At 41.3% G+C, this 67,724-nt stretch overlaps 1 protein-coding gene across 1 annotated transcript; it reads left to right on the top strand.

The window, feature by feature from the left end:
* Positions 1–8,082: 8,082 nt before the first annotated feature.
* MACC1 (MET transcriptional regulator MACC1) lies at positions 8,083–57,590 on the top strand. The gene is made up of 5 exons (XM_031052523.2): positions 8,083–8,190; positions 39,425–39,539; positions 41,714–43,752; positions 45,201–45,389; positions 52,685–57,590. Exons 1-5 carry the CDS (start codon positions 8,188–8,190, stop codon positions 52,895–52,897), a joined length of 2,559 nt encoding a protein of 852 aa, XP_030908383.2. The 5' UTR covers positions 8,083–8,187; the 3' UTR covers positions 52,898–57,590.
* The last annotated feature ends 10,134 nt before the right edge of the window (positions 57,591–67,724 follow it).

The following is a 67,724-nucleotide window of genomic DNA, read 5'->3' as shown; positions in this document are numbered from 1 at the left end:
CATTGTATTAAAAGACAATGAGGTCAGAATATTATCTTCTTGCATTACTATTATTCCAATATTAGCAGTCTCAATGTGAAAATGTTGGTACATATAGGGAGTGTTCAGCAGCTGGTGGGTGGAGAGCTGCTGTATAAGCACACACTGCTTATACACCAGCATTAATTACAGCCATTATGCTAATCAGAGGCAATTTTTGGTATAATCAAATAAGTGGATCTCTTTTAAGTACCAGGATCCACAGGTGACAGCACCTATTCCTGGCCAGTCTGTGAGTGGCTTTTCAGCTGAAATTCTCTTGGGTTCTGGTTCTGGCCCTATTGCTCCTGAGGCAGTCAGAAATTATCCTCCTTTTCAGTATAAAACCTTAAAGACCATTTAGAAAGGTCTCAGAGACATTAGATGTGCTTCTGATCAGCCATGTGAGGTCACTTGGGAATTAAATCTGGATCCTGTGTTTGCCTTGCAAGGCTGATAGTGCCAGGCTTTTCCTGAAAGGAGTGGTGTGCTCATTGTGCACCAGAAATTTTTTGTTATATGAAGAAGGTTTTGGTTCCAGAAATAGTGCTTTGCAGATCAGGTGGGTGCTTTGAAAGCATTTGGAAACTTATATCTCAGTTATTAAAAAGTGAGATGGTATTATCAGGTTGGTGACAGTGTCTGGCTAGAATCAGTTGCTTGTGGAGCTGAGAGGTAAGTACTCTAGAGCTTAGATTCCAGCTCAGACAAAAACATATACATATGCAATGTAAGTATGATAATGTTATTCCTAATGAGCAAAACACTCAAATACACAGTTAAATATGCATTAGAATTACATCATCAACAACAAGTTTAACCGATATTCTGATGACTCAGAAACCTAATTGAACACCTGAGTGATTACACAGCTGAACAATTTCTCTATCAGTGGTGTGTCTTTTTTTTTTTAATTCACCTTGGGTTTGCTTTGCATTGTTATAAAATCTTTCCCCTGCTTGAAGTACCTGATAGTGAGAAACAGAGTGCCTTTTTCCAGACAATGAGTACACAGTGGGAGCTCAGAGACACAGTTCTGTATCTCAGATCTGTAACAAAGGCACAGTAGAAGTTAACTGATTGGAGTCACTATAAAAGTAAGTATGATCAAATTATCATCAAGTTCAACATGGGCAGGTGTAAGGTACTGCACCTGGAGAGGAAGAACCCCAAGTACCAGTACAGATTAGGGGCTGACCTACTAGAGAGCAGTTCAGCTGAGAAGGACCTGGAAGTATTGGTGGATGACAAGTTGACTATGAGCTGGCAGTGTGCCCTTATGGCCAGGAGGCCAATGGTATCCTGGGTTGCACTTGGATGTGATTCTCTCTTTCTGCTTGATCCTGATGAATAACACAAGAAAGCTCCTCAGTACAAGAAACACAAAGAGCTACTGCAGAGAGTCCAGCAGAGTGATACAAGAATGATCAAGGGTCTAGAGCATCTCTCTTATGCATAGAGACCATAGGAGCTGGGACTGTTTAGTCTAGTGGAAAGAAGGCTAAGAGGGGATCTCATTAATACATATAAATATCCCAAAGGTGGGCACCAGGAGTATGGTGCCAGGCTCTTTTTGCTAGTGCCCAGTGATAGGATGAGGAGCAGTGGCCATAAGCTAAAACACAAGGGAGTTTCATCTCAACACGAGGAAGAGCTTCCTTACAATTGAGGGTGGCAGAGCACCTGGGAGAGGCTGGCCAGGAGAGTTGTGGAATCTCCCTTTCTAGAGACATTCAGAACCTGTCTGGATGTGTTCCTCTGTAAACTGCCCTAGGTAGCCCTACCTTGGCAGGGGGTTTGGACTGAATGATCTCCAGAGGTCCCCTCCAACTCTAAAGATTTTGTGATTCTGTGAAAATAGATGAAAAATGCAACAAAAAACCTGTACATTTTTAATCTATGAAAATGGTGTGTAAATAATTGATGAATAAACCTTTATCAGTCCATGTATGTTATGCAATTCTATGGTAGTTTTACACATACATTGTTTTTCATGCTACAGACATTATCCAAACCCTGACTCATATTTCTAGTTATATGCAACATTTGAAAGGAAATCTTTATATTTCTTTATCTGATAATACCACACAGTAAATATGAGTAATGAATAGCTAAGGTATTAGACATAAGATATGAGGTATGATAGGTCAAAAATGTAGTAGATCTATATTATTGCTTCAGTTATTGCAGAAATATGCAGTCTTCTGGTTTTTTGCAAGAGACTCCATTTTATGGAAACATCATAGTGAGCAGCAACATGCTTTGACTAAGGGTGCCAGGTTATTACAAGAAAAGGCTTCACTGCTAATTTGCTATATAGCTATTTTTTAGACCAGAGTTCAGCAAATCAGTTACATTTGGGTGTATTATTAAACACAGACTAAAGCATTACTAACCTTAAAATAGGAGAAATATTTTTTACTGAACTGAGGAAATGTTCTCAACTGGAGAAAAAGAAACAAACAACAGAAACAAACAACTCTCACTTTAGAACGAAAAGAACACTGAATTTGGGCCCTAGTTTTCCCGGGGTTATTAGTTCCTATATTGGTGGAGATACAGTCTGTGTTAAAGGGATGAATAGTTGGTTTATAGGTAAAAAGTTGTAAGTATACTGTAATGGATAGATATTTGAAAAATAATTATTCAAGTGGGTAAAACGGTATAACATACACACAAAGTTTAAGCCTTTCCAAAATTGCATTTTTATCGATCTGAAGTAAAAGGAAAAAAACACAGCTAGTAAATACTTACTTTCAGCTTTAAAGTTTCATGTAAAGGACATGAAACTCCTATTATTTATGCTAGTGTTTAATCCCTATCTAATATGGAGACAGTTTTAAATTTGTAATGGGTGCAAGAATAGACTTTTCAGCCCTTCCCTTACACCTCAAATCTGATTTTCAGACTCTGCTTTCAATATAGGCATCTAAAAAGCTTGACTTTCAAGAGTATCTGGTATCTCCTGATTCCCAGTGAGGCAACAGTGGCCAGATTTTCAAGCACTTAACATACTCATTGCTGAAAAACTGGTCCATGTTGACAACCTATATGGTCAAAGCTATTCACCTACTATCTAATTCAGCAGGGCTGCTTGAGATCTACAATGAGCTCAGATTCTGAATCTTTATGTTTATGTTGTATGAATGCACATAAGTACCTTCTTTTTGCACCTAGGTCCAGCTCACCATGGAGAACTGATTCAAATTTAATTCTTTTTCAGAGCGTAAGTAGATATAATAAATACAGGTATAGCTTCTGCTGCTCAGTATTACATCTTCCTTGTTAACTTCTGTGCTGCACAGTGTTGTTTCAATTTGGTCTATTGCCTTCAGCAGTTTCAGTATATATTTTTGCTGCTGACTTTGGTTGTAGTTCCCCATACTGTGGTACTGTTGCCACAAGTTCTCTGTGTTCATGAAAATGCGATGCCACAGATTTATTTAAAAAAAACCAAACAAGTCTTCACCTGGACTAAAGTGTTAAAGTGCTGAGGATACAACATGCTTTAAGTTGTTTTTCTGACATTTAACATTGCCCAGAACTGCATCCCACCCTTCAGAAACCAGGTACAAGCTTCCAATTGCTTTGGTTCATTATTTATCAGGAAAGGTGGTTTTGCCTGCCTGGGTGGACTAGTTCTTAGTGTTTGTAAAGCCTGTTCTGCATTAGAAACTTTTGTTAATTGGAGTAATGTCCCTTAGGAATGTGATTTTTGGCAGCATTTAATACTGGCAACAGCCCTAATGTGGACACAGATCTGGCAGAGGATGTGCTTTTGCTGGTATAGATTACACGGAGGGTTCTGGAATCAGTAAAACCAGTCAAACTGCTTTGCCAGCATAAGTATACTATTAAATATTTTCTAGCATAGATGTGGCAGAAATCCAGTTTTCACCCTCACACCTCTTTTGGCTATTAAATGTTATTTCATTTGGAGGTATGCGCAAGCTGTGACCCAATATGTAAACATCTTCATCCAGGATATTCTCTGCCATGAAAGTTTTTCCATGGTGGAGAGTGTGGGGGAGAAAAAACATATGTGTGTGACCACTTCTGAGTGGTTTCTTTATATCCAGAATGGCCTCACATTGTACCTTTATTTCCTCTCACACATGCATGCATAAATTATGATGTAGTGGCCACAGCTAATTTTCATTGGAAATAATTGTACAGGCGACTGTCACATAGCCTAGGGTTTATGGTGGCTCTCTTCTAATGGTTTGATGGGCAGCAGTATCATATTTGTTTTCTCATGAACTTTAAGAACAACTGAAACAAGCAGGATGAGAACAATATGTAATGTATGCTAAAGCCTTGGTGTTTATAACTCTTCCGATGAGAACTGCAGCAAAACTGAGATCAGGTCCAAAAAGTTATGCTACTCTCTGCCCCAGCTATTGAATCTGTTGCAGGCAAATAGAGTAAGTTCTGTCTATAAACATAAGGGACCCCTTTGCCTCTGCAAATATTGCTAGGTCTCGCTGCTAAATATGTAGTTATTTAAATGAACAAACAAAAAAGAAAAAAATCACCGAAATGGAAAGTGCATACTGTAGTCAAATAAGTGAAGAGGTGGCTGTGACTTCCCATATATGTTATATCAATCCAGAATGTGACTGTTTATATTCCTGTCACGGTTTAAGCTCAGCCATAAATCAACCACGAAGTTGCTCTCTCACTCCCCCCCCTTCTTCCCTCCCTCCACTCCTGGAGGGATGGGGAGGAGAATCAAAACAATGTAACTCCCACGGGTTGAGATAAGAACAGTCCAGTAACTAAGGTATAACATAAATCACTACTGCTACCACAAATAATAATAACGATAAGGGAAATAACAAGGGAAGAGAATACAATACCACTCACTGACTGTGAACCAAGCAGTGAACCAGCCCTTCCAGGTAACTCTCAGTTTCCATCATGGGCATGACGTGCTGTGGCATGGAATACCTCTTTGGCTAGTTTGGGTCAGGTGTCCTGTCTCTGCTTCCTGCTGGCTTCCCCTCCTCCCTGGCAGAGCATGAGACTCAGAAAGTCCTTGGCCAGACTAAACATTTGAGCAATAACTAAAAACATTGGTGTTACCAGTGCTGTTCCCAGGCTGAAAGTCAAAACCACAACACTGCACCAGCTACTAAGAAGGAGAAAAAATGACTGCTACTGCTCAACCCAGGACAGTTCCCAAGCTTTCCAGGATCCTGTCATCACTACCAGTAATGTTGCAAAAGCCAAAGAATGTGTTTTGGTGGCATTTATTGACTTTCAAAGGGAGTGGCAGCCTTAGCTACTGCAGGCCAGCTTTTCTTCTGTCACTACAGTAGTTGCTGCATTCACGTGCACTGACCCATTATGTCCAGCTTTCATCCAGGGTTTCCTACACACGTTCCCAGCTTCCAAACTTTCCATCTCAAAATTTACCTCATAGGTCCCACTTCTGTCCCAGAATATTCCTTTCTAAGTTCCACTCATTTCAATGACAAATATATCTAAAAAGTGGACTGAGCAAACAAAAAGTATGTAAAATATTGCCAAGTGAGCCTGTAAGCATCTGCTATTGCTTTTCTCTGCATGTACAGCATGTGGGATTACCCCGTATGAAAACAGTGCAGTTAATTCAACACACAAAATTAACTGTCCACATACTGCTTAACATTCCTAAGGCCTAACAGTCAGTTTGTTTTCTGAATGACTTTGCTTTGAAAATGAGTCAAACTGCAGAAAACCACAGTGTCTCATCAAATGATGTTCAAAGAGAAGCTGTTGTGGAGTATGGGTTTTAATGGAGTCTGGAAACAGAAGCTGACTGGTCAGATCTATTTTTTGAGAGGTAGCAGAGCATGCAGTGCTGTCTTTCAGACACCCATTTGAGATGCCTTCAGGGTAAACTCCGTTATGCAACAAGACAGAAGTCGCAGACTTTAATAGAAATGTGGGAACTAATAACTCATCACATTTGTACAGATAACCCAGATAGACTCTGTTAATACTCAAGACCCTTCCTGAGGCCCAGATATGAACTGAAATCCTGCAGATGATATTATGTGAATCAGCAGGGTCCCACCCAGTTACAAGTATAGTGATTTTCTAGCTAAGAAACAGTTGAGAAGCATATTAGATTGATTGAGGTCTAATTCATCCCTATAAAGGGTGTGTTAAAAATCATCAACCTAAACTTAAAAGTCTTTCTGTTTAAGGTAAAATACTGCTGATATTTTTTTAATTGTTCTTTGAATCAAAAGAAAGTATTGTAAAAAAAATCTGGCTCTGAAAATAGGTCTTTTGGGAACCAACATTTCTGCTATGAGCTAATGGTCCATTCAGAGATATGAAATCTGGGGAAAAGTATCCTATTTAAATGAAAATTTTAAGGAGTAGTCTGAAATGACAGAAAAGGGGCTGAAATTTAGAATTTAAGACACCCCAAATCTTAATTTATTATTATATCATATTAGTATAGAAATTTCAACTGGTCTGGGCTATTACTGTTAGTAGAGGCACATGATAGACAGTATCTACCTCAAAAACAAAACAAACAAACAAGGAAAACAGAAAAAGAAACCTATGACAAAAAATAAACATCACCTTACTTAACAGCTCGAGTAAGCCAGTAAGTATACCTGGAAATGTTTCCCTTCTTCTCCTGATGTCTGACAGGGCTTTACCTGTCCTACATGTTCTCTTTCCATGTCTCGAATTTCTGAATTACACCTTTAGAGAAGTAGCGGGAGTAGACTTAATTTTTCTGTAACTGGTAGTAGAAACTGAATAACTCTGCTGTGTTTCTCTATTCTCCTGCTTCTGACATCAGGGCAGAGCTCTCTCAACAGTATATCTAGATGGTTAAGCATTTGGAGATAGGCCATCTTGTTCACCTTTGTCACGTATGGTTAGGTGGGAAGGCTGTTTTCTGGATCAGGGCAAGGAAGGAAAGCCTTCAGTTCTCTGAAGGAGAACTGCTGCAACGTATTGACTATTTAGTCAAAATGGTGTTGGCGCTTCATTTTTTTTCCAGATGAAACTATTTGCTAAGTTTCACCTCACTTTGCTACCAGCCATGGTCAAACAAAACTACTTATATGGCAGGTAGCTTATTAGGTGGAAATTGCCCACCACTATTGATTCTATCTCCCCTACAAAGAACACTGAGTCTGCCTTCATTTTTTTTTATTCCGGTTGAAATATACTTCAGCTTTTTGGAGGCAGGCTTAGAAAGCCTGTGAAGCTTCTTTTCATCGAAGGGGGTTTCAGCTGTGGGTCCTAAGTGCCACAAAACCCACACATAGCAAGTAACAACAACACAGGCAAATAATTTGTTTTCCAACTCCCCATGACATTTCTAGCACAAAGACCATTTATCTCTCTGATGTTATAATCTTTGTCTCTCTAATCTTTACCAACTTTATCTTACAAAATGCTGAAATCAGTGAGAAAAAAAGCCTCTATAATACAGTGTCTGGAAAGACTTGCTATTTCCTCAAGCTCATGGGTCTGAAAAGGAATTTCTCCCCATCCCCCTACCCAAATGGCTCTGCTTTTCGTCCTCTGTAGATGACTTCTCAGGCTGTTGCCACCCCTCCTTCACTTGCTTCCTCATATCCAGATGTCTAATTCTCTCACATGCACAGTGATGGCCAAACCAGTCATACAGGTTCACACAGTTTTGGTCACTGTATTCATTACTCATATATCTAACTATTTCTAACCTTGACCTTTATCAGGAAAACACCCTTTGTCTCACTTCCCAGCAGTTCAGTATATCTGCAACATGGCATTTGAAAGTAGGAAACCCTAACTCTTACAGCAGCACACACTTCCTTCTTCTTTCCTCTGCATACCTCTCTCCTCCCTAAGGTGAAACTCGCACACCACCTCTTCTGGTTTCAGGTGTAATCGTAAACCAGATGAAGGCAATTATGGGTAATGTAGTTCCATCACTCCCTCCTGTCTGTTTGAACAAGTGTTGCCAGGCATCTGCTAGACTGCACATTCCAGCAGGCATTGCTCAGCACCCCTCAGAGGGAGGTTCACCTCATGCTCACAGCACCTACCTGAACCCTGAGCACACTGGAGTTTTTCAAAGCCGGAGCAAGAATAAGTGTTCCTTCCGTAGTGCTGATGTCTTAAGCAACGGCATAGTTTGGATCTAGGAGATAGCTCTTAGTTTCTGGAATGGTGAGTTTGTTTTGGTTTTTTTTTTTGGTTTTGTTGTTGTTTGTTTTTTTTTTTTTTTTAATTCAAGTATCTTTTGCTAGTTTTGTTTAAAATGCTTTGGAAGGTCAGAAATATTAGAGTAGCTTTTTCCCTAGGACTAATGCTGCAGTTCAGTCCCCTCTTTTGGCCATAGTTATTGCCACGTGTCTCTGGAGAAGGTGCAGAACCCATGCATATTTTGGATTGCATGATAGTGTACCCTAGGGTGGTTTGGGATGTGAGATGCAGTATGGGAGAAAGGCATGGTGCTTGTTAAGTGCTGGTGCTTGCCTTTCTTGAGAGCATAAATAATAGTGAACCTCTTAAAATATTAAAGCAACAAATATTAAGCTGGCTTTCTCTGTCCTTTTTGTTTTGTGAAATAAGCTGCTGTCATTCTATGTGTGTGCATGTGTGGGGCTTGGTTTTGTTGGGGTTTGATTGTTTGTTTGTTGGTTGGGTTTTATTGAATCACTATATGAATGTAAATATTCCTCTGCATGCAGCATTTGGACTGATCTTTAGCTTTGTGAGCAATATGATGTTGTACACCATATAATAGTCCTCCCTGCTAACAAGGCAGCCATTAGAAATCAGAAAAATAGAGTTTAAAGAGTGCATATGCTTGTGAATTTTAAAATACTAATTCTCCATTAAAAGAATCTTTGAAAAGTTCTCTAGTCTAAATGGAGGCAAGGCCTATCACACTGACAGACCTTGAATCAACTCTCTTTATGGCTAAAAAATGGTAAGCAGAGCTGACCAGTCTGTTTATAAATACAAACAGTTAATGAAAGACAAGAAAGAAACAGCTGTTGTTCTCTTTCCACCTGTTATTACCACTCTTAGCTAATAACACCTCTTCTTTGATATAGATTTTTTTTAAGGAGATAGCTGAAATTCTTAACAGCTTGAGAATAATTTTTGACTGGCTTTACTACAGAATGACAATAGGCATCCTCCTGAGTAAGGGAGGGAGGGGATCCTTCATACTGGGTAGAATTTAGGAAGCACAAATTGCCACACTGGCAACACTTTCCCTAGCCCAAAAATATGTAGTTGACAGTGGTTATTAAGAAATATTCCAGTGCTGAACTTACATACTGAAACTAGTTGCACAGTGTCCGAGTTGAGTGGGAGATACACAATGGGATTTACAACACAAGTACAAGTTGGTTATTGGCATGTTAGAAGCCATAGAATAGTGTTTAGCTTGGGTACATTAGAAACAAGGAATACCTACAGTCATATTCACTAAACTATATAGTGCAATATATCCTGTGGGAATGTGTTCAACAGGCTAATTATATGTTGCAATAGAAGGTTTATTGAGCATTTAAATGTTTGGTTTGAAACGTTATGTTATTTTTCCTCCCCTTCTTTCTCCCCTTATTATGAGAATGGCTAGCTGTATTCAATTGCACATTTCTTTGCTATTCAACTTCCTTTTAACTCTTCATCATAATGAGTTTCAGCCTGTGGCCCAGGAATATTTGTGTTTGGTGTACTGTCTCTGAGAGATTTCTATGAAGGGCACCCAAGGGAAGAAAAAACTTTGAAATTCACTACCTCTGAAGTTGGATGTCTTTCCACTCCATTTTCCACACAGATAAACAAAGCTCTTTGAGAAACTACACGTTTATGGTACTGTAAACTTTGGCACATCCTGCAAGTAAATTCACTCTTGAAATATGAATACATAATAAGTGGAAGAACCACCCAAAGCACATACAATGCAAAAGTATAAATCATGTTGCTGTAAAAGCCCAAAGGATAGCTTTTTGGACAAAACAGCCAGTCAGCCTAATCTGATGGTCTCTAAAGGATGTCCTCCTTGTCTGAAGAGCTGAGCTCTACAGTAGCGGCAGCTGCAGTACATCAAACTTCTGCACCATAAACTATGGTGTGCACTTGCAAAAAAAGACATGTAAAAGAATAAGCATAGTTCTGTCTAGAACTATAGGCTCTCCCCTTCTGCCAAATACTGCATAGGATCTTAAGTTGCCTTACAGATCCCACAGCAGGAAAGAGAACATGATTGGAGAGGCAAAAAGGACCTATTTAAAAAAAAAATCCCTTTCCCAATGTTCCTATATTCTGTTGCTGTCACAAAAAGTGTAGTCTAAACCTTCTAGGCTTTTAGCCTCTTCCATGGAAGAGGCTCCCCCTCACCTCTCACCCTTTTTCATGAATTCTTTTCAGTTCGTTTCCTGCAACTCTGTATTTTCAGGAACAAATAGGGGGTGTGTTGTTGTTTATTTGCAGTGTTTTGTTTTGGTTTTTTTTGTTTGCTTGTTTGTTTTAAGAAACTGAATTCTGGAGTAAAAGTGAGGCCATATACTCATAGGAGACATATATATGCATTTGCTCTGTAATATTTTACCATATTTTAATTTGCTTCTCAGTACAGAATAATATCTTGTTTATATTTCTTCACATTGAGCAAACATCCTTGCTAAATTGCTAAGGAGCATACCTAAGCTTTTTCTAAGAAACTACAACTAGTTTAGAAATCAAAGTGTATTAGTAATTTTAAATTGCTTCTCTCAAAGCACCTCTTCAAGGTCTTACCTACCACAAATGAAGTCTTATGCTGTCCAGTTTATTAGGCTTTCCAGTAGTTCTTCATAGTCTGCTCCAGTGTTAATAACCTCACCAACTGCAGTTTGTGAGCACTGTCATATCATTTTCTCCTTCCCTTCCCTCACTTACTCTATGCTTCAATAAGCAAAGGTACTGGAACACTTCCCTACCAAAGGACAGTGGTGAGGCTGAATCAGTGCTTTGAACCACTGAAAACTAGAGAAAACTGAAACTAAGTTTTATTACCTTGCAGCAAGTGAAGTTTTAGGCTCTTTTTAATATTCTCATGGTGGAGAGGAAAAGTTTGTAGGTTTGAATGTATGCAGACATACTTTTCAAGGAATATTATAGGAGGCATATACTGTTAAATTTCTGTAACAGCATGAGTCCTTTCCTTGTGTAGCTGAGCTTCACCTTGTAAGCCACCTTGCTCAGGAAGAAGTTGGCCAATTATTTAGCTGAAAGATGAATTATATACCTCCATATGTTACCTTCCCTTTGCTGTGTGGATGGCTCTGCAGGCTGAAATGCTCTTGAAACCCACTGAGTATCCTGCCAGAACAGAAGAGGTCTTCTGGGTCTTCTGCTTGGGATCTGTATTTATAGAAGACTCTGGATGACAATTGCCTGAGTCCAAAATGTAAATAGTTGAATCCCTTTGCCAATTTTTTTCAGCTTTCTCAATGGGAAAAGGATCTTTTTGAATGGTTAAAGGAAGTCTGACTTCACTGGGTACTCAGTACTTAATTGTTGTATTCCTCTTTACTTGTGAGGTTGGGAGCTGCCATTTTACTTTGAGTAAGTTCTTGCACTACATTTAAGCTGCTCTAATGGCTAGCTGCTGCTGAATGGGGTATTCCCATAGCTCATACTTTGCCATTACTTCTCACAGGCCAGCACAGGTGAACACTGACTCATCATGCCTGGGCTAGCTCCCTGTGAGACCAGATAAACACCAGTGTTGATGTAAAGGAGAAGTAGTATTGCTGCTTTCTGGAGCAGCCAGCCAGACAGCCACCCAGTCAGATGGCAACCTCAAGAGAAGGCTTAGCCTCAAGCACAATGCCAGATGATCTTGTCTCTTGTCTAATACCTTAAAAACTTTGGAGATTTAACCCTTGTTCTACCCCAGACTTTCTCTGAATTAGTTCTTTAATCTCAGCCTCTCTCTCCATGGAGGCATATGCTACTTCCTTGCATTAAATGGGAGTTCACAAGTATTTAAATTGATTCTAAAATGTATGGGCTTCTATTCTAATCTGTGCTGACCTCTAGTTAGATATAATGGTGTTAATTCTGGTTGTGTCTTTACTAATAAGAACTATCAACAGCCTTGCTTGTCCATCATGCCAGACATCTAGCAGTCGTACCAAAGCAATCAGTTCCTTTCTCACTGGCTGCAAGAGGCTGCATCACAAAATATTTTTGCTACAACTTGAAGAGGAGTCATTCAAGTTCCCACCTGAGCTTACTTCTGGAAAAAAAACCCAGAGTTTCACTAGTAGACTTGAAGCTTGTGACCCATCAGTGGCAAATCCTACAGCCTAACTTTTGTTGTATGATTTAATTGGGACTGAACATGGATATGTATTTACATGGAGAATAAGCTATATTTCTATATGTACTAAGGGTGTAATTAAAAGAAAATGGCTTTGTCTGAAATAACTGGGGGGATGAGCAGCTTGCAAGACCTTTTTGTGGTTTGTTTTGATTCATATGTGATCTCATGCAATGCCAGCTCTGAGCCCTGAAGACAAGCCTGTGAAGTGATGATAACCTTTTTATGAGTTCACTCTCTCTGATCCACTAGCCTTAATTTAACAGGATCTCTGTAAAGGTGGGAGGGGTATGATGCAACAGAGAGACAAGAATTCTCAATTTATTCATAGTGTTGCCCTAATTCCTGCAGCACAAATTGTCACCTGTTGCTCTGTGTGAAATTACAGTGCTGTGAAGGTGAGTAATGCCAATTTGTTCTTCTGCTCAGTGATTTATTATTTTTTTCTTTTTCTTTTTTTCTTCTTATTTGAAATTTGTTCTGCTCTTTGATGTGACCTCTAGTTCTTCAGCTCTGGGCTGAAATTGTTTACTTGTTTGCAGTAAGTTATATACAAGCATGAAGTGAAATGGATAATATCACAAATATATTTGTGAAGTCTCATTAGTTTTCCAAGGAAACTAACAGTTCTCAGCAGAAGGAGCTTCTGATTGAAGTGTTCTTAAATATCTGTCTTAAAGGGTCAGAAAAGGAAAGCTAAACTCAGACCTGTCCCCTTTCGTATATAGGACAAACTGACAAGGAGCACAGTTCACTAGTCCTACAACTAGATGGTATAGAGAATGTGGGTTACACTGATTGAATCATGCTTAAAAGCCTCCAAGCTAAATGTTATATAGTTTTGAGGAGAGTGTGGGAAGCTGGGAAGCTACCGTAGTTTCTCCAGTGAGATAAGTGTTTTTTTTTTTATTTTTATTGGAACACTCAAAAGTGTTTTATCTCTGATGTATGTGTGTGTGATTCTAGTTGTAAGTGCTTAATGCATGCATGAATAATTTCTTTATCTCACCAGTGGAAAGCAAGAGGTGCCTTTAATGGTTCTGAGAGTTACCTTTTTGCCTGACGGAGTGCAGGTATTTATGCTCTGCCAGCTGGATTCCACCCACAGTTTCTTGCCTAGCTTGCACTTTTAGGTGGATACTAATAAAGCTGAGCAGAAAAGTGCTACTAATCTAGAAAATATGTAACAAGGATCTTTGCACCTTGGAATTCCCTGGTGTATTTTTACCGGTAATAATTGTACTGCAGTCATAAACCACACAAGCAGTACATACTGTATGCACCACTGATCTGCTCCTCAGAAAAGTGAGCATTTCCCTAGACCTTTCCTCATATAGTATATGGTAGAGAAACAGAAGGACAATTTGCTTGAAGTTTGAGCTTACTGAACTTAATGGAAGTTGCATTCACCATCGCTGTTATTTTTATTTTTATTTTTATTTTTTTTTAAGTATATATATAATCATAGACTTCTAAGTTTGGCTACTGGTGAGTTGTTTTGCCAGATAAATGGAAGCATGGTAGAGAGGAAACAGTGTTAGGTGTGTGTGTATACATCAGTAATTTTCTGCTACCTGTCATACATAGCCACAGTTTACTTATATTTGATTTTGAGATGTTATTTCTGCTCATAGCTGGAATGGGAGGCCAAACCTAACAATGCCAAAGGCTTCCAGGAGATATTATGAATACCTGCCTTGCTCTCCAGCTAATTGCCTTTTCAGAGTGTGAACACCTTGGGACTCTATGGGGTTCTTGTGATACTTATACAGTTACTTTTAACGCCTTTTTTCTTTGTGGCAGTTTTCTTCCCATGGCACTTGCATATCCATTGCTCTTGTCACTGATTTCCTGAGTGGTCTGGGACAAGTTGTTTGGAGCTGGATTTTTAAGCACAAGTTTATGCAGTTCTTATGGCAGATGCTGGAATGTGACTCTCTGTCTCTTTGTGTTTTAGTCTTTCCATCTGTAAGCTTGTCTATCTCCATTTTTATCACATCCCTTCCTTTCTTTGTCTTGTGCATTAAGCAATCGGGTCATTGTGACCAGGTTATGCTTGCTATGTATTTGTACAAAGCTTAGCAGGGGGATGCTATTCCAGCAAATTCTACCAGGATAGAAATGAAAAAGAAAATAAAACCCTGGTTTGGGTCCCAAAGAATATAAACATCAGCTTTGGGTTTCAAAATCGGATTTTTTTAATTAAAAATTCAATAAAAATTCTTAAACTTGGCATAATAACAGGTAGATGATATCTGTGGCCTTGTTTCTGTATAAGAAGAATAAAGATAATTGCTTTGTTTCTTTGGGCTTGAAATCTGTGAATAAATCATATTTATTGTTTCTTAAACAGTCTGGCAAATATAGGACCTGCCAGGTTTTGACCTTCTATTCCTGTGGTGCTGAAATCTGCTGAGATCGACCCCCTTTTCTCTTGGGACAGGTAGATCTGGGAGGCTGAAAAACCAACATGTTTCTTAGGAGGCAAAAAACCTCTCTCCTAATACTGAGAAAGGGGAGTGAAAACTCACTGTATTTCCCTCCAGACAAAAAGTTCAGAAATGGATTATGGGTTAAGCCTTAGGTTTTTGTAACACTAATCTTCAAAGAACTTTAAAATGAAATTACTTGTGTGGATGCTAGTGATTCAGCATACTCGATGACGACAGACATCAACTTACTATTGTAAAATCTTTCTAAAATCAGCAATGTGTGATGAATTTGCACTGTAAAATAAAATTATCTGAATTGACTTTCACAACAGAACAAACTTTGGCTACATTTGTCAAGACTGTCTGGGCATATGGTCATTTCTGCTGGGTTGAAGTTGAGTGAAATCTGAAGTTCTGAAGATTAGAACTTGCACCTAATTAGACAAATATCTTTACATGTCCTTACTGATGATTTGCTAACTGATACTTCTCACTTCTGGTGCATGTGACATAGCTATGCAATAGCTAACAGAAAAAGAGTACATTATAGAAGTTTTTTAGATCAGGATTATTCAAGAATTGCTGAGGTGAGTAGCTCAAGAGAGGACGCCTTCAACACTGGAACGGGGGAAGCTCAGCATCCAGGAGCCTCAGTTTGGAGCGGCAGGAGCCGCCAAGGGAGGCTCAAGTCCTTGAGAGGCCTTGCCCAGGAGCTGGCAGCTCAGCTCACGCAAGGAGCTGACTCACCGGGGCTGGAGCCAGGAGGAGTGGCACCAACTGTGAGTGGTTTAAAGCCTGCCCCAGGGAGTGCGAGTGAACAGGGCTGGTTGAGGCAGTTTGCACGGCAGTTCAAGTGGGATGGTGAGCACTGGCCGTATGACCAGGGTCTGGTCTGGGAGCTCTGCCCTGGCTGTCCCGGCAGTGGCCAGCATAGGGACCCAGACAGAGCCAATGAGAGAGGACGCTGCAGAGCAGAGCTCAGGGTGTGGAGAGTGCCTGCACTGGTCTTGTGAGGGAAGGGTGTGCAATGGGCAGGGGTGCACTCTGTGCACCCTGGTAGAAGTCCTCCTGCAGTGGGTGGCTGAGCTGCAGGATGCTATTCCTAGGCTGCAAGATGCCAGGGTAGCTGAGAGGAAGCAGGAATGCTTGCCCCATGCCCAAACTGTGCAGGGGCCTCAGGCATCACATGTAGTTCATGGAGGCAGCAAGGAGTTCGTTAACTCGGGAAGCTGGGAAATAGCAACAACAAAAACAAAAATAAAAAAAAAAAAGAAGGCAGAGGACAATTAAAAGCCAGGGGCTTCCTCCTAGATCTGTTGTCCTCACTTGCACCAGAAACAACCGGCTGATGCACTGGTACAGAAGATCTCTACTAGTGCTGCCAGTAAAAAGCAGTGGGTTGTAGTAGTAGAGGCTACTTTGAAAGAAACAGAAGCACTTATCTGTTGGTCTGACCCAGTCTCAAGGGAGATGTGTTGCCTACCTGGGGCACGGATCAGGGATGTTGCGGAGAGGCTGCCTGCTCTAGTAAGTCCCACAGACTATTACACACTTCTAGTGATCCATGTGGGTGCTAGTGATATAAATAGCAGTAGCCTGGAGAACATAAAGAAGGGCTACAGAGCCCTGGGAGAGGTGCTTAGGGGCACTGGAGGTCAGATTATCTATTCGTCAATTCTCCAGGACACAGGGGAGGACCCCAAAAGGATAGGAGGATTGATCAGATTAATAAATGTTTAGAACAGTGACATAGTCAGAGTTTGGGTATCTAGAACATGGGACTCAATTCAGTAGGCCAGGTCTACCAGGGGGCTGGTGGAGCTGGTCTGACAAAGAAGAGGAAGATCGGTTTTGCTAGGAGGCTTGCCAGGCTGGTCAAGGATCCTTTAAACTAGATGTGTTGGGGGAGTGGGGCATTATTCCATCCCAACACACCCAGTCAGTTGCCAGCACCCATAATAAATGCTTGGAGCAATGTAGAGATGTTCCAGCTGCTGCAGCCAATGAGCCGGCTTCATTTGGAGCTTGGCTCTGATACCTCTATACAAACGCCCGTAGCATGGGGAACAAACAAGACGAATTAGAGATGTGGGCAAGTCTACAGGGCTATGATATAATAGGCACCACAAAAACATGGTGGGATGGCTCCTATGACTGGAGTTCTGGAATGGAAGGTTACAGGCTGTTTAGAATGGACAGGCCCAGCAGGCGGGGAGGAGGAGTTGCCATTTATGTTAGGGTTAGGCTGGAGGGTATGGAACTCTGTCTGGGGACAGGTGAGCAGTCAAAAGAGAGTTTGTGGGTCAGGGTTAAAGAGATAACAGCTATGGGAGACATTACTGTGGGGATATGTTACAGACCGCCTGACCAAGAGAAATCTGTGTATGAAGCACTCTACAGACAGATAGGAAAAGCCTCACGCTTGCAGGCCCTTGTTCTCATGGGAGACTTCAACCACCCTGATATATGTTGGAGTGACGCTATGGCCTGGCACAAGCAATCCAGTGGGATCCTTGATTGTGTGGAAGACAACTTCCTTCTGCAAGTAATACAGGAGCCAACAAGGAGAGGTGCCATACTTGACCTCGTGCTCACCAACAGGGAAGGGCTTGTTGGAAATGTGATGCTCCAGGGAAGTCTTGGTTGCAGAGATCATGAGATGGTTGAATTTGAGGTCCTCAGGACAGTGAGAAGAGTGTGCAGAAAGCTCACTGCCCTGGACTTCAAGAGAGCAGACTTTGGCCTCTTCAGGAACCTGCTTAGGAAGGTTAAATGGGATATAGCATTAGAGGGCAGGGGGGCCCAAGACTGTTGGATGATATTCAAGGATCACCTACTACAAGCTCAGGAGTGTTGCTTCCCAACTAGAAGGAAATGCAGCAGGAGGGCCAGAAGACCTCCTTGGATGGATAAGGAGCTGCTGGGGAAACTTAGAGGGAAAAAAAAGGTTTATAAAAGATGGAAGCAAGGACAGACAGCCTGGGAAGAATGTAAGCATGTTGTCCAGGAAGCTAGGGACCAGGTTAGGAAAGCTAAGGCCCAGTTAAAATTAAACTTGGCTAGGGATGCAAAGGATAACAGGAGGGGATTCTATAGGTATGTAGTGAATAAAAGACAGACTAAGGACAATGCAGGCCCCCTCTGGAAGCTACCGGGAGAACTGGCTACACAGGATTTGGAGAAGGCTGAGATACTCAATGACTTATTTGCCTCAGTCTTCACTGGTTCTGACCACACCATCCATGCCTCGGAAGGCAGACGCAGGGACTGTGAGAATGAAGACACTAGGCCTACTGTGGGAGAAGATCTGCTTCGAGACCTTCTTAAAAACCTGAACGTACACAAGTCCACGGGATCTGATGAAATCCATCCGTGAGCCATAGAATCATAGAATAGTTACGGTTTGAAAGGACCTTAAGATCACCTAGTTCCACCCCCCCTGCCATGTGCAGGAACATCTCACACTAAGCCATATCAACCAAGGCTTCATCCAACGTGGCCTTGAACATTCCCAGGGATGGAGCATTCATAACCTCCCTGGGCAACCCATTCCAGTACCTCATCACCCTCACAGTAAAGAATTTCTTCCTTATATCCAATCTAAACTTCTGCTGTTTAAGTTTCAACCCATTTCCCCTTGTCCTGTCACTACAGTCCCTAAGGAATAGTCCCTCTCCACATCTGTGTAGGTCCCCTTCAGATACCAGAAGGCTGCTACTCTGCTCTTGTGAGACCCCACTTGGAGTATTGTGTGCAGTTCTGGTGCCCTCATCATAAAAAGGACATAGAATGGTTAGAACATGTTCAGAGGAGGGCCACGAGGATGATGAGGGGATTGGAGCACCTCCCATATGAAGACAGGCTGAGAAAGTTGGGGCTGTTCAGCCTGGAGAAGAGAAGGGAAGGATCTGGCAAATGAAGTTGCAAAGGCATTGTCCATCATATTTGAAAGATCATGGCAGTCACATGAAGTTCCCTATGACTGAAAAAAAGGGAAATAAAGCCCCATTTTCAAGAAGGGGAAAATGGATGACCCGGGGAATTACAGACCAGTCAGTCTCACCTCTGTGCCTGGCAAAATCTTGGAGCAGATTCTCCTGGAAGACATGCAAAGGCACATGTAAAACAAGAAAGTGCTTGGTGACAGCCAGCATGGCTTCACTAGGGGAAAATCCTGCCTGACCAGTTTGGTGGCCTTCTATGATGGGGCTACAGAACTGATGGACAGGGGTGAAGCAGTTGATGTCATTTACCTGGACTTGTGCAAAGCATTCGACACTGTCCCGCATGACATCCTTGTCTCTAAATTGGAGAGACATCCATTTGACAGATGGACTACTAGGTGGATAAAGAACTGGCTTTTGATTTTTTTACATCCTAGGTCATCATAGAAGCAACTTGAGGTGCATACAGTTGGTGCCTAGTTTTTGAGGTGCTTTTCATCAGTAAATTCCAAGTCACTTTATAGAGGATGTAGGTATCATTATTACCTTGTCTCTAAATTGGAGAGACATCAATTTGATAGATGGATCACTCGGTGGCTAAGAACTGTCTGCATGGCCACACACAAAGAGTTGTGATCAACCGCTCCATGTCCGGCTGGAGACCAGTAACAAGCGGTGTCCCTCAGGGATAGGTGTTGGGTCCTGTCTTGTTCAACATCTTTGTCAGTGACATGGACAGTGGGATTGAGTGCACCCTCAGCAAGTTTGCCGATGACACCAAGCTGTGTGGTTCAGTTGATACGCTGGAGGGAGGGAATGACATCCAGAGGGACCTTGACACACTTGTGAGGTGGGCTGATGCCAACCTTTTGAAGTTTAACCATGACAAGTGCAAGGTCCTACACCTGGGTCGGAGCAATCCCAGGCACAACTACAGGTTGGGCAGAGAAGAGATTCAGAGCATCCCTGTGAAGAAGGATTTGGGTGTGTTGGTCGATGAGAAAACAAACATGTGCCAGTAGCATGTGTTCGCAGCCCAGAAAGCCAACCGTATTCTGGGCTGCATCAAAAGGAACGTGACCAGCAGGGTCAGGTTGGGCAAAAAGGAAATTCATGGTAGTCCTGCAGAGAAGGACTTGGGGGTGTTGGTCAATGAGTAATGAACATGAGCCGGCAGTATGTGCTCGCAGCCCAGAAAGCCAACCGTATTCTGGGCTGCATCAAAAGGAGCATGACCAGCAGGTCAAAGGAGGTGATCCTGCCCCTCTACTCTGCTCTTGTGAGACCTCACTTGGAGTATTGTGTGCAGTTCTGGTGTCCTCAACATAAAAAGACAAGGAACTGTTGGAACAAGTCCAGAGGAGGTCCACGAGGATGATCAGGGGACTGGAGCACCTCCCGTATGAAGACAGGCTGAGAAAGTTGGGGCTGTTCAGCCTGGAGAAGAGAAGGCTGCATGGAGACCTCAGAGCAGCCTTCCCGTATCTGAAGGGGGCCTATAAGGATGCTAGAGAGGGACTCTTCATTAGGGACTGTAGTGACAGGATAAGGGGTAATGGGTTAAAACTTAAACAGGTGAAGTTTAGATTGGATATAAGGAAGAAGGTCTTTACTGTTAGGTTGGTGAGGCACTGGAATGGTTTGCCCCAGGAAGTTGTGAATGCTCCATCCCTGGCAGTGTTCAAGACCAGGTTGGATGAAGCCTTGGGTGATATGGTTTAGTGTGAGGTGTCCCTGCCCATGGCAGGGGGGTTGGAACTAGATGATCTTAAGGTCCTTTGCTATTCTATGATTCTAGGATTCTAAGTTTTGAGCAAAGTTGTACATCTTTCTGTTTCCTGCAGGCAAGCAACCTATAGAAATACGACCCTGGATTTGATTAGTCAGGAGCTGACCTAAGCCAGCTTCACACTGGACAGCATTTGAACCATGCATATCCAGGAATAGTTGACAAATTAAATTTAGACAAAGCTTTTGAAGCAGAGCCTACTTCATTTGAGTATTGATTTTCATACCTCATGCTTTTCTTTCCCTTTGTGTACTAGGCAGCTCTTTGATGGAGGCTCCTATGTTCTGCAGATATCTGCTTGTCATTATTAATGACTTGAAACATAGAAGAATAGTTGCTATAAAAGGGAGACTGAAAATTTCACCCAATAAATTGCACAGCCAGGGTTGCACGTGTCTGTAGAAAAAGAGATATAACGGGAGTCTCCTGTCTCACTACAGTCAAGGAAAAACATCTTAAGCAAAGTAGCTTGCCATCAAGCACTAAGTTCTGTGTTTGATCTGGCATTTATAGGCTAAAGGTTAAGATGATATCTACACATTATGACACCTGAATACTTTCATCAGTGAAACTCTGACAGTGATGGCAAGGATACATGTGTAATGGCAGGTGTGAGCTTCTTGATCTAAACAGTCTTTCAACTGCACTGTAAAAGTGTTGTGTACGTTGCTCTCTATAGAAAACCCATAAAATAGCACATTGTTTAGGAAAAAAACCCAAACAGTAGGATTTTGTGTGTATGATTCTGCAGTATGTCACATAACACAGCACACATTTTGAACTCTTCTCCTGAGACTTAGGAGCTAGTTAAAGGTACAAAACTCAAGTTTTACTACCGAGGAGGTGAGATGGGTAGGATAATGCTTTGATCATCAGAGTCAGTGACCTTTTGGAGAAGCTGTGAATGCTTCTTCCCACATTTCAGGATAAATGGAGCAAGGACAGTACAGTTATGAAGGTGAAACAAGAAAAAGTGTTTCTTCAGGGTTGGCATTTGGGAGGTGTTGCTTGAATAGGCTGAATTCTCTGAGCTAACACATGGCAGGTGCCTTCAGGTTCCTAATTAGGAAAGTCAGGGTACTAAAAAGCTATGCTAGGCATGGACTGGAGTTCAGTTTATTTCACTTGTAACTTTGTTCCTGTTTTCTTTCTGTCTGAAGCAAATGTTACTCTGCTATTATTCATTGGACTGAAACTGGTCAGCTATAGGAACTCTAGCTTCAGAGGCCTTTATCCCAAATGAAATGGCCTGTTGTGGTACCTGTAGGAACTTTTCACCTGGGTTGTTTAGTGATATTTGAAATAGTTGTCTGCTCTTTTCAATCTGCTGTAGCCAATATAGAATCATAAAATAGTTAGGGTTGGAAAGGACCTTAAGGTCATCTAGTTTTATATATATATAAAACACTTAGCAGTTTCTTCCACGAGAGAGAGGGATGAGCCTCCACTCCTGCAAGACCAGCTGTCAGAAATACCTCAGCTCTAGGCAGTGCATGAAAACTTCATTTCATAGTAATAGTTGTGAAATTAATGTGGTCTTGCATGATGTTTAGATATCCTAGTGGTCCCAAATAATTTTCCTGTAACTTACTTCTGTAGTCTGACAGTAGCCTATGTAGCATTTTCACTTCATACACCAGATGATTACTCTTTCTTGTGAATGGAGGATCATATGGCTGCAGATGTGGTTTTGGATGATAGATGATAGCCACGGTTTTGTTATGTAGGAAACCAGTGAGGTCAAAGAACTGTCGCATTTTCAGATACTTAATAGTAAAAAAATACTGATTTGCTTGGATGACATAAAATTGGAAGGTGAGCATGCTCAGTGTCTGTGAAGAGTGAGTCACACCAGAGGGTCTACACCAGGATCTTCACTAGTGGAAGGTTACCAGGTCTTGCAGAGACTGCCATGAATTTACTGAATGTAAAAATTCTTGAAGGAGTGCAGGAGTGACTGGAGTTGGGGGGACTCTTTTTCTGGGAAGGGTGGTGGTGGTAATAACATGATGGGGACAGACCAGAGGGAAGCTGGGGATAACATATTGAAATGCAGTTACTGATCTGCAGCCCTCGGCTTCTGCTAGAAAGGCCATAACTTCAGCTGTGGTGAAAACTAGTAAAACCTGCTGAGGCAGAACAAATGAAATAAAAATCTGGGCACACATTTTGAACTGAGGGAGTATAATCCACTACATTTCTGTGCCGTGGAATGTACTCAGAGATCAATATGATCAGACAAAAAGCCATTTATTGCAAAGCATTAACTCCTTATATACTGTTGCTTACACACACCTACAGCAATTTGGCATATCATGATTGGATACTTGTCTTGAAGACCCTTAGTGACTAACATATAGTTGGTTAAGCACAGGTGTGAGAACTTGATCTCGAAAGCTTGCCAACAGTCCACAGTTCTCATAACTCAGTGAATTCCAGCTTCTTCTTATCTTGCTTGCTTAAGCTTCCTCAGGCCCCTCATGGCCTTGCTGTATCTTTCAGAGTTATTCAGAGTTCATGTACCAAATATTCATTCTCCTGTGAGAATCCTGTCTCCACATTTCTGAGTAATTTTACTGAAGAATTTCTGCAGAGTTATCTGAGAGGCACTGTTTGAGGATCTGATAAGTTTAGGTTTAGTCCAGCTTTGAGAAGTTTGTAACAGCATCACTCCAGCCAGTATTTTTATTTGAGAGTATCAGCAAGATTTGTTGGGACAGATGAAAAATTTTTTCAAATTAATCGAACTATTTTTTGTGTCTAAAGGATGAAATTGATGATAATTTAGCGGCTGGTTTTGTTTTCCCCCTCTTTGAGTTGAGTGGAGAGTCTACCTTATTATAGATCTTGAGCTACTGACCCCATGATTTTCTGTCCTATGCTAATTCTCTCCACATCTCTAACACAGTGTCATAGCCAATGCAGCTGTGTGGTGTCAGAGAAGGAAATAAGAAAGAAGGAAAAACAGCTTTATGCCTTCTTTCTCTTCTCAGCACTGCCATATAAAATGCAAAGAACAAATAGCATTAAATGTTTTCTTCATGACATATGGCATGAAAACATGTTATACAGCTGAGTGGAGAAGACTTCTAGACTGGTTTCGTGCTTTAAGCCCAGCCATAAATCAGGACCACGCAGTCTCTGTCTCCCTCCCCCCCTTCTGCCCCCCACTCCTGAAGGGTTGGGAGGAGAATCAAAAGAATGTAACTCCCACGGGCTGAGATAAGAACAGTTCAGTAACTAAGGTATAACACAAAAACACTGCTGCCACCAATAATAATAATAATAAGGGGAATAACAAGGGAAGAGAATACAACTGCTCAACACCTGCCGACCAATAGCCAGCCCGGCAGAGCAGTGATTTAGCACTTCCAGGTAAGTGCCCCCAGTTTATATACTGGGCATGACATGCTGTGGTATGGAATACCTCTTTGGTCAGTTTGGGTCAGGTGACCTGGCTGCCTTCTCCTGGCTTCCCATCCTCCCTGGCAGAGGATGAGACTCAAGAAAGTCCTTGGTCAGAGTAAACATGACTTAGTAACAACTAAAAAAATTGGTGTTATCAATGCAGTTCCCAGTCTGAAAGTCAAAAACACAACACTGCACCAGCTACTAAGAAGGAGAAAAATGACTGCTACTGCTGAAGCCAGGACAGTATCCACCCCTTACTCCATACCATTCACATCATGTTCAGATCCCACATTTTCAATATACCATCACTCTTATATCATATATATATATGTATATATATACATCCACACAATGAGAGAGAGAGAGAGAGAGATCATTCCCTAGTGCATGGACCAATCCCTGTAAAGCTGCTGAGTCCATTCGGTCCATGATGTTGGGCTCCATCTCTTGTAACAGTCTTTCAGAGCAGGAGAGGCTGTGTGCAGTGTTCACACTCTTGAATAACCTGGGCAATAGTGTCCATTGCTAAGTCCACCCCTCGATCATGAGTGCATCTATATGTTGTATCTTTGCTCTGATGGCCTGAAGTGTCATGGGCTCATCAGGCTCAAAATAATTCACCCTCCCTTCCCTTCAGCAGTTTCTGCAACTTGTTGCTGGGGACTCCATACAGCTGCCTTCCATCTCTGACTCTTCCAAAACACTAGAGGGGCCCAGTGGACTAGGTACTTGCCCATGCTGTCCCACACACCCTGTGACTCATGACTGTCCAGCCTCAGGGAAAATCTCTTGGTGGTCCTCCAGTATCATTGTCTAATCCTAGACAAGACCCAAACCCAACTCCACTTAACTTTTGAGATCAGGCAAAATGGTTGTGGATAAAACACACTCTGTGTGTGTGCCAGCATTCTGATCCCCATCACAATCAGCAGGCGGGTCTCAAGGGTATCCAAAGGCCATTCAAATCCTTCAGAACTCTCAAACGATGCTGCTGCACTTGTCAATAGGGCTGGTGTAGCTGTTGTGGTTGGAGCTGGAGTAGCTGCGCTGTCTTCTGTGGTCAGAGTTTGAGTAGCTGCTGTACTTGTTGCAGGGGTGTGTGGGAATGTATCCCTCATACGAGAGGTCCCAAGGAGGGTACCACCCGAGGAGGGTAAAAAGGATGTGTAATTGCTATAAAGTTCTATTACATACCTCCCAAAGAATAGAGGTGGTGACCACACTGGGAATGCAAGCCAGATCAGATTCATGATTGATGAGTCTATTGTATTACAAGGGGGCGGAGCCAGGAGGCTCAGTGACAGATTCAAACCGGCCATCAGCGACCATTCTCGGTCAGTTGCTAAGGTGAGTAGTTTGAGAGAGGATGCCTGCAACACTTGAGCGAAGCAGGGGGAGATCAGCGTCCAGGAGCCTCACCACAGAGCAACAAGAGCCACTGAGGAGGGAGCCTCAAGTCCTCGACAGGACTTGCCCAGGAGCTGGCAGCTCAGCTCATGCGAGGAGCTGACTCAGTGGGGGTGGAGCCAGGAGGAGTGGAACCAGCTGTGAGTGGTAAAAAACCTACTGAGGGAGTGTGGCGACCAGGAGTGTGGCGAACAGAGAGGGTCGAGCCAGTTTGCGCTGCAGTTCGAGCAGGGTGGTGAGCACTCGCCGTATGACAAGGGCCGGGACTGAGAACTCTGCCCTGGCTGTCATGACAGCGGCCAGTGTAGGCACCCAGACGGAGCCGGTAAGAGGGGAGGCTGCGGTGCAGAGCTTGGAGTGTAGAGAGTCCCTGCACTGGTCTTGTGAGGGAAAGGTGCAGAATGGGCAGGGCTGCGCTCACTGCTTCCTGATGGAGGTCCTCCTCCAGCAGGTGGCTGAGCTACGGCATGCTGTCAGTAAGCAGCAAGATGTCAGGGGAGCTGAGAGGAAGCAGGACTGCTTGCTCCAGGACCAAACAATGCAGGGGCCTCAAGATTCCCCTCTAAATCATGGTTGAAAGAAGGAGGCTCTTAACCCGGGAAGCTGGGAATTAGTGAAAAAAAAAAAAAAACAAAACAGCTAAAGAAGGAAGAGAGCAATTAAAAGCAAGGGGCTTCCTCCTAAATCTGCTGTCCTTTGCTGTCCTGCAGGGGGCTGATGAGGAAATGCACTTGCACCAGAAACAGCCAGCTAGTGCACTGGTGCAGAAGATCTCTACTGGGACCGCCAGGAAAAAGCAGTGGATTGTAGTAGTAGGGGACCCTGCCTTGAAAGGGACAGAAGTACTCATCTGTCGCCCTGACCCGGTTGCAAGGGGGGTGTGTTGCCTACATGGGGCACGGATCAGGGATGCTGCTGAGAGGCTGCCTGCTCTAGTAAGTCCCAGGAACTATTACCTGCTTCTAGTGATACATGTTGGTGCTAGGGATATAGATAGTAGTAGCCTGAGGAGTATAAAGAAGGACTACAGAGCCCTGGGAGAGGTGGTCAGGGGTTCTAGAGCTCAGATAGTCTTTTCGACAATTCTCCAAGACACAGGGGAGGACCTTCCAAAGGCAAGGAGGATTGGACAGGTTAATAAATGGTTAAAAGGGTGGTGTCATAGTCAAGGGTTTGGGTGTTTTGGACATGGGGCCCACATCTGTAGGCCAGGCCTACTGGCGGCTGGTGGAGCTGCTCTGATAAAGAAAGGGAAGAGTGGCTTTGCTGGGAGGCTTGCCAGACTTGTCAAGGATGCTTTAAACTAGTTGTGCTGGGGGAGGGGAGCATCATTCCATCCCAACACACCCAGTCAGTTGCCAGCACCCATAATAAATGCTTGGAGCAATGTAGAGATGTTCCAGCTGCTGCAGCCAATGATCCGGCTTCATTTGGAGCTTGGCTCTGATACCTCTATACAAACGCCCGTAGCATGGGGAACAAACAAGACGAATTAGAGATGTGGGCAAGTCTACAGGGCTATGATATAATAGGCACCACAAAAACATGGTGGGATGGCTCCTATGACTGGAGTTCTGGAATGGAAGGTTACAGGCTGTTTAGAATGGACAGGCCCAGCAGGCGGGGAGGAGGAGTTGCCATTTATGTTAGGGTTAGGCTGGAGGGTATGGAACTCTGTCTGGGGACAGGTGAGCAGTCAACAGAGAGTTTGTGGGTCAGGGTTAAAGAGATAACAGCTATGGGAGACATTACTGTGGGGATATGTTACAGACCGCCTGACCAAGAGAAATCTGTGTATGAAGCACTCTACAGACAGATAGGAAAAGCCTCATGCTTGCAGGCCCTTGTTCTCATGGGAGACTTCAACCACCCTGATATATGTTGGAGTGACGCTATGGCCTGGCACAAGCAATCCAGTGGGATCCTCGATTGTGTGGAAGACAACTTCCTTCTGCAAGTAATACAGGAGCCAACAAGGAGAGGTGCCATACTTGACCTCATGCTCACCAACAGGGAAGGGCTTGTTGGAAATGTGATGCTCCAGGGAAGTCTTGGTTGCAGAGATCATGAGATGGTTGAATTTGAGGTCCTCAGGACAGTGAGAAGAGTGTGCAGAAAGCTCACTGCCCTGGACTTCAAGAGAGCAGACTTTGGCCTCTTCAGGAACCTGCTTAGGAAGGTTAAATGGGATATAGCATTAGAGGGCAGGGGGGCCCAAGACTGTTGGATGATATTCAAGGATCACCTACTACAAGCTCAGGAGTGTTGCTTCCCAACTAGAAGGAAATGCAGCAAGAGGGCCAGAAGACCCCCTTGGATGGATAAGGAGCTGCTGGGGAAACTTAGAGGAAAAAAAAAGGTTTATAAAAGATGGAAGCAAGGACAGACAGCCTGGGAAGAATGTAAGCATGTTGTCCAGGAAGCTAGGGACCAGGTTAGGAAAGCTAGGGCTCAGTTAGAGCTAGACTTGGCAAGGGATGTTAAAGATAACAGGAAGGGATTTTATGGGTATGTAGCGGCTAAAAAACAGACTAGGGACAACATAGGCCCCCTCTAGAAGCTTTCCGGACAACTGGCTACACAGGAATTTGAGAAGACTGAGGTTCTGAATGACTTCTTTGCCTCGGTCTTCACTGGCAAAGGCTCTGACCACACTACTCACGTCTTGGAAGGCAGACACAGGGACTGTGAAAATCTAGACCTTGGGCCCACTGTAGGAGAGGATCTGGTTTGAGACCATCTTAGGAACCTGAACGTACACAAGTTTATTGGACCTGATGAGATCCATCCGTGGGTCCTGAAGGAGCTGGTGAATGAAGTTGCAAAGCCACTGGCCATCATATTTGAAAAATCATGGCAGTCAGGTGAAGTTCCCTATGACTGGAAAAAGGGAAATATAACCCCCATTTTCAAGAAGGGGAAAATGGATAATCCAGGGAATTACAGACCAGTCAGTCTCACCTCTGTGCCTGGCAAAATATTTGAGCAGATTCTCCTAGAAGGCATGCTAGGGCACATGAAAAAGAGAAATGTGCTTGGTGACAGCCAGCATGGCTTCACTAGGGGGAAATCCTGCCTGACCAATTTGGTAGCCTTCTATGATGGGGCTACAGAACTGATGGAGAGGGGCAGAGCAGTTGACATCATTTACCTGGACTTGTGCAAAACATTCGACACTGTCCCACATGACATCCTTGTCTCTAAATTGGAGAGACATCAATTTGATAGATGGATCACTCAGTGGATAAAGAACTGGCTGGATGGCAGCACACGAAGAGTTGTGTTGAATGGCTCAATGTCCAGCTGGAGATCAGTAGCAAGTGATATCTCTCAGGGATCAGTGTTGGGACCGGTCTTGTTCAACATCTTTGTTGATGACATGGACAGTGGGATTGAGTGCGCCCTCAGCAAGTTTGCCGATGACACCAAGCTGTGTGGTTCAGTTGATAAGCTGGAGGGAGGGAAAGCCATCCATTGGGACCTTGACACACTTGTGAGATGGGCTGATGCCAACCTTTTGAAGTTTAACCATGACAAGTGCAAGGTCCTACACCTGGGTCGGAGCAATCCCAGGCACAACTACAGGTTGGGCAGAGAAGAGATTCAGAGCATCCCTGTGAAGAAGGATTTGGGGGTGTTGGTCGATGAGAAAACAAACATGAGCCAGTAGCATGTGTTCGCAGCCCAGAAAGCCAACCGTATTCTGGGCTGCATCAAAAAGAACGTGACCAGCAGGTCAAAGGAGGTGATCCTGCCCCTCTACTCTGCTCTCGTGAGACCTCACTTGGAGTATTGTGTTCAGTTCTGGTGTCCTCAACATAAAAAGACAAGGAACTGTTGGAACAAGTCCAGAGTAGGTCCATGAGGATGATCAGGGGACTGGAGCACCTCCCGTATGAAGACAGGCTGAGAAAGTTGGGGCTGTTCAAACTGGAGAAGAGGAGGCTGCGTGGAGACCTCCTAGCAGCCTTCCAGTATCTGAAGGGGGCCTACAGGGATGCTGGTCACAGACTATTCATTAGGGACTGTATTGATAGGACAAGGGGTAATGGGTTAAAACTTAAACAGGGGAAGTTTAGATTGGATATAAGGAAGAACTTCTTTACTGTTAGGGTGGTGATGCACTGGAACGGTTTTCCCAGGGAGGTTGTGAATGCTCCATCCCTGGCGGTGTTCAAGACCAGGTTGGATGAAGCCTTGGGTGATGGGGTTTAGTGTGAGGTGTCCCTGCCCATGGCAGGGGGGTTGGAACTTGATGATCTTAAGGTCTTTTCCAATCCTAACTATTGTATGAATTTAAGTCATTACCATAAAGTACAGTGAAAAAAGTATCTTAGCCAAGGACCCCAGCCGATAAACAATAACACAGCAAATACCGGCTGTAAGTAAGTTACGACATGCTGAAACTGTGTGATCAAGAGCAACAACTTTGAAAGCCAATAAATCAGCATTATGATGACTTATTATTAATCCAAAACAATTAATGCTTATCAGAAATACAGTTAGACACACTCCAATCAGATCTGTTGTTATCTCAACCCTTCATGCCCCACTTTGGGAGCCAAAAAGAACTGTCGTGTTTTAAGCCCAGCCATAAATCAGAACCACACAGTCTCTGTCTCACTCTCTGCCTTCTCCCTCACAGCTCTCAGAGGGATGGGGAGGAAAATCGAAAGACTGTAACTCCCACTGGTTAAGAATAGTCCAGTAACTAAGGTATATCACAAAACCACTACTGCTACCACCAATAATAATAATAAGGGAAATAACAAGTGGAGAGAATACAACTGCTCACCAGTCACTGACCGATACCCAGCCTGACAAGAGCAGTGGTCTAGCCCTTCTGGGTAACTGCCTCCAGTTTATATACTGGGCATGACATGCTGTGGTATGGAATACCTCTTTGGTCAGTTTGGGTCAGGTGACCTGGCTGCCTCCTCCCAGCTTCCCATCCTCCCTGGCAGAGCATGAGACTCAAGAAAGTCCTTGGTCAGAGTAAACATGACTTAGCAAGAACTAAAAACATTGGTGTTATCAACGCTGTTCCCAGGCCAAAAGTGAAAAACACAGCACTGCACCAGCTACTAAGAAGGAGAAAAATAACTGCTACTGCTGAACCCAGAACAACTGGGTAGGCACCCATCTTCATCAATATTATGCCTCAGAAGTCAGTGATGTTGGTTCAGAAGGAAGGACCTGAACCAGTGAGGAGGTAGGGTGCCTGCAGTAGCCCGAATGGTAGGGCTGGTAGGAAGAGCAAGCTGAAGATGTTCTGCTGCTTTTAGGTATGAAAAGAAACAACTGGAGGTTGAAGTCAGCATAGGAATGCCTCGGCAAACATAGCAAGTTTCTCTGATTTGTTGTATCAGCAGTTTATCGATTGTGTTTTGGAGGTTGGACAATTGGCTGGTGAGACTCTCAGGAATGGTTTCTGCTTATGAGCCCTACAGTGAGACAGGAAAATGGAATACACAGCTTTAATATGCTCCCAGTGGGTAACACTATCCATTGCAATATAATAGTGTGGTTTTCCTGGATGGAAAAATTAGCTTTCCACTGAGGTATTGCATCCAGGCTAATGCTATGCCTCACAGATGGAGGACTGCTGCTGGAAAGACAGTTGGACACTGTGGTGCAATGGAGAGAATGAAGGTGGTTAAAGAATACAGGGACTAGAGGAAGAGGAGACGTAGCACAACTATCTCACAAATTCTTTCACTTCTGAAAAAGAAGAGAAAAATCTTCAAAGAGTGACTTTGTCACTACCGCAAAAAAATGGATGAGACTGGACACGTTATACTTCATATCATAGCAAACAGTAAGGAGCAAAAGCATAGATGCCCTCCCCTGAACAGGTGTGAACAGATGTCTCAATCAATGAGCCTGTAAGGCAGCTAGATTTAAGAACTAAATTTAGATACATGAGGGTATGCAATTTGTTGGGAACTTGTTGCCTCAAGTCTTGAACTTCACTGTTCCATTAGAATGTTATCCAGTGTTATTGTAGACTGATGTCCATTTTATTTAAGATAGAATCATCCCTATTTTGGTTATAAAACTGCCAGCAATACTGGAAGCAGCTCTTCTTTGTTTTCATAAGAGGATTTTCCTTCTTCTTTTATTTCCTCCTTCTAGATTATTTAATGGGATCTGATATTGCATAGCAGTTTATCTCACTCCAACTTCATTTGTGTTGCCGGATCATTATCGTTTTAGAATCAACCTGACAATAATATTATTTCAGTAAAAGTATTCTGTTAATGATAATATTAATAAGATGTAATTAAGAGTACAATTCAGAGATTCAAATGTCCTTCATTAGTAGAGAAAATATCCACTTAACCATGAATCCCATTTGGTAGAGATAGAGAGATATTTGCTTAACAAGAGCATGTGTAATTTTTCTGTAAAAGGAGAGTCTGCAATATAATGAGAGGCTCTGGATGTGGCTTTTACAGAACAGAATATATTCTTATGAATTCGCCTCCCTTCTTCCCTTCAAAATTACAGTGTCAAAAATACATTTAAAATATTGGCAGGTGCAGTTTAATGGATATTTCAGCCTATTATTAACAACACATGCACAAATATTTTAAATGCAATGATGTCTCTTTGCTGGAGGAAAGTTCAGACCAAACTTTGGGGCCTATAATTGCCACTAAAAAGCAACAAAGAAAAAGTGCATTTTCTGCAGTATACCTTGGAAACTGTCCCTGTGATTAAGACTCCCTCTCTGTTTCTCTCTTCACAATGTTCCTAAATTGCCAAGGACTATTAAACAAGTTTTTCAGTCAAAACAGATCAATATAAAAAAATAGGTATCAGTCTTTTGTAATTATCACAATCTATCAAACATACTATTTATGCTCTTACATATTCCTTGTGTCTGTTATGTGGTCAGTCAAGTAGAGCAAAATGTAATTTGTGGATGCACTGGAGAATAATTATACTTACAGTTATTAGCTCTTCAAACTAACCTCTAGTGACAACCAGAGGAGTCCTTGCCAAATGGATTTACTTTCTTCTATCATACTTAATGGAATTCTTTCCATAACACAGATGGCTGCCTGTTTAATTCTTCTCCATGTTGAGCTGCTTATGTGTCACCCTCTTCTCTCATTTCTACCCCCTCAGTATTGACCTCTCTGTATTTCCTGGGAGAAATGGAACAGGTGACTGACTTGAGTCCTCTCTCCCCACTACCCCATTCATACCGTCCACAATTGGGATTTCTTCTTGGCTAGTTCATACATCTTGAAAGCATGCATGACACAATTTAAACATTGATAGCAAACTTTCAGTGTGGCTTGCCACGGTAACTTATTTTTTGGTGCTTGTGTGTTTATGGCTTTTTATATTTTGTGTCCTTCCTCCCCCCCTGCCAAGTTAACCACCACCAAACAAAAATGGTTCTATATAAAAAGTCCACCTGACAGTGCAGGCTTTCTGATGTGTTTTTCCTTTCCACTGGAGCAGAATTCTGTTGTGCTTATGGAAAGAGCCCTTTCTCATCCGCTATCTCATCAAAAAGCACAGCTCACTGCCATATCCACTGGTATCTTCCTCCAGGTGGTCACCCCAGTTTGCTGAAACCAGAACACCAGGACAGTAAAGGCACCTTTTATATGCCTGGGTGTGAGTTTCAATTGCCTTCAAGGTTCTCATTGCACGTTTTGCTAATGTACCTTCAATCTACATCTGTCCAGAATTAAGCGTCAGTAGCCAGGCAGCATGCTGACAGGCAATTTAGTTCTGCAGTTGAATGCTCAAGATGGTGTCCTAGCATAGTGCAGTTGCAATGTTTTATTATAGCATTTTTAGTCTGGAATAGCAGAAAAAACATCCTGCATATTTGCAACTTATCCAGCTCAAACAGGCACTTAAGATCTCTCTTAACATTAATTACAATTATAATTGTAAGAACTGTAAAAGCTGTAAGTAAAACACAGGCCCTTCTCTGCAGTAGGGTTACTTGGTGCATTCTGCTTTGCCCTGGTGCTGTGAAGAGAGCACAGATTTTATACTCACATCACCGGACCAGATGAGATTTAAATGTTGAAAATTGAGAAGGATTTTTAGCTTGCCTGTGCTCAGCCTTTAAATTTAAAAGTAATTATTTCTATAAACATGTGACTCCTAAATGCCTGATTGTCAGTTCCTAATGAAAAACTACTTCACTACTTGACCTGGGTTTGATTGTCTAGAAACTGGATGCTTTACTTGCTTTCTGGGTGGATAGTAGGTATGCTATCTTCTATACGTAACTGGAAGAGTGTTAGTCAGGTATTGCCAAAATAAAGTCTTTGGGACAGAGAAAGCTTCTTTTGGGTTTTTTGGTCATGTCACTGTGACTGTGAGGCATACAAAGGATTTCTGCGTCTTAAAAAAAAATTCTTTTATTATCCTTGAATTTACCTCTGTGATTGTAAATCATTCAACACTGCTAAAGCTACTTCTACTTCTGTCCCGTACCACTGTTTCCTGCCCTCAAAGGCCACAGTTCCTATCTGTCAGTTTGCAAAGCTGACTTTTGGCATTGACAGAGACACAAGACTTCTGGGGAAGAGCATAATAAAGACTGCATAGTTGGGAGTAGGCTCTAAGCCAAGCTAGTGCACAGATGTCTAAGGGCTTTATCTCCACTCGACACTAACAGGTAAGCTGCTCAGTTAAAGACCCAGTGTAATTTCTGCATGCAGCTTGGTTGCAAGTTAAAGTCTAATTAAACAGAGAAGAAGAAATCAGAGGCTTTTGCAAGGTAGTAAGGAAACGAGTTCATAGAAAAAATAAGCTGCAGTTTTCTCTGTTCAGCAAAAAGACGAAATATTACAATTTAACAGTATGAAGTTGGATCCTATAATTCATTTGTTAGTGATAGCTTTACTTTCCATCTTCTGTTCTTTAAAAAGTTACTTACTAATGTAAGTAGAAGGCAACATATCTTTTTTTTTCCTGAGGCCAAAGAAGAAGCATGGAGTATTTCAGATTGGTAGCTGAAACCTCAAAGACATCAAAACTTAACTACACATTCTTGAGGATTCTGGAAAGCTATATTCCCAAATGTAAAGTAAGCAATTGGAAAAAAAAAAAAAGTTCTAGCCCTTATGCTTACAGCAAGCAATTTTAGAAGCGTAAGTATTTGGAATGGTAGGAAAGATACTTGCCTTGCAAAGGGAGTGTTTATGATATAGTAATTTTTGCTTGCATACAGCCCCAGCCAGTCTGTAAAACAGTCAGTTCTGGGCCACCCAGAACTGTAAAAACCTACTTGTGAACTTGTGTAAACCTACTGAGAGGATGACCCACTTCAAACCCTGTTTTTGTAGTGCTGAAACTACTAGTTCTACCTATGCTAGCTCAGATGCAGTATTACCATAAGCAGTTCTGTCAGTTACAAGCAGCAGTGTAGACCTATGTTGGGTCTACAGAAAGCTTACACCCTGGGTTCAGGAAGGAGTGTGAATGGCCCAGTTCCCACAGGGTGATAAATTTTCAGAACATTGAAAAAGTAGATACCAAACTTGACAGCAGAGGAAACCAGCAGATGCATCAATTGAAAATTCTTTTCTATCATTATAGGCAAAGTTATAAGTAATAGGGACATACTAAAGCATTAAGGTTGCTGCCAAGCATTATTAAGGTAAGGGTTGAGACCTCTCAAAGGTGAACATTAAAAGCCACGTCTATTTCCGTTCAAAATGAGATACAGCTCCATTTCTTTGATTGCTTCATATGCACCAGGGTAAGAGAATAAGTCAAAGACTTTATCACTTCAACTGAAGGTTTTGTTTGCTATCCTGTACAGTAAGTAGTACAGTGCCACAGTTCAGCCCTGTAACAGTATTGGTGAAACTAGGTCCAAACTCTGAGCTGTCTAAAGCTGTTCCGGGTCACAGGTACCAAAGGACTGTCAGAATATGGCCTATTACTGTAATGTTTACCTAGGAACATATTAATCTGCAGAGAAGAGGCAGTGTTTTAGATTTGATGGTGATGTGTAGTGCCTTCTGAAATCATCTCTCTTCTGTGTATTGTTTTTTCCTTAGAATTCCTTTTCTTCTGTCTATGTAATAGAATTTAAATAATTCAGTATATTCAGTATTTGGTCAAATCACCATATTAAACATTCTGGTGAGTATACCTTGTTCCTTTTTTCAGCAAAAAACTTGTAAAGTAAGTCTAACAACCCACACTATATAACTAGCAAGTTGTTTTTCCCTATGATGGCTAAAAGCAAGCCTGAGGAATGAAGCGTATCTCCAACACCTCCTTCTGTTGCTTGTCCTGCCTTTGTAAATGCATAAGCTTCATCCTCTGGGTACAAAGGCCATGGATCATTGTGAATAATGGTATGGCTGAGTAGTACTGTTTGTGTAAGGTTCATGTAAGAGACCATGGGAAGGCACTGACATGGGAGAGCTCTCCTCTTAATACAACCTGCTTTTGAAGAAGGGTTAAGATTGAATCAAAGGAAAATTGCTAGTGTTTTGCTCTGGGATGCTGATATTTTAAAAACAGAGAGTAATGTGTTCTCTCTCATTTTTGAGGGCAAAAGCAGTGGGGAAGTGTTTGCTTTTGGGCTTTTTTTGTCTTCTTCCTTACCACTATTTTAAGCACAGCAGGACATATTTTCTTTGGTAAAGAGACTGGAAAAAAAAAAAAAGCAGTGCACTTGAATTTTAAAGGACCTGGAAGGGATTTCTGGAGGCATCACATGCAGCAAAAATTCCATTTGCAGAAAATCTGTCTCCTGACTTCTGTGAAACTGAACTTTCTACCTGTGACTTTCTTCTTCCTCTAATGCATTTTTCTTCCCCTGTAACAGTGCTGCAACATGCCTGCCATCAGCACTCTGGGTCCTGAGTCCTGCTATTTTATGGGTCAAGCAATGCACTCCAGCCTTGAACAGCAAAGTGCACCTGGCACACTGTTTTTTGCTCTTACACATAAAAATGCCACAACTCTCAGCAGTCACTCAGGTTCACTCCCTGGTCACCTCCATAGCTGATCTCTTTCCAATCTCTTCACTTCTCCATTCCTTGCTCACTTCACACTGTGATCTGACATGCTGTCAGTCAGATCATTCTTTGCACCATTAAGCACTTGTCAGTTTACATCTTTCTTGGAACCCATAGCAAATTAAAAGCTTAGCTTCTGATTCTTCCTATATGTAATTCTCAGATTTTTTCAGCAAAAGTTTCCCCTTTGCCACTGATCAGCATGGTTTTATATCCCATATGCATTGCTCTCTTTTTTCTGCATGATAGTTTTTCTGGATTTGTACAGGTAGGTTCCTAATTAATAGGGTTATCCTATGAAAAATTTGAGATGCTATTTTATCACAGAATGTTACCATGGAAAAGGGGGAGCATTGGATTTTCTTGTTTTTCTAATCTCATACAAAGACGCTAGGGATTTATACATTGCCAGCACTTAGGCTGGAACACAGGAGAGATGGGATGTGGCCCTGATGCCAGATCATGTAACTGTTCAGGAGGCACATTGTCTGGTACCCGATGGTGTGTGTACAGCTTGTCCCCAACATTCCCCACATCCCTTAACATGCTGACCAGACATGGTTGTCTTTTAGCCAGGACTGATTATATCCCTCTCCTTCTCTTCTCCTATTCTTGGCTGGCCCGAAAATGTGCCTGAATCACAAAGGCTCCCTCATCACACTCACATAAGCTTTTGGGGTGGGGAAGCATGACTTATTTTTGAAAGTGGTTTCCCTTTCCAGTATCCGCCTCTTCTGTCCTAGTGCCAGGCTAGTGGTGAAGGTTTTAAGGAGTTCCCAGAGGGAACTTTTAGAAAATAGCTCATTCTATTTCCAGAAATTCTTAGTATATATAAAACTTCCACATGTAATCTTGTTGTTATGTCTCTGTCAATACACTCCCACTGTGTAAAGAGATTGCTTTTCATTCTCTCCCTCCCCTTTCCCCATGGGTTTCCTATTTTAGCAACTGTGCATCTACTTGGTCTCTTGTACACTTTCATTATCTTTACTGCTTCCCATTTCATATAGCTACTGAAGCAAATGTGGGTCTTTTAACTATTTAAAGAACTGTTCTTAGATTCTCATGTCAACTGATCAATAAGTTATCAGTCAGATGCTGCATCTCAAAATGTTGAAAAACTGAACACATTGTATAAACATGCAAGATTTTTATCTCAGGCTTCTGCTTCAGGAATTTGGGAGGTTTAATTACACCTGTGTAAGGTATCTGTGTTCTAAAATCCCAATAAATGTGCAAAGAGAAATTCTACTTTTTAAAATAGCGTATTTGTTGCCAACACTAAAGCAAAGTTTATTTCCTTTGAAGGAATATGTACACATTATCAAAGATACTGTCTTTTATCAGAGACAGAAGGAACAGTGATATTTTTGAACAGGTATGGGATGTCATATCTTGGAATTATGGTATTGGGTTTAAAGAGTCCTTTTAATTCCCAGCTTGGTTCAGGTGGGGGTATTAATAGCAGAAGCCTCAAAGTATTAGTCTTGGAAGCTAGCTTTCACTACTGTCTGAAATCAGGAGTTCTAAAGCCAACATCTGGCATTTCTGGTAACAGAGGAACCTGAAAGTCCGTATAGCCTTGTGATAGCAGAGTGGGTGGGTGACAATTGGGCTGACCTCAGCCTTGCATCCTGCCTGAGTGCAAATCAGTACCCGAACAGATTGCTGTTAACTGAAGAGAGCTCTTGTGGGAAGAATAAAAGGTATCAATTCACACTTGTGGTGAAAAAAAAGATGCCTTAAACCATTGCGTTTTGCAATGGAAACAGCTGATTTCCAGTTTCTAGTCAGTAATGATTTGATATAAGGTATACTTCCTTTTTCCCATAACTCACCTACTAGAACTGTAACTGAAAATCCCTTTTTCTTACAGTCACAGCAAGAGATCTGCTTAGGCTGCAATTGTTGCTGCAGAAGTAGCCAGCTGCAATATTTCAAAGTCTTGAACAAAACTGGCTATTGTATCCTGTGGATGGACCAAAAAAACCCTTCTGTCTTTTTTACCTTTTTTTTTTTTTCTTGTTTGTTTAGGGGTTTTCTTTTCAACCATACATTTAATGTATTTATTGTGTATCAGCATTTAAACGCCACTATGTATAGGATCAGTGACAGGATTCTGGAACATTCACTAAATGGCCTCATGGTTTATAGCACAAACTTGATGAGCATTCCTGCACAAAAAGATTTAGAATATTTTATTTCCCATAGCTTCTGTTTCTGGGACGAAGTAGCTTCAGCATGTAGGATACTCAATGCCTCTTTGAAGACCTACAACTCACTTTTCTGGGCAGCTGAAAATAGCATCAGGCAAGAGTACCTTGCGAGGTTAACCATCTTGTTGCCTGCCTTGGAGGGATTCCACTTGTGCTCTGCCCTTGCAATAGTTTTTGTTGTTGACTGTCTCTCAACTGCAGCATTTGTTTTACAGCTCTCATGTGGTTCAGTCAATTGCAAACTGCATCAAAACCAAACAGAACTTCTTGTAGCCAGAACAAGGAAGAGGAGAGACCTGAATGTCCCCTCTTTGGGCTGTTGCTGTGCTGGTGTGGGCCCTAAGGAAGGGTACTTTACATAATTCATGTACAAACTAAAAAGAAAATCTGACCTGATGTTCTCTCAGGGAAGAGCAAAGGAAGAAAAATAAAGCAGGAATAATTGGATGTCCTTTATAATAATTGGCAAAAGAAGGAATAAAGCTAGCTCTGCACCTGTAATGATTCTAATCAAATTTATCTGAAACCAGATATTAAGATGCTTCTTTTTAAAAAAAGACCTGAACAGAAGTTATTGTGCAATTGGCTCAGTTCCAATTGCAAGACGTTGAATTATGTGGGTTATTGACCTTCACTATGGACTGGGGTACCGTATTGTACAAAAGCTGTAACATCTGTAATTTTTGCTGCAAATGAGATAGTATGACTTAGGATTGTGGTGCTCCTAGGCAGACCATAAATTCACTTTTTTTTCCATTTGTGTCACATCACAGGAGCAAAGCTCAATTATCCTTCAAAAGTTTCCTCTTTTTCAGACTGCAAACTTGCTAATGTTTTATATATTTAACTGTTTCCTAGGAGGTAAACACTTCCAGTAGTGGAACAGATTCCCTAACCAGTGGAGAGATTCCAAGGAGCAGGTCAGAGGGGACTTTGATTGATGTGGATGACTGGACACCTTCAGGCAGCTACAGTATGTTTCTTCTGCTACTTTCTGTACTAAGACTCTTGGCCTAAAGTCTTTATTTCCAAAAAACTCTAAATAATGTCAGGAGTTTTGGTACTATGTAAACCTCTGTACACTTCTTAAAGTTGTTTTTTATTGCTTGTGTCTTGCATTACTCAGGCCATCATAGATGTGCCTGAAGTCAGAACATTGGGGATTGTCACAAGGTCCACTAGAAGAAACTTGCTGTCATATAAGAGAAGTCCTCTGTCCTCTGCCATAGCAAACATGGGTCAGACAGGTTGGCAGGAAGAGCTGGAGTCATTAACCTTGCATGAATAAATGTCAAGACAGCGAAGAGAAGTGGGAGTTTTTAGACAAACTACATTAATTTTGGAATCTAAGAACCAGGAAGGCAAGGTAATTTTGGAGTTAGGCCAGTTTAAAAACCAGAGTCTCAGCAAAGTTGATTTAATCTCATTGCTGTTTTAACCCAAAAGTTAAGAAAACGTTTGCCTCCACAAGGCAGGCATTCTCCTAGCTTTTTTGTCCAGCAGCAGATAGGAGTAACAGTGAACCTGGCACTTGCTGTGTGAGTTGGGGAGAAGGAATTGCTTCCTCTCTAACCTCTTGCACCCAGTAATCTGTGCTGTTACCTTGGTGTGAGAAAGTGTTCAGCCTAATGGCTCAGGCTCTGCCAGAGTTTTCTGCTCAGAATATTCCTATAGAAACATACCCTTTAGGATGTGGGAAAAAAACAGGCTAAACCCCTCACATTTCTTTTGGGACTAGTTAATTTAATTTTTAATAGCTGATAATGATTTGACTATAATAATATCACAGCACTAGGAAAGTTTTTGGCCTGTGAAACAAAAGGACTTTTCAGCTGGTGCTGAGCAGCCCAGCTCCATCTGGTGGTTCTGGCCAAGGCTGGGTGTCCTGGGCTTGCTCTTCCCTGCAGCTCACCTGGAAGGCTCTTCTCAAAACAAAGCCTTGCTGATGGGCAACTGGGGAGCAGGTAAATTCCACTTTGGTTCTTCCAAATTAGGATTTTTCTAGAACTGTGGAAAAAATTCATGGTTTTGTCTTTTTGTCACAATTCATGACAAATGAAATGGATAAAAAAGCGTACTAACATTTCTTTTACTTTTTTTTTTGTGGATGAATGCACTGTCCTTGCAATTGAGCAATAATTAGTAACCTTGCAGATAGAAGGTACTATGGAAAGTGTAATAATGAAGGATATAGATATGCTGAAAAAATAGAAATGTTGAATTAAAATTCTTTACAAGGTTGTACAAAGAACGGATGGATTAAACTTTATATATGTAGCAAAATAATGGAAAACTGAAGTAATAGAAACCTTTAGCACACAAAGCTGCAGATACTCTATTAGTTGCCAGAAGCGTGAGTCTTAATCAACCTATAAACCAACTTCTGTGAACAGTTACTAATATAAAATGTAAGCACACCTCGCCTTCAGAATGGATGTAATTAATAAGTATTTTATTAAAATTATATTTACATATCACACCCCCCACTTGTCTATTAAAGTACAGTCTCAGAAAAGTTAGTAGCCACAAAAATGTTTCTCTTCAAATTTCAAATTATATAAGACCTCATAAATTATAACAATTAATTCTTTTAATGGAAAGCCAGTATAACAAATTCCACACACACCAAGATAAATTCTAAGAGTGCTGTTACCAATTAAATGCATGTGCACTAGCATGAGAAGGAATCCTGAATAATACATTTGTCTGTGCTGTCTACAGTATTTGAAAAATGAAACAGCAGTTGTTTAATTTTGCAGAGAGTTAGACAGAAAGGAAAGACATCCATGGTATTTTGTAAGAGGCCAAAGATTACCGGAATAAAGGGATTTAAACCTCATGGGACCTTAGCATACTTGATGCCAATTGGTAGTCATAGGAGTTGATAACAATCAGCACCTTGCAGAAGATTCTTTACATCCTTCACCACTAATTTGTTAGCCATCTTTATATTAGCAAAGATTCTTAATGTTACTTAGAAACCAATACCCTTTAAAAACTTGAGGGAGAAATATATAAATTATCTATATGCATTTTAGGAAGATAAATTTAGTCACTTGTTAGGTTAACAGACTATCAGTTGGAATTTAATGGAATGTCTCAAGTCTCTGTGCTTTAGAAAATGCTTCTGTTTTTTCTTTGAAACAGATGTCAGTGAAAGCAAATCAGATTTGGATATTGACTGGTCTGATGTATTCAGACATACCAATGTTGTTTCCAAGACTAATCCCTTCTGGAATGAACTGTCAGCCTCCAACCCTTTTGTACATGACATAGCTGCTTCAAATAGAAATGAAAATAATAAATACCTTTCGATCTTAAAACCAAAACCCTATTTATTCTCCAAAGTTTCTAACAACATGGATTCTTTGGCTTCCTCAGGCGATGAGCTAGATATTGACTGTCTTCTAAGAAAGACTTCAGAAAGAAGATCTGGACGATCCAAGAGTGTTTCTGACTTTCTGGATATTGTTGATAATAGAAGATTTGATTCTTGCAAGACAACACCTCAAAACCCTATAGCTTCAGACATGGCATGGCTTCAAAATGACCGTGAAGCCTACAAGATGGCTTGGTTGAGTCACCGACAGCTCACACGGTCTTGTCTAGATTTAGAAGTCATGAGCCATAGTCCTGGATGGGCACAAACACAAGCTACAGACATCCATGTAGTTTGTAAACTGAATCATGAAGGGGGTTCAGTACAGCTACCTGACTCAGATATCAACATTCATGTCCCCATGGGTCATGTATTACCTGGGGAATTCCAAGAAGTCGGTTTAAAGGCTATACTTAACCCTCCATCGTCATTTAACAATGAGATGTCTAGCACTGTAAGTCCTCTGATAGAACTTACGCTGAGCAACCTCAACACAAGGGAAGCCATTTTCCTAGAGGTGAAAGTTGCAGCTAAAGTGAAGAATGATCCACTCAGCCAAGTTATGAGTGACATGGTGTGCTTTCTTAGTCTCAACAAAGAGGGGCCTTTTAAGAAGCTAGAGGATTGCTACACTTATCAAGATACTATACAAGTGAAGCTAACGGACCTAAGGCATGTGATATATGCAGTGATTGCTGTACAAGCAAACAAAATCCAGCCTCCAGCAACTAATGTCTGGGATTATGTTCATAGAACAGTCTCAGTTGGAATTTATGGTCCCAAACACATTCATCCATCTTTTACAGCAGTTTTTACAGTCTTTGGTCATAACTACATTCCAGGAAAACTCACAATTTGTGATATAAAAAAGGGAAGGAAAAACATGCCTCCCGTTGTGTTTCAGCTGTGGGGAAAACATACATTTCTGCTTGAAAAGCCACAAGATCTAAACATTTCTTTGGTATCCTGTGATCCAGATTTTGAAGTGAAGATGGAAGAACAAAGCAAAAAAATTAAAGAGGAAGAGCTGAAAACTGGTGAAATGGTCCACCAGCAATTCCTGTTTTCCATGCTTGGATGTAAGGAGATGCATTTCTTTGTTTTCCTCGTTCAGATTAAAGTCTCAAAAAGTAGCCAAATAACACAGTTCCATGTTACGACTCCTGATCCAGCTCCAAAATTAAGTGGAATTATCAATAGGCCAAAGCGCTTACAAAACTCCAAAAAAATCAAGTCTGAGCCGTGGCTTTTAATATCAACAGTTAAATATCCAAAGTTCCAAGATAAAGCCTTGAGTGTTAATACTTACGGAGTCGCTTTGAAAACTGTGTTACGTCAAAATAAGATTGACTATTTGCTAGAATATTTTAAAGGGGACACAATAGCACTTCTTGGTGAAGACAAAATAAAAGCTGTGGGACAAACTAAAGTAAAAGAGTGGTATGTAGGAGTTCTCAGAAAAAAGATTGGTCTTGTACATTGCAAAAACATTAAAGTGATTTCCAAAGAACAAGCTATGGACACTGCTGACAGTGAGCTTACAACCAGGACTCTTGTTGAACAAATTGCATTGCCATTCAAAAAACTGACTTACATCTACTCAGTAGTTCTGTCTACAGTATCAGAGAGTGTTTATGACTGGAGAGCTTTGGCTGAGGTGCTAGGATATTCACATATGTCTTTGGATGACTTTAATGAGGCACATGCTGATAAAGAATCAGAAAGAGTTGCACATGTTGTCAAGAGGATGAAGGAAGACTGCCATGCTAACAAAAAAAAAAGACTATTTCTTTATGAGCTCATTGTTGTAAGTATTGCATGAATTAATGGTTAATGGGAATGCATTGAGATGAAAATACTTACTAGTAATGCGTGAACAAGAAAACATGGTCCTGCACCCTTGTGGGAATCTTTACAGACCTGAACACATTACTAGAAGTTGTAGACACCTATAGAGGGAATATTCATCCAGACTGTCATGAAGAATAAATAATACTTTGATGAATTAATTCTAAAGAGTGCTCCGTAAATGTTCTAAGAACCTTGCTCATTTAATAGGTTGACTGAGTTGATTTTAGTGGGTTTTTTTAAACAGCCACGATTGAAATAGGTTTGTTTTGGAAGTCATCATGGTAAATTCCTTCCCTGAGCAATTCTTATTCCCATTGAGAAGTTTTTAGTAACCTTATAGTGTGGAAATGCCACTAGCTATATACATTTTTGTAGCCTAAGTTGCACGTCTAAGTTATCTTCATATATTTAAAGCAAGGAAATCTTGACCCACATGCTAAAGAGAAGATTTTCTCTTGACACAAGATAATTTTATAGTCAATGTTGTAACAACCTAAGGACAATATTGCAAGTATTTCAGTACATATTTTCACGGGCCTCATTTGTAAGCCAATAAGCAACTTCTGTGTGATTCAGAACATTTACATATGAATCAAAAGCGGTTTTATTCTAAATACTTTCAGGTAATAGGTTGCATTGTTCACCATCTTGCTTGATGTTTTACTAAAAATCAGTATCTAAAAAACAAGGAAAACTTCTGGATGTTGTTCTTGATCTTTCACTGAAAAAGTCAACATTTTCAGTGGAACATTTTGCTGTTAATTTAAAGAGAAGAAAAAAAAACCCCACCACCTATTTTTCTCCGTATCCCTTATCCAAACTAATAAAGAAAGGAGAATGCAACATACCTGCGTTTCAGGGTTTCGCTCCTGGAATGGTTTTGTTTGTTATTAATTACTCATTTGACATGGAGGAGGGAAGTGTTTGATGCTTCCACTTCTGCTTAATGGTCTGCAAATTATCAGTTCTATGGCAGACCTAAATCAAAAGGTGCTGGCCAGTGTAATCAATCATTTTCCATAAAAACAGCAAACAAAGGACCACACCTTTGTGTAATAGGGTTCTAACTTAATTTTAAAGTTTATGCCATGCTTTCAAAAGCTAAATTTGGTGTGCAGGTATTTTTGTTGGAGAAGCATATTTTTCCTCCAAGCTTGGCAGGATCCATTTGACACTGGAATGATGAAGCAACTGAATGCCAACTTAATTTTTATTTTACCTTGTGAGCAGTTTTCCTCTAAAACTGTTGGCAATACCTTTTTGCAGGAAAAATAGTTACATATTTGTAAGAACACAGACAAAAAGCCCTCCTGTCTGCTTAGAAATGCAGAATAGTGCTATTAAATTATGATGCTTTTTTTGTAATTACTGGTGAAGAAAAATTAAAGAAAATTATTTTTACAGGCACTTTTGAAAATAGATTGCCAGGGATTAGTGGCACGTCTTACCCAGGACACGATCATTTTGACTTCAGCTGTCAAACTTGGCAAATACTGGCGTGAGCTTGCGGAGAAGTTAGCCCGACTCACAAAGCATCAAATTGAGGCTTATGAAATACCCCACCAAGGGAAAAATGGGGCAGTAGCTCTGGAGGTAAGGCTCAGATGTAATGGTGTGTGCATTCTTTCTCCTCTGAACAAACACAGTCAGAGATCTTTCTTCTTTGCTTTCTGCACTTCTTTCTTTTTGCATTTTGGCCTCTCCATTTAATTAAATTTTAAATTTAATTTTGCAGTTTGGCATCCTCATTTAATTTTTTTTACCTCCTCATTTAAGTCCTTCAATATGAGGAATTCTCTCCAACTTTTGCTTGCAGTTGTCTAGATATTTCTTTGCAGCCAGTTATTCAGTGTTATTGTGCCAAATAAATTGGCTGTGGAGATCCTAATCTCTCTCTTGAGTTTCAGCTTTTTATTCCCACACCAAGGGCCACATTCAGTCCCTTCTTACTGTCCTGTTCACTTGTTAATCTTACTCATCCCACTGTTGTAATTTCAGACTCAATAAAGAAGTCCTTTAAATCACAGCTGCTTCAAATCACAATTAGTACAGTTTTCTCTCTTTCCACTGAAAGGAAGCTTATCTCCACGATTAACACTTTTCTGTGCCTGTGTCATATTTGTCATCATTTTAGCTTGAGTAGTATGACAAAAAGTTGGAATCTCTGACACTAGTTCCACTTCTGGCCTATTATATAAACAGGGCAAATCCATGTTTTAATTTCATAATTTGTCAGGCAGGTTTTGCTGTTTATTCTTCTTTGTAAAGCACCCTGCTTATACAAAAGTATGAGTTCTAAGTAGAAGTCAGATTGTCCTCATAGATCTCTTGTGCCATTTGAGGTGCCCAGAGGTACCCATGGCATCTGTGCAATGTCAGATATGTCACAAGACAGGGTGAGCCCTTGTCCATGCCTCTGAGCTGAGGCCCAGCCTGTGCTCCTAAAGCAGGTTTCCTGGGCAACCAAGATTCTTCCTGCATTTCTCTAACATCAAAACATCCAATAGATCCACTGTTTCCCATGGAGTTACGTGCCAATGACTTCTAGGTCCCAGACTGAGCATTATCCTAATATCCTCATATATAAGAGTTGCTGAATGATGCTCAGGCTGACCTGCCTCTAGTGCTTACATTCAGGCTCAACTCTCCCTCTGCCTGTACCATCATTCCCTGATCATTGCAGGTAATACACATGATCCTGCCTGAATTCCTTCTCTATCACCTCTCCATTCCAAAGAAATCACTATTTCCCATTCAAATTTTCACAATACTCAAGATAATTTTGTGCCTCTTCCTCTGATCTTACTTTTCTTTCAGCTATTTTGTCTATTTATTTATTTATTTTACTTATTCTGGATATACTGCTTGTGCCTGGATGCACCTTCCTTTTACATTTTTTTTTTTTTTCCTCAGAAAACTTCAGGTCTACCAGTCCCTAGTTTGCTACTCTCTTTTACTGAAAAAAAAAATCGCCATATTTTTGTACTCAAATCTAACGGAATATTAATGCTTCTCATTTCCATTATGTTGGTTTGTTCTGTTTTTTTATTATTATTTTTTACTGATATGCAGTGCATTGTCTAACTTCCTAGAATTTTTTTGTACTTACTAAGATTTCTGTGCTTTCTGACAAAACTCCAGCTTTCTACAGAAGGAATTATAGACCTGAACGATGTGTGACTCTACTGGTCTCCATGGTATTTGGAAACGTTTTCTCCTTTACTAACAGACAGTGCAACTAAAATGATCTTAAAACTCTTTTTCCAGTGCCATACCTTTATATATATATATATATATATATGTATATATATACATATGTTAAAAATATGTATATTTACTTTGTTTTAAATGGGTGTCTACCTCTGTGAAGCCCATCTTCTGCCTCATGCCCCCTATTAATTTATTTTTAAGAGCACTTTGTATTATTTTAATGATAAAACACCTACAAAATTCTCTGCTTTTCAATAACAGTGTTGTCTGCCAGAATACAGAATAGTTGAATTTATCATAAAACCCCCAGTAATACAGGATGTTCCATTTTTTAAGAGAACATTCAATGAGCAATGAAAGATCAGAATTTTGCTTTATGATGTCATTTCTCAAGGCTTAGGGTGTGCTCAAGGGGAATTTATTGGTTTTGTGTGAGCTTTCTAATAGCATTTGCCCACATAGGTGTGAGTTCCAACCACATCAGGTTTCCGACACTGGTATCTCATGTGGATACTCAGCATCCTCACTATCCTTTGAATCTAACCTTACATTTCAGTACTTTATACTGAATTTCAGTGCTTTCTTCAGACCCTTGACCTTCTCAGTGCCTTGGTTAATTGAACTCCTACATACAGAAAGCAATATTCTGTTTACAAAGCTTTGTGCATGTTGTTCAGCAGGGATTCAAAATGAATGTAGCTAATGCAGTGTAATGCAGATGCCACCAGCTAATTCAGCCATCAGCTAATTCAGATGCCACCAGCATTGTTACAAAGTTAGCATTAGCCTCACTAATCTCAAGATGATTGCTGATCATCACTTTTACTTAACAGGTGGAAAAGAACCCAGATTTAAATAATCTTTTGCCAGCCTGGAATTTTCAAATGGAAAAGTTTTACCGTTAATAGTAGTTGTTGGTGTGAAAACAGGAAACCCAGCACAGATTGGGGTGTAATAAGGTTTTTTTCATTAATTATTGTGGATTATCTGAAAGCACTAATTAATTAACCCTCAAGGATTATTTAGTATCAAGAGGATTGATTGGCTGGAAAATATTTCTGCTTTTGATTTTTTTATATCCTAGGTCATCATAGAGGCAACTTGAGGTGCATACAATTGGTGCCTAGTTTTTGAGGTGCTTTTCATCAGTAAATTCCAGGTCACTTTATAGAGGATGTAGGTATCATTATTACCTTGTCTCTAAATTGGAGAGACATCAATTTGATAGATGGATCACTCGGTGGCTAAGAACTGTCTGCATGGCCACACACAAAGAGTTGTGATCAACAGCTCAATGTCCGGCTGGAGACCAGTAACAAGCGGTGTCCCTCAGGGATCGGTGTTGGGACCGGTCTTGTTCAACATCTTTGTCGGTGACATGGACAGTGGGATTGAGTGCGCCCTCAGCGAGTTTGCCGATGACACCAATCTGTGTGGTTCTGTTGATACGCTGGAGGGAGGGAATGCCATCCATTGGGACCTTGACACACTTGTGAGGTGGGCTGATGCCAACCTGATGAAGTTTAACCATACCATGTGCAAGGTCCTACACCTGGGTCGGAGCAATCCCAGGCACAGCTACAGGTTGGGCAGAGAAGAGATTCAGAGCATCCCTGTGAAGAAGGATTTGGGGGTGTTGGTCAATGAGTAATGAACATGAGCCGGCAGTATGTGCTCGCAGCCCAGAAAGCCAACCACATCCTGGGCTGCATCAAGAGGAGAATGACCAGCAGGTCAAAGGAGGTGATCCTGCCCCTCTACTCTGCTCTCGTGAGACCTCACTTGGAGTATTGTGTGCAGTTCTGGTGTCCTCAACATAAAAAGGACATGGAACTGTTAGAACAAGTCCAGAGGAGGGCCATGAGGATGATCAGGGGACTGGAGCACCTCCCATATGAAGACAGGCTGAGAAAGTTGGGGCTGTTCAGCCTGGAGAAGAGAAGCTGCATGGAGACCTCAGAGCAGCCTTCCAGTATCTGAAGGGGGCCTACAGCAATGCTGGTGAAGGACTATTTATTAGGGACTGTAGTGACAGGACAAGGGGTAATGGGTTAAAACTGAAACAGAAGTTTTGATTGGATACAAGGATGTCATGGGTTCAGCAGTAGCTCATGCTCTGCCAGGGAGGAGGGAGAGATAGGACGCCTGGTCTGGGCTAGTCGGGTAGGTATTCCATTACTACAGCACGTCCTGCTTGGGGAGGGGACTGGAAGCTGGCCGGAAGGGGGGGGTTAGCTCTCTCCTCTGGGCTGGGCTCGGAGAGGGAACTGGAATCTGGCCGGGGGGGAGGGGTTAGCTCTCTCTTCCGGGCTGGCCTCGTGGCAGCGGGTGGTATCGTATTCTCTCCCCCTGTTTGTCTCCTCTAAATGGATTTGTTATTGGTGACGGTGGTGATTTGTGTTATACCTTGATTGCTGGACTGATTTTACCTCAATCCGTGGGAGTTGTATTCCTCCGGCTCTCCTTCCCATCCCTCCGGGAGTGGGAAGGTGAGGGGGGGGGAGAGGAAACAAAGGAGTGTGCAGATTTATTTTAAACCACAACAAAGGAGGAAGGTCTTTACTGTTAGGTTGGTGAGGCACTGGAATGGGTTTCCCAGGGAAGCTGCGAATGATCCATCCCTGGTTGTGTTCAAGGCCAGGTTGGACAGAGCCTTGGGTGACATGGTTTAGTGTGAGGTGTCCCTGCCCATGGGAGGGGGGTTGGAACTAGATGAACTTAAGGTCCTTTCCAACCCTAACTATTCTATGGTTCTATGATTCTACTTACTCATCAGAGGCAGTGGGATCAGAGAGAAAACTTGTGCACACACCTGAGATGAGACATGCCCAGGATTTTGTAATGATTTAATATTTTGCCTGAAACTCTTCTTTGATATAATTCAGCAAGGTCAATGCAATTCAGTTCACCCAATGCATGCAAATATGTGGATGTGGAGAAGGACCTTAGAAACCTTGTTTGTATTGTTAGCTCAGTGTGGTGAAAGTGTAGATTACTGCTGAAATAGTCATGCTTCACTAATGACCGGTTAATAAAAAATTTGTTCTCCCTTTTTTACAATTATTTTTTAATAAAAGAAAAAAATCAATTGTGACAGAGTAGAAGAAACTTGCATTTTTATTTTACACATATTTTGGCCCAATGTCCAACTGCAGTGTCAGACTGACCTTTAGTATAAGGCAAAGCAACAGCATGTTTTCATACTCACTGTCTTTCACATTCTAGTGAAGACAGAACACTGTACTCCATTTCTTCAAATAACTTAACCTAGCAGGAATGTAAGGAAAGCAAGCAGGAAACAGAGAAAAGGCATAGCAAACAATATGAGGAAATCCCAGCTTCTCTTGTTGGCTGCCTTGGTTATCAAACTAAAAATAAGACCACCAAAGCTTTTAACTCTCAGCATAAATGCAAGCAGAGTGAGCTGTTTTAGTTCATTAGAATATGCTGTAATATATAGTATTTACAGTAGTACATAAAAAACTTATTTTTCAAAATAGACTGTTTAATAAAAGGAAACAATTCATCACTCTCCTTCTTCCCACCTATCACTTTTTTTTTCTTCCTTTTGTAACGTTATGGTTACGACTTAATCTAGATTTGCTTAAAATGAAAGCTAAATACCATTCATTTTTAGTAAATGATAATACCCTTTCCTCCTGTAGACCTAAATGAGAAACTTCACTGAAAGCACTTTTTTATGGCTTAAACTGAAAGAAGAAGCCAGACGAATCAGACTGTGAGATATGCTAATGGGGATATGAGTTCTATGGGTTTTTCCGTTTGGGGATAGGAGAGAAAGGCAGCAGAAGCTGAGGGAGATGTTTACAGAAACTATTGCAGAATTAATCTTTGGGTATGTTGTGAGTTCTTAGCCAAAATGTGGAGTAAATCTCAGAACTATGAGCAAAGAAATTAAAGGTTGAGGTAAATAATGCTTATATCAAGGAAGCAGAGCTTTATGGTTTTTATTATTTGTAAACTAACAGGAATAACCAGTTTCCTCCTGAATTATCTTTCAGAACCATGAAAACTGATTTTCCATTAAAAAAGAATAAGATGTTAAAAAAATATGGACTTCCTTATCACTTCCGTGGGTATATATACAAATAAATGTGTACACATCAGTCCATATGCTTTTATTACAATGCATAAGTGATTTTGTGTTAAAAAAGCAAATGCCAGAGCCTTCTAGGACAGCTTTTGTGGCCTTTTGTATGTATCATCCCTGCAATTCTTAACTTGATTGCTGTTTTAAAACCTTTATTGCCAGTGAGGAGTGGGAAAAGAGAAAGTGGATAGCCCAAGTTAAATTCGGAAAAGCAACATCTGGGAAAACAATCTTTTTGATTGTAAACTGAGCAGACCATGAACCCCAGCACTTTGAAAGATATAACTCCTGCCTGATATTTGAATCATGCTGTCATAACTTAATGTCACTAGATTAACAACAAATTACACTTGCTAAGGATCTCCATATTTGTTTAGCATAAAATATACTGTAGTTTGCAGTAAGGAGTACTGGTAGCCTACCTTTTAATTTCCTTTGTTACTTGCAGGATTTTTTCTAAATTGCATGTCCTGATTTTAAAAGATCAATTATAAAGCTTTTGGCTCTCCTGCTTCTATGTGCCATGTGATGGCATTCCCTGACACTGAGGTCAGACTGACAGGCCTTTAGTTTTCTGGATCCTCCTTTTGACTATTTTTGTAGATGGGTATCACATTTGCTAACCTCCAGTCAACTGGGACCTCCCAGTTAGCCAGGGCTGCTGACAAATGATGGGAAGTGGCTCAGTGAGTCCTTGTGCCAGCTGCTTCAATACCCTTAGTTAGATCCTATCTGGCTCCATAGACCTGTGTGCGTCCAAGTGCTGTAGCAGGTCGCTAATCATTTCCTCTTAGATTATGGGGGCTTCATTCAGCTCCCCATCCCTGTCTTCCATCTCAGGGAGCTGGGTATCCCAAGAACAACTGGTCTTACTACTAAAGACTGAGGCAAAGTACCTCATCCTTTTCCTCATCCTTTGTCACTATGTTACCTCCAACATCCAATAAAGTATGGAGGTTCTCCTTAGTTCTACATTTGTTGCCAATGTATTTCTAACATTTTTTTATTGTCTTTTATGTTAGTAGCCAGGTGAAGCTCTAGTTGGCCTTTGGCCCAACTTCCAGCTGCTGTTACTGGAAAACCTTTTTGTAAAGGCAAGAAGCAATTTTAAAAGTTCCAGGTGAAGTAGAGGGACAGTAGGATGCTGATTAGTGAGACAAAAGGAGGCATTAACCACCGAAAGCACAGCCAAACTCCAAAAGGGAAACTACTGTTGGCTATGCATTGCAAAAATGACCTAGGGGTTTTCTTTCTATCACTGTTCTTTGAGTTATACTTTCAGACAGGGATATAATTTGGATTGGTGATAATTACCTGAAAGAAGAATTTCTCTTTCTTTACCCCTCTAAGGATTTGAGAATTCAATAGAAATGAAGTATATAAGGTTACTGGAGTTTATATATCACCATGTCTTTTATGATAAAGCATTTCAGTGTGGTTAGGGATCAAACACCTATTTTTTCTTTTGTATGATTTTTCTACGATTTGAAAGATTTAGCTTTTTTTTTTTCTTAATAATTCAATTTCTGTAACTAAACCTTTTCATTTTTTTCCCTTTTATTTTCAGATGATGTGGAAACCTGCATATGACTTCCTCTACACGTGGGCTGCCCACTATGGAGGCAGTTACAGGGATGTCTTACAAGACCTGCAATCAGCCTTGGATAAAATGAAAAACCCAGTAACAAAACATTGGCGAGAGTTAACTGGAACATTGATTCTTGTGAACTGCATGGAGGTTTTAAGGGCAAGTGCTTTCTCTAAAATGGAGGAAGAATAGACTACTAAGATATGTTTTGGAAAATTCTCTTGGGAAACTGTACTGCTGATACCTGTGTTTCAGTGATGCTTGCAGAGCACAGCAGAATGCAGATTGCTTTACCTGAGCTGATGTTGGGTCAAGCCCCACGGTTCTTGGGTATAGTTCACTAAATCTTGCTACTGACTAAATAAGAAAAGAGGAAGGAATTAAACTAGTGAGGTCAACAAAAATGACATGAATTCTACAGGGTAGTTTCTACAAGAAGCTATTTCTGATTGCACTGACTTCTAAGTGGAGATCACTTTTAAACACAGAACTATGCATGGATGAGTTCAGCCTGTGGGGCCTAGGTTTACATTGTTTTCAGTGAAGTATTAAAATCTAAATATCTAATACATTATTTTAGTTAGTGTCCAAACCCCTCAACTCTATGTCAATGGGTGCAGGTTAGCCTGGAAAAAACTTTAGGATTCTTTTTCACTCAACAGGGAGAGAATTAACCTTATCTCTCGCAAAACAGGGATTCAACAGTTATTTGCACCTGGAAATATTTGCTCAGTCCTCCCAGAACAGCTTTTTTTGAAGACTGGAAGAGAGGCAATTTGGTGGTCGAAGGTGACTTGATTTGTTCGGTTTGTTGATGTAACTCAAGAGGGTTTGTGTCTTTTTATTTATTAGTTTATTTATTTTAATTCCAGCAAACCTGTCTCGATTTGGCTGAGTAGAAATTCAGGAAGCCTTCTTGAGGTACACTGCCCATCCCTCTCATCACTTGCTTAATCCTACTCTTGTTATTAAAAAGGTAAATAGGGAAGAGTGGTTTTGTAATGTATAAGGGCTGTAGACAGTTCATACCTGTTTCTGTTTACCATTTTCTTCTACCTTACTGTATGAATAATATGGATGATGGCTATTATTTTCTCAAAAATAGTTAACAATGGGGTGTTTTTTAAATTAATTTATTTATGCAGCAATTAATCATCATTAGTCATATATTCTAAAAAGAATACTACTTAGATGCTATCAATAAAAATCTTTCAATTACTGAATATAGCTTATTATAAATACAGAAAACACAGGTTGAATAATAGCTTCAGGCTAACCAACTTTATTTTTTTATTTAACATGTTAAATTTATTTTTAGTTAAGTGGTAGATCTAAGAGGTTAAAGCTATTTTGGGCACCTTTGATCAACATTGGTTGAGAAACATCAGCAAATACTCATGACAACCAGCTGAAATGAAAATTGCCATTCTGACATCACTTACAGTTGAGAAGACAAAGATTCTTTCAGGAGTAGCACAGAATAGTATCATTTCAGTCCAGAACATGTGCTTCCACTGTTACCTCAGTTGATCTCTACTAAGATGGGAGGTTTTGTGATTCTAAATCAAAACTGTAAACTTCAGCATTTCTCTTCCCCTCCCCTTTTCCCAAACCTGCTTTCTTTACTGCTTTCACTAAGCTTTCCCAAAGCATGCATAACTCAGGAAGGAGGCTGAGGAAAGAGTATTTGATCCAGCAACAGAGGGTCACTCATCAGAAGATCCTTTAGAATCAGGGAACAACTCTATAAGTTTGTGTACAAGTTACCCCATAGACTTGCTCCTAATTTGCAATGGAGTATTTGTTTTTGCTGATCAAGGAAAGGTAGGAAAAAAAGGAGTCAGATTACCAAAGCCCCCTGCTGTTTCAGCTGCTAGCACCTATTTTATGTCTTGCTCCATTCAGGTTTAAAAAAAGCTGCAGAGAAAATATAAAATAACTTTCTCTTGTTATCTGTACTTCAGTGCAGAGATCAGCTGTTTCTTCCTTCTTGCATGCAGCAAAGCCCCCAGAAGGGGAGAAAGTATATGTTGTCTTTCTCTTTTGTGCTGCTGGGTGAGGCAAAGGTGCATACTGGTTCCTTTTAAAACGCTTCTTTAAAGGTAAAATGATAAACTCAAATGTTAAAATTCCAAGTATTAAAAATAGCATTAAATTAAATTAAAACAAATTCATTAAAATGATATTTACAATGTACTACTGCATACTCTCAGGGTATTTTTTGTAGGTTCCCCAGACTGCTTCTCCCTTCACCTTAGACCCTGTTTACAGCAGGTACTGTGAAACCTGAACAGGATTTTGCAGTGGCACAACAGGTCTCACACCATATCCCTTTTTAAAATTGCTGCCTAACAACTGAAATACCAGAGATCACTGAGCAAGTCTTTCAGCTTCACCATGTTCTCTTACCAGCTGATGTTCATGCATCCCATTAGATTATGCTCCCTTACTTAAAGCACTGTTAAGCCCTTGCCTTTTCCCTATTCTCTTTTGTAAACCTGGCTGCGACACCTAAACAACTCAGCTTACTTCAGCTTCTGAAGACAGGACTTAATTTCCATCCTTTTTTTCCCCATGTCTTAATTTCTTACCTTTAGTAAACATGTATTACAGGCCCTATTAAAAAAGTAAGTAATTAATTAGTACAGTCCTGTATTTTCCTGTTGTTACTACTAGCTAAAAGTGGGGGAAAAGCTACCAGAAGCACCCATTCCTAGTTGTGTGATTCTTCCAAATTGAGTAGCAAGGACAAGCTGCTCAAATCTTTCAAGGTTGAAGGAGAATGCATCATGAGAAGGTGGTCAGTGAGCAGGAACTCAGCAACATAAGTGCTCAAAGAGCAGAAGCTGTTGCCTGTTATTCTCATGGCCAGGATCTTTCACTGTAAAACAACAGCAAAGTTGTTTCTGTCTTCAAGGAGAGTTGAATTTGGTCCAGTAGATATAGCAAATATTGACTTAGTGAGTCAGTATTCATCTCAGCTTGTAGAATTATGCAACTGGTCCTCCAAGAATATTTCTTTAAAAGGGCATTTATGTTTGTCTGTAGTTGTGCTGTACTCCAGAGTCTTTGACTGTGGGCTTTGGTTGCTAATTGTACTCTCCATTTTTGCTTTAAGTTTCTGCTCATATGAATGAAATGTGCACTCGTGCAATATTCTGTTTACTTTAGCAGCCCACACTGGATATATATATTAAAAAAAGGTATTAAGTCTTCATATTTTATTTAGTGTTCTAGTATTCAAAACCACAAATTCCAGCTGAGAGTGGAAGCAGCTGCACTCAGCAGCAGCGCACAGCTAGGAGCACATGGCTTGCGTAAACACGCTCTGTTCTTGACCTTTTCTCCTTTCCTCCCATCCTGTCAAGAGAGAACAGCTTTCTCATGAGCCTGCACATATACCTTCTTGGATTTCTTCAAAGCAGGATGAGATTAACAACTCCTCTGGAGAAGACAAGCTATAATACCTGCCCCTGGGCCTTGCCTTAAATGACCCCTTGTTTCCATGTTTTCCAATTTCTTTGTGTAGCCTGGGGAAAAGAGCTGGATCAGCCAGTTCCATTTCCCTTTGTATGCGTAGGCAGAAAAAAAACCCTTTCACCATCCTGCTAACCCCCAAATAGGTATGCTTCTTCAGTGAAAGAGCAAATGAAAAGCTTGCTTGATTTTTCATTGTTTTACAATTCTACCTTCCCATGAAAACGGGAAAAGTGGCTCCCTAGGTGTGATTGCACCTGAATAGGGCAGAGGTCTTCCAGAGTGGGCAGTGACCAGAAATCTAGTTGTCATTCATGCTAGAAATGCTGTTTTATCAATGCAGTTGGAAGCTGTTCCTGTTGTTACAGTGCAGAGGCATCTCAGCTCTGTGCCATTTAATGGCATAATGTGGTGACGTATTCCTGAAATAATAATAGTCAAGAGAGGAGAAAAGGCAAATTATTCCCCTACATAAATTCCAGTCCTCCTGCTGGGTTAGGGGAAGGATTCAGTTCCTGAGGTTTCACTTGATTTTTTTCTGGAAAGCAAAAAGGAAAAGGAAGGTTTTTTTTTAAACAGCCAAGCCAGTCTCCAGGCAGCAGGTTGGACGCCAAGAGCAAGCTGCAGGTTGAAGGGTGTTCTTCATGGAATCATCCAGGGATGAAAAGAGGAGGAGGCATCAGCCATCCTTTTTCTTACTGAGGCCAGAGAAATGGGCAAGTGTGTCTTAAGATTTTTTTTTTTTAATGACTGATTATCATGAATTCTTCTTGTAAACCTAAACTGTATGAAAAACAAATAAGCAGTTCCAAAGGAGCAGCATTATTTTGTTGTGTTGAGTTGACTCTAAAGACCTATTGCTAAAGTCCTTCTCAGTAAGTTACCCAATTGATAGTGACTTACTAAATAATAAAGGCTATTGCTTAGAACTGTAGATGGCAATACCATATTCCCAGCTAAACCCAGTGATCCTGGTTTTTCATCAGCTAACAGCTTGCTTAGCTATGGAAAACTGAACCAAATAGGAATATAAAGCTTTGCTGTTTTGTTCTGTTTGTGTCACAGTTACCTGTGAAAATTACCTGTGAAAAGAAAATAAAATGGAGACTAAGGGGTTTGGATTTCAACCCCCACCCACAGGAAAAGAATGTAGCAATGGTATTCTGTACATTAGAGTGAGACACCAAGCCTATTAAATTCTCTGGAAAGGACCTAGAACAATTGTCAAGATTTAAAGAAATTGTTAGTGCAGTGCAAGTGATAGCCATTGTGCTTGATATTACTGCTGCCAATAAATCTCTACAAACAGTATGGGATATAGCTATTCAAATAACCTATGATTATTCTTACTACAGAAAGCATCCTTTTATATTTGTTTCCAATGTGTATATATTACCTATTTTTTTAACTTACAGTATATATTTTAAAACAAAATAAAAAATAAAAAAAAGGAAAATGATACTGTTCACTGGAATCTTTTATGGATTTTATTTTGTTTTTGTAAGACAAAGAAGAGAAGAAGATGGCCATGGTGTGAAAGATAATGGTACAGGGAAATGAGCAACGCCCTTATGTGCATTTTTCTTAATTTAAAAATTCTGTCTGTTAAAAAGATGAATGTACACTCCTTTTAGCATGTTTGTAAGCAAAAGTAATTTGCTTATGTTGTTTCTAGTAACAGAATAAACTCACTGTTGAGAAGACAGCTGTCTGTGGAGCTGGCTGGGGAAGTCAGGCTTCCTCACAGGAATATGCTCTATAATTTTCCCTTTTTTTCTTGGAGAGTCATGAAAGTAAGTTTGAACAGGTAAGCCTTTGTTTGAAAAGGTCAGTCAAAAATAGCACAAGTTCCTGAACTTTCAGTATAAAGAAGTAATATTAGTGATCAGTTTTAACTGAGCATTCATTTCAGTTTTCTCAACTCAAATTGTTACTTTTGATGCTTTCAGTAAAAATTGGCCAGGAATAGAGCCTACAGCCTACACCTTAAGTCCTCAATTTATTAATAGCATTTTAATTTAAAACTAAACAGCAGGAGTTACTATACAGACTGGAAGGTCAATTTACATATCCATTCTAAATCCCAGGCTTTAAAAGGTAAATGAACTGGCTTGCCAGAATACAGGGCAGCAAAATAGTCCCATGAGAGCAGAGAAAGACAAGTGCATGCAGCTCCATTCCACAGCTTCAGAGCTTTAAACATTACATTTGTGGTAGATCCAGAACAAGATCTAAAATACAGCATTGTCAAACACAATACCCTGAGAACAAAGGGAATCAGGAGTGACAGGGAGGAAGTGAGTAAGCAATGACTGCTCGGTATGTCTCATAGAAATGGAGTTATCAGGCAGTAGTCTAAAAATAAGTGAAAGTTCCTTTTCACACGAGGAGGCATTGGGGAATGCGTTGTTACAGGAGATTGTCGAAGATAAAGGCATAAATTGGTGCAAAAGGCAATTAGTCAAATTTATGGGAAAAAATGCCTTGTGGATGTAGTGGTTTCTGTACAGCCACCAGCTTCACATAATGAAGAGCTGGATACTGAAAATCCAGAAGGGAGAAATATTATCCTGTTTCTCACACTCTCCCCTGGAGATTTCAGGGCTGGAATGGGCAAGCATGTACTCTCAACCTGACTCTTGTAAACACAAGACTTGTGCAGCCCTCACATGTCCCTGTAGGGTCTTTTCTAGCACCTTACCTCCCTTCTGCCCCAGCCAAGGTGATAGCTCATCAAGTCATTCGGCAACAACCTGGGCTGTCTCCTGTTCCCTGGCCTCAAGTACCAAGAGCAGCTGTTTGGGCTGACCTGTGATACTCTGACCACCTGCCTCTGGCAATGGGCTTGCTGATGGGGTAGCATATCCTAAACTTTCAGCAGGGATCCTAGCCAGACTCCTCAGGGGTGGCCCTGCCCCATGATCCTCCTTCTCTCCCAGGATGCAGCATAGTCCAATTTCATGAGAAAGCTCATTTCCTAATTCTACTCACAAGTAGGAAATATTATTATTAGTCTGAAACCATTTCATATAATGCCACTGCCTGTTCTTCATACAAAAGCCTCTATTGCTATTAATAAAGTAGTTAGTTGAAAAAAAAAAAGCTAATGGATAGTTTAATAATGCTTCTTATAAAACTAATTGTGTGTAACTGACTAGCTCTCCCTGGGGTCTCATTTGTAGAAGAGTTAAATAGCATTATCAAATCTAAAAAATAAATAAATATCCCAAAGCTCTGAAGTCCCAGCAAGAAGATGTCACAAAGGAAGAAGGAGCTGGGACATTTTGCTGGATATATTACAGACCTTAGTTGTTAGAGCCAGGGGATTATCCCAGAGAAACGTAAATCTGAACTGGCTCTATATGCCTGCTACCATTGTTAATGGTTTTAAGTCAGAAGCCCCACTTTTGTACATACAAACAAGTCTCTTTACCTGGAGGCCTCCAGGCAGCAAGATGAATTCAGTGGCGGTCCATATATCCTACATGTCAGGATATCAGACTACTGTGGAATCACTAAATAAATGGACCTTGCCTTTTCCTCATTTTTTATTTGCTTGTAAAAAGCCTGTTTTGCTTCATAAAGCAAAAATCATGGTGCAGCTGAGATGAAGAGAATGAGAGTGAGTGGTGCACACTTGTGTGGAATATGTCTTGTGCCCATTGCAGGTGCTGGTTAGGAGAGTTCATATCAGTGCCTTGATTGCACAGACCTCTTTGCAACCCATGCTGCCAGCCTGCCTTCCCAGGCTTTGTCATCCCTTCAAAACCTCTTGCCTCTCTTCCCAGAGGTGTCATCATCTCAGCCTGGCTGGCAGCCATTCAGCATGAACTCCAAGCACACCTCACATCTGAGCTGCCCTCCATCACTCAATCATGAGCCATGTCCAATCCTCTCCCGTTAGTGCCACAGCAGCTGAGCCTAGCCCTTCATTTGGCTCTTTGCTCAGGGATAGATTTCAGGATCTGGCCCTGCCCTGATGAGGTTGAAAGCAACCTGGACATAGGCTATTGCAGCCAAAAAAGCTGCCCACACATAACTTTGAAGGCAGGAGAGAAGAATATATCCAGACAAAAATAAACATTATAGTCCTGCCTCCTAACAGACAGAAGCCAAAGGTGAAGGATGCTTTTTTGACCCTAGACAAAAGACCCTTTCTCTCAGGTTTTTTTTATAACTTCTTTAATGGATTAAGCCAAGAAATTTAGTAGCAGCACACAGTTAAATCCAGTCTCCTGTTTTAAACAGTGCCTTTAACCTCACATGGCTTTTGTCCTTTTGAAAGACTTTTTACAAGTAGGATTTTACTTTGGAGACTGAGTTGCATAAAGGTAAGCACTGCTGGTACAGAAACTTGGTGTATTAGTCAAGGAACAATGTTGATGAAGCTTATGTGAGACTATTGCATTCGCATGGAAATTCATGTCACACTACTTCACCAGAGAATAAAATACAACAAAATAGAAGATGTGGAAGACACAGTAATTAAAACCACTACAAGATATTAACAGTTAATCAACAAATTTCAAGCCCTCTTCACGGTTTATTTTAATCTACTCTGAAGTACATCTGGAGAGAAGGGGAAGGTAAAAGAGGAAAGGGGATGGAGGTTATTATTACTTGGATGTTTATTATTTATTTGTACCACATCAATGGCTTGCTTGACACTGAAGACCTATTTTGTGGTGATCTCCAATAACAGAAAGTTAGAAAAAGCATAAGAAGCAAAGTGGAGCTAGAAGATAATTTTTTCAAGATCACTCAAAGTATATCTCCATTTTTTTTCCACACTCTAGGCCTTACCCATTAGGCATTGCTACCTTTATAGTTATCTGGCTTATACATATACATATATATATATATACACATACACACATCTGTTAAGAAGTACTTGTCTTTTGGCTGCAGCAAGTTCACAGGTTCTTCACAGGACACATTTGTAGAAAGTGTACAGTAAATATTCTGTCATGTAAACAGACACATATCCATCACCTAACCAATCTGTGGGCATTCTCTGCACATGGGATCTATACATCTCACTGCACACGGAGAAAGTACACTCCACCTGACCATTACTGCGCTCATGTGAGGGGTTTGTGATACCCTTACAACACGTGCAGATGTGGGATGGAGCCTTAGTAGAGAGTAGCTAGCCTGGATTGCAATTGCAGGTCATAAATTGTGATGAGCTGCAAGAATAACTGTGTAAAAGATGGTTTTATTCACTTACCAGAGATAGGATGTGTTTGTAGAAATCCTGACTGCTGTAATTCTTTTATTTCAATCTTGACAATGTACATACAGACAATAAAAATAAAAGCTGGGAAATATTTTTAGGAAACAAAGACATTGATAAAGGAGTCCCTCTATCTGTGTACCACCCAATCGGCAAATTTATCTCAAGAAAAGACAACATTTAAATAATCCAAGAGTCTTTCCTAAGTAATATCAGATGCATCTCCAAAATGGACAGCAATAAGAATTTTGACTACTTTTTGTTAATTTAAATATTTAATTTTTCATTATATAATTGGATCATTCCCAGAGTGAACAGTTTGCTTGTAACTATAGTTTCAGATAAGGTCTCTCTAGCAGACTGGTTATTTCAAAATGGATGTAACTGAATATTGGAAAATAGCAACCCAGGCTAGTTAACCTAAATGAGAAATCTTGAACATGGGCTCACCTACAAACCTCTAAATAAGTTACTGGCTTTGCATAAAATTTTTTCACCCAAGCCCAATTGTTTTTGTCCTCAGGGATACCCATTAACTCAGAATAGTGCTGTTAGCTCTTTCTCTCATTAAGGCAGAAGGGACTCATTAATAAGATGTGTAGAAGCTAAGGGTGCTCTGGCCCTTCATTATGTGCAGTAATAACAGTTTTCACTGTACCTACTAAAATATCTTAGTTATATGGTTGTATTTGCCTGTACTCTCCTGGTTTTATGTCACCAAGAGTTACATTTTTAGGATTGTACTCTCACAAATCACAGAATCATAGAATAGTTAGGGTTGGAAAGGACCTTAAGATCACCTATTTCCAACCCCCCTGCCATGGGCAGGGACACTTCACACTAAACCATGTCACCCAAAGCTCTGTCCAGCCTGGCCTTGAACACTGCCAGCGATGGAATGCTGAGGCAATATCCCTTCCCCCCACCTCACAAAGCTATGCTGTTTCCCTGTAATTCCATATACTGAATGGCCTATACCACAAATTATTTTTTTTTTATTTTTTTATTTTTTTAGAATAGAAACTTAAAATTCCGCATTTCCTCTCTTCCCATTTTTCATCCTTCGCTGTGCACTGGAAGGATGCAGCATTTGGTATATAGTACAAAGGAACATTTTTGTGAGAAGTACTTATTGAAATACTGGCAGCACATGACTAAGATTATAATGAGCAAAAAAAAGTGCTTACACAACAGCATAGTACGGAGTAACAGGCAGAGAAATAATTCTTGAGTTTAGTTACAGAATTCCCATATGATGTTATTAGTTATGGCCCACTAAAATTTTGTAAAATAACTGACTTAAGAAGAAATAAACACTAACATCAGCCATTGTCTCAAGTCACAGACTAATAAAAACCAGAGTGATTCTTCATAATTCTGGAGTTATTTCTTTTTTACTGTGTTTCATTTAGTGGAAGATATCTCACAGTTTCTATGCATGAATGCAGTAAAAAAAAAAAAAAACCAAAAAAAAAACCAACAAGCCATGGATTTCTTTTTCTAGCCTTGTTTGGTTCATATACAGTTTTGGAAAATATACCTCTGTGGCTAGTATTCTCCTCAAGAAAACCAAACTTTTCTGACAATACAGTAATCACAGTCTAGCTCATACAATCTTGCCTCTGTGTAATTTGCTTAATTAATGGAGAGGATCACAGGAAATTCAAGTGATGGCATCCAAAAACCTCAGTGTTTAAATTATTTTTTTTCTATTACAATAGTTATTGTTTTTTGCTTGTTTTCTTGTTTGTTTTAAGACTGGTTTACTGTTTCCTGCCTCACTATCACATTAACATCAAGACTCGTTAAGAATACTTTAAAAGCAACACATAATACTATAACCCTGTCTTTGCCTTTTGTTTCTCTTATTACATCTGCACCTCCTTCCTCCTCTTTGCAAATCTTGGATATTGATGCAGTAAAAAATCCATACTGTGGAGATCTGTATTCTGATGCTGATACGATGCAGCTGAAGGTCAGGAGATAATTTAGACCAATACGTTTAAAGGCATTTATTACTGTGCTATTTGTAGTAACTGATCCAGAAAGAGGCAGCATCAATACGGTTATGCTAGGCACTGCATAAAGTCAGAGCAAAAAGCACTTGTCAAGATCTTGAAGCAACTACAGAATTCAACTGTAAAGGGCACAGAGATGCTTTTCATCTATGCAGAAAGGTCACAGATATCCACTAATTTACAACTGTCATAGTCCCTTTCATCATGACTGTTATTTTAATACCATTAGCCCTATGATTCTGCAACAGCAGCTGGAGTACCATGGACCTTGTTCTCCATCAAACAAGGACTGCACACACATGAATACTCATAATCCACAGGACAAGTCAAAGTGATTGGCATGAACTAAAGAACAGAAACTCTGCGTTCTAGCATTAGTCACTGTCCCAGCCATCTCTTATACTGGCTCCTCCTTGTGGTGGTGAACACACAACAGTCCATATTTTCCTGAACTGAGGCTTCATACTGACCCAAGTACCTTATTTTACAATCATAAGCCATAGAATAGTTAGGGTTGGAAAGGAACTTAAGATCATCTAGTTCCAGCCCCCTGCCATGGGCAGGGACACCTCAGACCAAACCATGGAATCCAAGGCTCTGTCTAGGCTGGCCTTGAACACCACCAGGGATGGAGCAATCACAACTTCCCTGGGAAACCCATTCCAGTGCCTCACCAACCTAACAGTAAAGAATTTCCTCCTTATATCCAATCTAAACTTCTCCTGTTTCAGTTTTAACCCGTTACCCATTGTCCTATCAGTACAGTCCCTAATGAATAGTCCCTCCCCAGCATCCTTACAGGCCCCCTTCAGATACTGGAAGGCTGCTAGGAGGTCTGCATGCAGCCTCCTCTTCTCCAGGTTGAACAGCCCCAACTTTCTCAGCCTGTCTTCATATGGGAGGTGCTCCAGTCCCCTGATCATCCTCGTGGCCCTCCTCTGCACTTGTTCCAACAGTTCCATGTCCTTTTTATGTTGAGGACACCAGAACTGCACACAATACTCCAAGTGAGGTCTCACGAGAGCAGAGTAGAGGGGCAGGATCACCTCCTTTGACCTGCTGGTCATGCTTCTTTTGATGTAGCCCAGAATACGGTTGGCTTTCTGGGCTGCAAGTGCACACTGCTGGCTCATGTTCATTTTCTCATCGACCAACACCCCCAAGTCCTTCTTTGCAGGGCTGCTCTGAATCTCTTCTCTGCCCAAGCTGTAGCTGTGCCTGGGATTGCTCCGACCCAGGTGTAGGACCTTGCACATGGTATGGTTAAAATTCATAAGGTTGGCATCAGCCCACCTCACAAGTGTGTCAAGGTCCCTCTGGATGGCATTCATTCCCTCCAGCATATCAACCGAACCACACAGCTTGGTGTCATTGGCAAACTTGCTGAGGGTGCACTCAATCCCATTATCCATGTCACCAACAAAGATATTGAACAAGACCAGTCCCAACACCGATCCCTGAGGGACACCACTTGTTACTGGTGTCCAGCTGGACATTGAGCCATTAACTACAACGTTTTTGTGTGTGGCCATCCAGACAGTTTTTTATCCACCAAGTGATTCATCTATCAAATTGATGTCTCTCCAATTTAGAGACAAGGTTGTTGTGTTGGACAGCGTCGACCGCTTTGCAAAAGTCCAGATAGATAACATCAACTGCTCTACCCCTATCTATCAGTTCTCCTGATAGCTTCTGGAGAGGACCCATGTTGTCCCTAGTCTGTCTTTTATTTGCAATGTACCTATAGAATCAGTAGGTTTGCAATAGTAATCCTGCTCAGTACGAGAGGAACTGCAAGTTCAGACCCCTGGTGCATGCACTTGGCTGAGGAGACACTGGCATGAGGCTACCATCTGCAGGCTTATGACTGAATGCCTCCAAGCCAGAATTGCACCTAGACGCTTGATGTTGTGCTGTTGCGTCATTGGTTGCTCGAGATTAACCCAGGAGATGACAGTCTTGTTTAAAGCCCTTCTTGCATTTTCGTTAGTGAAGACAGGCCTTCCTTACAGGAGATGGAAAAATCCTATCTTCAAACCCAGGCAGATGGAGCTCGCCTAGCCTTGAAAGGGCTTCCATCTAAGAGAAGGATGTTCTTGCAAAACCTATGGCCTGAGGACTTTGCTATCACCATCCTAGCTTGCTAGGCTATGGCAGTTAAACCTCAGGTGGGGCCAGTTCTGAGCACGCGGTGCCTCACCTAAAAAGTCCACCGAGGGAGGCTCAAGTCCTTGAGAGGCCTTGCCCAGGAGCCGGCAGCTCCGCTGGCTCGAGTAGGGACTCACAGGGGGCGTAGCCAGGAGGAGCATCATTAGCTGTGAGTGGTTAAAAACCTGCCCAGGGAATGCGAGCAACCAGGGCGGGTTGAGGCAGTTTGTGCGGCAGTTCGAGCGGGATGGTGAGCACTCACCATATGACCAGGGACTGGTCTGGCAGCTCTGCTCTGGCTGCCCCGGAGGTGGCCAGAGTAGGCACCCAGACAGAGCCGGTAAGAGGGTTAGGCTGTAGTGTAGAGCTTGGAGTGTAGAGTGTAGAGAGTGCCTGCACTGGTGCACCCTGGTGGAGGTCCTCCTGCAGCAGGTGGCTGAGCTGCGGGATGCTATTAATAGGCTGCAAGATGTCAGGGTAGCTGAGAGGCAGCAGAACTGCATGCCCCAGGCCTAAACTGTGCAAGGGCCTCAAGCATCCCCTGTACTTCATGGAGGAAAGAAAGAGTCTATTAACCCAGGAAGCTGGGAACTAGTAACAAAAACAAAAAAACAACAAAACAAAACAAACAAAAAAAAAGGGGGGGGGGGGGGAGAGGGGGGAAAGAAGACAATTAAAAGCAAGGAGCTTCCTCCTAAATCTGATGTCCTCATCCAGAACACCTTCACAGTTCTTCAGGGGGCTAATGGGGAAACAAACACCTCACCACATGAAAATTCTGCTAATGCACTGGTAAAGAGGATCACTGCTGGTGCCACCAGGAAAAAGCAGCAGGTCCATGGTAAGGAACTCTACTATGAAAGGCACAGAGGCACCCACCTGTCAGCCTGACCCAATCTCAAGGGAGATGTGTTGCCTACCAGGGGCACAGATCAGGGATGTTACAGAGAGTTTGCCTGGTCTAGTAAGTCCCACTGACTATTACCCGCTTCTAGTTGTCCATGTGGGTGGTAGTGATATAGATAGCAGTAGCCTGGAGGACATTAAGAAGGACTACAGATCCCTGGGAGAGGTGTTTACAGGCTCTGGAGACCAGATTATCTTTTCGTCAGTTCTCCAGGATAAAGGGAAGGACATTAAAAAGGCTAGGTGGATTTGCCATGTTAATAAATAGTTAGAACAGTGGTGCCATAGTCAGGGATTTGGGTATTTAGAACATGGGACTTAATTTGGAAGGCCATGTCTACTGGAGGGTGGTGGAGCTGCTCTGACAAAGAAGAGGAAGAGTGGTTTTGGTAGGAGGCTTGCTAGGTTGGTCAAGAAAGCTTTAAATTAGATGTGTTGGGGGAAGGGGACATCATTCCATCCCAACACTCCTAGTCAGTTGCCAGCACCTGTAATAAATGCATAGAGTGATGCAGAGATATTTCAGTCACTCCAGCCAATGAGCCGGCTTCATTTAAAGCTTGATGCCTCTGTACAAATGCCCATACGGGGAACGAACAAGAAGAATTAGAGATGTGTGCACACCTATGGGAATATGATATTGTCCTGGGTTCAGCAGTAGCAGACATTTTTCTCCTTTTTAGTAGCTGGTGCAGTGCTATGTTTTTGACTTTCAGCCTGGGAACAACGCTGATAACACCGATGTTTTTAGATGTTGCTAAGTCATGTTTACTCTGACCAAGGACATTCTGAGTCTTATGCTCTGCCAGGGAGAAGGGGAAGTCAGGAGGAAGCAGATACAGGACACCTGACACAAACTAACATAAAAGGTATTCCATACCACACTGTTGGAGTGACAGTACGGCCCAGCACAAGCAACCCAGGAGGTTTCTCGATTGTGTGGAAGACAACTTCCTTCTGCAAGTAATAGAGGAGCCAACAAGGAGAGATGCCATGCTTGACCTCGTGCTCACCAACAGGGGAGGGCTCGTTGGAAATGTGATGCTCCAGGGCAGCCTCAGTTGCAGTGATCAGGAGATGGTTGAATTTGAGATCCTCAGGACAGTGAGAAGAGTGTGCTGCAACCTCACTGCCCTGGACTTCAAGAGAGCAGACTTTGGCCTCTCCAGGAATCTGCTTAGTAAGGTTCCATGGGATATAGCCCTAGAGGGCAGGGGGGCCCAAGACTGTTGGA

Source organism: Melopsittacus undulatus, chromosome 1 (assembly GCF_012275295.1).
Source record: "Melopsittacus undulatus isolate bMelUnd1 chromosome 1, bMelUnd1.mat.Z, whole genome shotgun sequence".
Taxonomy (NCBI): domain Eukaryota; kingdom Metazoa; phylum Chordata; class Aves; order Psittaciformes; family Psittaculidae; genus Melopsittacus; species Melopsittacus undulatus.
This window is presented reverse-complemented; position numbering and strand designations above follow the sequence as displayed.

What these genes read in the sequence shown, in the direction of transcription:
- MACC1 (XM_031052523.2), top strand. An exon ending in GACACCTTCAGGCAGCTACA is followed by an intron (nt 39,540 to 41,713) that starts GTATGTTTCTTC and finishes TCTTTGAAACAG; the next exon opens with ATGTCAGTGAAAGCAAATCA. An exon ending in ATGGGGCAGTAGCTCTGGAG is followed by an intron (nt 45,390 to 52,684) that starts GTAAGGCTCAGA and finishes TTTTATTTTCAG; the next exon opens with ATGATGTGGAAACCTGCATA.